This window comes from Ursus maritimus, unplaced genomic scaffold (genome assembly GCF_017311325.1).
Source record: "Ursus maritimus isolate PB19 unplaced genomic scaffold, ASM1731132v1 scaffold_26, whole genome shotgun sequence".
In the NCBI taxonomy this organism is placed as follows: Eukaryota; Metazoa; Chordata; class Mammalia; order Carnivora; family Ursidae; genus Ursus; species Ursus maritimus.
In genome coordinates this window covers 9,055,746-9,108,488 of record NW_024425119.1, presented here as the reverse complement: position 1 = coordinate 9,108,488, position 52,743 = coordinate 9,055,746, and the positions used below count along the sequence as shown (strand labels likewise).

General features: G+C 43.4%; 2 protein-coding genes across 5 annotated transcripts; one reads left to right on the top strand and one right to left on the bottom strand.

Moving 5' to 3' along the window:
- Positions 1-6,675: 6,675 nt before the first annotated feature.
- M6PR (mannose-6-phosphate receptor, cation dependent) lies at positions 6,676-16,430 on the top strand. Its single transcript, XM_008697491.2, has 7 exons — positions 6,676-6,871; positions 10,714-10,893; positions 11,800-11,966; positions 13,133-13,242; positions 13,524-13,654; positions 14,190-14,316; positions 14,802-16,430. The coding sequence occupies exons 2-7, from the start codon at positions 10,715-10,717 to the stop codon at positions 14,922-14,924; spliced, it is 837 nt and encodes a 278-aa protein (XP_008695713.2). The 5' UTR covers positions 6,676-6,871; position 10,714; the 3' UTR covers positions 14,925-16,430.
- A 76-nt stretch (positions 16,431-16,506) lies between these two features.
- PHC1 (polyhomeotic homolog 1) lies at positions 16,507-37,178 on the bottom strand. 4 transcript variants are annotated; one of them, XM_040642136.1, is made up of 15 exons: positions 37,047-37,178; positions 33,953-34,110; positions 32,261-32,371; positions 31,179-31,259; positions 30,489-30,638; positions 29,732-29,887; positions 24,402-24,897; positions 22,200-22,993; positions 21,214-21,361; positions 20,755-20,966; positions 20,060-20,174; positions 19,270-19,378; positions 18,931-19,081; positions 18,272-18,503; positions 16,507-17,520 (listed from the first exon to the last, which is right to left on the bottom strand). In XM_040642136.1, the coding sequence occupies exons 2-15, from the start codon at positions 34,064-34,066 to the stop codon at positions 17,366-17,368; spliced, it is 3,024 nt and encodes a 1,007-aa protein (XP_040498070.1). In that variant the 5' UTR covers positions 34,067-34,110; positions 37,047-37,178; the 3' UTR covers positions 16,507-17,365. The 4 variants fall into 4 exon arrangements, with proteins under 4 accessions (XP_040498070.1, XP_040498069.1, XP_040498071.1 ...); XM_040642135.1 differs by lacking the exon at positions 37,047-37,178 and having other exon boundaries at positions 33,953-34,722; XM_040642137.1 differs by lacking the exon at positions 37,047-37,178 and having other exon boundaries at positions 29,732-29,863; positions 33,953-34,722.
- Positions 37,179-52,743: the final 15,565 nt, after the last annotated feature.

Below are 52,743 nucleotides of genomic sequence, written 5' to 3'. Positions count from 1 at the left end.
TGAGAGGTGTTAAAAACCCACTGGGACTAACCTGAGATTTTTTTCATTGATGTAATAATAAAGATAATCAGAAAGAGGTGGAAAAACAAAAAAATTAAGTTCTGTTACAATAATTAACATGACTTTTTGTATACCTAAAACACACACACACACACACACACACACACACACTCTAAATAATCCATAGGTTAAAGAAGAAATAAACAAAATTAGAAATTATTTAAAAAACTAAATAATTATGAAAATGTATAGACCAAAGCTAAAACAGTAGCTTAGAGAGAATGTTAGAGCTTTAAGTGAATAATCTTTAAGTAAATCTGTAAATAAACAATCTGTTTCTAATTTAAGAAGGTACAAAAAGAAGAACGAATTAAAACCAAAGCGAGCAGGGGTGCCTGGGTGGCTCAGTCGTTAAGCAACTGCCTTCAGCTCAGGTCATAATCCCAGGGTCCTGGGATTGAGCCCCACATCTAGCTCCCTGCTCAGCGGGGAGCCTGCTTCTCCCTCTCCCACTCTCCCTGCTTGTGTTCCCTCTCTTGCTGTGTCTCTTTCCGTCAAATAAATACAATCTCAAAAAAGAAAAACAAAAACAAAGCAAGCAGAAGAAGGGTCAGAAATTTAAAACTAACCACAAGCAATAGAAAAATTAACAAATTTTTATTATTATATTACATACACTTATATACTTACATAATATATATAAAACAAATTAACAAAATAAACAAATACAAATTTGGTTATTTGATAAAATTATTGACAGATAAACTTCTAACAAAATTTACCAAGAAACAAAGACAGAAGACAAATTATGAATATCGAGAATGAAGCGAGTATATTACTACAGATTTTAAAGACTTTAAAAGGATAATAAGGGAATATTATATCTGTATGCCAATAAATTTAACAATTTAGATAAAATGGAAAAATTCCTTGAAAAACACTGGGTATTATAGAAGACTGATGAAACAATGACTTCTACCTCTGAAACGAATAATACATTATACGTTAATTGAATTAAAAAAAAAGTCTGTAGGGAATATAAACAGATAACAGATTTTATAGGATAATGTCTCATAATGATAATTAACATTAGCAAATGAAAATGTATTTGACTTTTAATTTTTTGTATTTGTAAAGAGTTCAAATAAATGAAATGTATGGATAATTCCTAAAAAAAAGAAGAAAAGAAAAACACAATTTACCAACTGACGCAAGAAGAAACAGAAATTCTTAAATAGCTCTACTAAAGAAACTAAATTTAATACAAACCTTCCCATTAAGAAAGCTTCATGCTCAGATAACTTTAATAGCATATTCTATTAAACTTCAAGGAATAAATAACACAATTCCTTCAGAAAATAGAAAATGAAAGTATACTCTCCAACTTATTTTAGGCAGCCATCATGACTCTGTTAACAAACTGACAAAGAATTAAAAGAAAAAAAAAAATTAGCGACGCCTGGGTGGCTCAGTCGGTTAAGCGTCTGCCTTCAGCTCGGGTCATGATCCCAGGGTCCTGGGATCAAGTCCTACATCAGGCTCCCTGCTCAGCGGGGAGCCTGCTTCTTCCTCTGCCTGCAGCTCCCCTGCTTGTGCTCTCTCGTGCTCTCTCTCTCCCTATCTCCCTGACAAATAAAATCTTAAAAAGAAAAAAAATTAGACTCCAACACTCATGAATGTAGACCTCAAGATCTTTGAAAAAAATCAGCAAATCAAATTCAGAAAAATATGAGAGACAATTCATCATGACAAAGCATGGTTTATCCCAGGAGCAAAGCAAGGATGTCTAATTTTATCATTTCTATGCAACACTATAATGAAAATCCTAGACAGGACTAGAAAGGGACATGAGGAAATGTTCTTGGGTGATGAAAATCTACTAAATCTTGATTAGAGGGTGGTTACGGTTATGATGCATTGTTAAGAATCACTAAACTGCCTACTTAAGAGTTGTGCATTTCATTATTTATAAATTTTACCTCACCAACAAAAAAAATAAAACTTTAAACAAAATTGAACCCTAATTAGTAGGCTTGCTTTACACAATGGTATGGTTTATCAGTTATAAAACTACTTCCTGTGTTTTCTTATGTGTGAACAAATGTATAAATATATTGAGCATAATGGGAGCCTGGTTTCTCACTCTTGGAAGGATATATAGATTCCCTAACTCTGCTGAGAGGCACTAAAGCAGTGACCCAAAAGTGGCAACAAATACACCTTGTAATCAGACCTTGGTTTCTCAACAACACTACTAAAAGGAACCAGGCTCCCTTGGAGAGATGACGGATTCTAGGGCAGTTAAAATACAAGATGAACATCTGTATACCCAAAAGTAAAGAATTTGCTCAAAAAATGATGGGGACATGTCAAAATGACAAAAGGAGGCTCCCACTGGCAGTTCAACATCAACCCACACCCTCCAGCAATTTATCTGTTACCTCATCAGTGGGCTGCATGTTCCTGTGGCAGGAACTACACCCTCTCTTCACAGGTCTGAATCTCTACCTTGTGGTTGGGGAAGTGAGCCCTTCCTTCAAGTTTCTAAGGTGCTTCCTTGCTAACGCTTCTTCAGCTCAGAGGTAGTAGCTACATTTTGTAGTTGTGATTTCTGTGTGATTTCTGTAACACCCAGAGTCCTTGTTTACTCCCTCTTAGTAATTATTTTTTACTAGAAAACAAGTCTATATTAAATTTTTCCTTAAAATCACTGGTGTGGTATCTGTCTTCTAACTGGATCCTGACTGACATATAAGGACACATCACTTCTCTCTTAGTCCTATCAACAAATGCATACCTAAATATAATCACGTGGAAATATCAGACAAACCCAAAATGAAAGACATTCTACACCTTAAGTGACATGGACTTTTCAAAATTTCAAGGACAAACAAGATAAAGAAAAACGACGACTAACTGCAATGTATGACTCTTGCTGGGCTTCCGTGGTTGGGGAATGAGAAATAATTATAAAGCATATTTACTGGGACAATTGATGCAATCTGAATATGGACCATGGATTAGGTAATAATATTCTACCAATGTTATAGTTTCTAATTGTGATAAGGTAAGAGAATATCTTTATTCTTGGGAAATACACACAAATGTACTTAACAGTAACATATTCAAATCGTTCAAAATAAACTAGTGTGTGTGTGTGTGTGTGTGTGTGTGTGTGGACGGGGAGGGGGGAGACTAATAAAGCAAATAGGCCAACTTGTAAACCACTGGCAAATCCAGGTGAAGTGAATACAAGAGTTCTTTTTACTATTCTTGCATCTATTCTAAAAATGTTAAATTATATTAAAATTGCAAATTACCAAAAACAAAAAATAGATTTAGTCCTTGAAATATGTTAAACATTTTAAAAGGAAAGCATCAGTAAAGATTCAAAACCGAAGTCCGGTTCAAGATAGCAAATTGAATACATCCATGACAGTATTAAGAAATTACCAAACAAATTTCAAAAGATCCCCAAGCAGATCAGAAATTGTGAGCAGGTAGGATTTGACAGTGAAACCAGAGCAAAGCCTGCAACACAAAACTCATACAGAAAGAAGCTGTTGAGAGATTTAAAAAGCCATTCCCAACCAAGCTCCCAGCTCAGAGTTAACAAAAAAGCAGACCCAGGAAAATTATCAAAGCAGTAAACTGAAGAAAGAATTCAGGATACAGTAGTCTCCCCTAACCCACAGTTTCGCTTTCTGTGGTTTCAGTTACTCAAGGTCAACCACATCCCAGAAGCAGATGATCCTCCTCCTGACTTATCTGTCAACAGCAGCCTAACGTTAAATCACAATACCTGCGTCATTCACCTCACTTCGTTTCATCATGGGGGCATATCATCTCACACCATCACAAGGACGGTGAGTACAGTACAGTTAGATATTTTAACAGAGACTATATTCACGTGTTGTTATAATTGTTCTATTTTATTATAGTTATTGTTGTTAATCTCTTACTGTGCCTCACTTATACATTAAGTTTTATCATAGGTATGCATGTATAAGGAAAAAAATATAGTATATATGGGGTTCAGTACTGTTCGTGGTTTCTAGGGGTCTTGGAATATATCCTCCATGGATGAGGTGGGGGGGGGGACTAGATCTTTCAAGCACCCTCCCTTCCTCTGCTTATACTAAACAGGAGGCATCCTCAGCATTTGATTTTAGGACAAAATTCACAGAACTTCTTTCTAAACAAAGTGAGCAACTGTATGTGGAAGGGGATGTGGGTATAACGTGGAGGGTGTCCTTGTTAACGACACAGCTAGACAGACACAGAACAGAAAGGCAAAAACCTCTGCTAATTTCAATTTTTTTTCCCTGGCACAGACAGTTTTCACAATGGGCACTGAAACCTGAGAAACAGGGAAGTAACCCAGGGTATTTGTAAGTGGATGGAAAGGGAAGTCTCTCCCTCCTTCTTACTCCTACGTAAGATAAGCTATTCATCCTAGCCAACTGCATTGCCGGACCTTTCACCACTTCCAACATGCACCCTACTTTCCCTCTACCAATGACCAAGAGGCAAGATTTCTGAAGTTAACATTTGAATTCACCAACAAATGAATATCAATTCTAGAATGAAAGCTCGTAAAAGGGATTTCTGTCTTTTTATAACAGTGTAATTGCTCAGTAAATATTTGTTGAATGAATTGATAAAATACCTAATTCTAATAGAATTGCTTAAGCAGCGATCCATGCACCTAAATATCATGCAACCATTAAAAAGTTTATTTGTAAAGTTAGTGATATAAAATATTTGATGACATTAAATGTTTTTACAAAGGAAACGGATAACATATTCCTGAGGGAAATACACAACCTCTTGGTGGGTTTATGGATTTTTGTTTTATCGTTCTCTGTATTTCCTGATTACAAATTACTTTTAGTATTAGAAAGAAACTCACCTTTTGGGGCGCCTGGGTGGCTCAGTCGTTAAGCGTCTGCCTTCGGCTCAGGGCGTGATCCCGGCGTTATGGGATCGAGCCCCACGTCAGGCTCTTCCGCTGGGAGCCTGCTTCTTCCTCTCCCACTCCCCCTGTTTGTGTTCCCTCTCTCGCTGGCTGTGTCTCTCTCTGTCAAATAAATAAAATCTTTAAAGAAAAGAAAAAAGAAATTCACCTTTTATTTTTTTTTTCTTGAGAACACATTCAAACCCAACCCAACATGATAACCACCTTGGCTGAACTGAATGTACCAATTAATAAACAAATACAGGATCCTATACAGTGAGCATAAAGTATTGCTTGAGAGCCTGGACTCTGAAGACTATATGCGTATATAACTAACTTACACCTAAATTAGGGAACCTGAATACTAACAACGTAACTTAATAGCTGTGGGACCCAGAGTAAGTTACTTAGCCACCATCACCTTTAAAATTCAAGGTTAGTGCGAAGATTAAATGAATCAGTACTCCTTTAAAGCACTTAAAACAGTGCCGGCGCCACAGAACTATGCACGTGTTAGCTTCTATTATTACTGAATTCAAAACATTGTACTAGCTCTGGTGAGGAGAAGGACGAAACAAAATCCAGTCCCTACCCGCGAAAAGAGGGTATACACACACACACAACAACAACAACAACAACAACAACAACAACAACGTAGGGTATACACACACACACACACACACAACAACAACAACAACAACGTAGGAGTCAAAGCAGAATGAAATCGGGCTAAAACCAGGTAGAGTCAATAAGCGGGCATTTAGAGGAAGGAGTTCTTCATTCCGAAGAGTTCATGCAGAAAGTCACGGGAGCAATAGCATTTGAACCAAGTTCCAGGAACGCGCAGGACTTCAGCAAGTAGTAAGTAAGTAAGGACTTCAGCGACCAGTAAGACCCACCTGAGGGAAACCGCAGAGGATCCTGGCAAAGGCACAAAGACTAAAGGTGAATTGCTCTTTCCCCAGGACACGAGAATGCGGACAGGATGGAGTGAACAGAATTAGCTACAAAGCGCTCATCACTCAAAATGCCACGAAACCTCTGGCGAACAGAACTGGTCGCACTGTTTTACGCAAAATGACCGGGACGACAAGGTTAACGAAAACAGTATCGGTAACAACAGACCCCAACGTACTGAACTGTAGAAGGGAAATAAAAAACAAAGACGTCCTTAAGAAAGCCAGCACTACCGCGACTATCGCCGTCCGCGATCCTCTAGGAACCGACCCTGGAGACAACGGGACTCGGGGCCGGCAGACGGCGAAACAGCGCCTCTCGCAGGCGGCAAACGAGCTGGGGAAGTACCGAGACGAAGAGACCTGGGGTGAGAACTACAGCTCCCACTGAGGCCTGGCCGACAGCCCCCTTTCCATACTTCCGCTTCCGCCGCCCGCCCTCGCGTACCCTCTTCAGTGGGACCTACCGGGGAGTGGGCCTGGCGCGTGACCGCGCGTGACCCCGCGTGACCGCGCGTGACTCCGCGAGCGGAGAAGCAGGGAGGCGGGACTCTGGGACCCCATTGGTAGAAAGACGACCCAAAAAGGTGGGACTCAACTTGAAAATCTCGATAGTGATTGGAGTTGATAGGACAAGGGCGGAGCTACACGCCCAGGATCCTGGCCAATCAGCGTCTGGGATCGGCCAGGGGACCGGGAAGGGGAAAGGGGCGAAATGGTTCTGTGGTCACATGCCGCGGGGTCTAGTGGGAGGAGCAGTTGCCCAGAGGACGCCTGGTGCTTCCTGTTTCCGGTTCCCGAAGTGGAGCACAGCGAGGCGCATTGGGGAACGCTGGCCTTTGACACAAGTTCTGGGTCCGGGGTCTGTGGCTGGCTCCTCGCTGGCCCTGTCTCCCAGCCCCAGACAGGTATTCAGCCGGGGATTCTGCGCCTTGGCTACTCCCTTTGCCCGTGACACGTGAGTATGAGGGGCGTGGAGGAGGAGGGGAGCTGGAGAGCGCTCACGCCTCGGTACCCGTAACAGGGGATGGGATCGCTAAGTCTCCTTTGGCCAGGGTTCTAAGCCAAAATTCCAGCTAAAGAGTCCTAGGGCAGAATGGAGGCGGTGGCATGAGGGCGGGGGTTCCAGAGTCCCGAAGGGAGTGAGGGAGAAAGGACCTACCAAGACCGGAGAGGGAATCGACGTGTATTTGGAAGGCAGAGAAAGGAAGGACCCTGGGTATGGAGTCGTTTGAGGTATTACTGGATACCTGTAGAGGGAATTTTTGGCCTGCATCGTGGAGGAAGGTAAAGTGGCATCCTTTGGAGAGGATACGGCCGTAGGCAGTTGGAAATCCGGAGACTTAGACGGAATGAGAATTTCTAGAACCCTGGAAGAAGTTTGAAGGGCATGCGTGTATGGTGTGGAGTAGCTACTTAGAGGGCTTATCTAGTGTTTTCTCTTTGTAGGGAGCTTCCGCCTATGGGACCTAGAGCTACTTCTCTAAGGCTCTTCAGCATTGGGCGGTTTAGGTAGGTAGGGCTTCTCTTCTAAAAGGGTAGGCTGCTGGGAAAAGGAGATAAGGGCCGCTACCTCAGGAATGAGCCAGACAGCAGAAAGTAGAAATTGCACTGAAAAATGGAAAATGCCCATGGCTAGTCTTGAGGGGTGGGAAAGAGTGCTACAGATGCCCAGTGATGTGAACTGCTTCCCAATTCCTGGCTTAGTCATTGGTCATCCCATTGAAGATGATTGTTTAGCTTTACCAAAATAGATCTGTTCTAGAAAAAGAAAATTGAAGGGGATTTTTCAAAATCTTAAAGTCCTGCCCTTTATTTCCAAAGTGTCTAGACAAACTATTGCATCTTGAGGCTCTAATTGTAGCACATTAAAAGGGAACTACACAGCCTTTGGGTTTCATACTCTCCCTAATAAATTTTTGCACCCCTGTATTTATCACAAGTTTTCCAGAAAATAGCTTAATGCCATGAATCATCCAAGTTGCCCCACCAACTTCATACATGTTTAATACTTGTATAACCTAGGGCAAATAATTTAACCTCTGTAAGCATCAGTTTCCTCATCTGTAAAATGAGAGAAATTATACTTACTTTTCTGGGCTGTGAAGATTAACAAACATAATCTAGATAAAGCACTTAGAGCATTTGCCACCAAATCAAAGAGAAGCAGCTCAAACAGAAAAACCTTAAGCAGAAAAGAGAGAAGAGTATAAGTTGATTCTCATCCTAACTTCTTGAACCAATAAGCACATGAAAGATAGTTCAGCTCCACTAATGCAGACTGCAGGGTCTTTAACCCTTTGTCCTATCCCAATTTTGTAAGATTCTTTGTTCTAATTTGGGAAAAGAAATCATCAACTGTTAACGGATAAGGAACTAACTTTGAGGCCAAAGAACCCAGTCTACTGTGTGAGCATCCCCTCCAGAAAACCGGTCCTGGGGGGAAGAAGCTTGAAAGTCCAGAATGTTGAAATCTTAAATTAGATCCTGAGAGAATATAAGGAGCATGGCATGTTAAATCAGTCTAATAAAAGGAATGTCTTATTTTTTTAGGAACGCTACTGGTCACATAGTGTGTTGAGCAATGAGTTAATTTAGGGAAGGTAGGAGTTTGAGGTTTGAGTTCTTTATTCCACCTCCTATTCAGTGAACTGTGTGAGGAGTCACTTCCTCCTGCTTTGTCAAAAAGAAAGCAAGGCTTTGGCTGCGTAGTCTGAGCCCCAAAAAATTAATGTGAAAGGGGATACACATGCAGTGGTTAAGTATAGACCATGAGCTCTGGAGCCAGACTTTCTAGGTCACTCCACTGGCTGTGTCTCCGTTTTCTCATCTGTAAAATAAGGGCGATAATTGTATTTACTGTGTAGGGTTTTTGTAAGGATTAATTAGTTAATGCGTGTTAAGTGCTTTTAAGAGTAAAAGGCAAGCACTCTATTAAGTTTCCTATTAGTGCTTTAAATGTGTTTATGGGGGCCTCAGACTTTATGACTGGTGATAATTATTCTACGGAAACGCTTTATAAATACTGCCATAGTGAGTTGATTTTGGAAATACACAAAGTCAGGGCGCCTGGGTGGCTCAGTTGGTTAAGCATCTGTCTTCGGCTCAAGTCATGATCCCAGAACTGGGATCGGGCCCCAGGTCAGGCTCCCTGCTCAACAGGGCTCCCTGCTTCTCCCTCTGCCCCTCCCCATGCTCCTGCACATGCGCGCGTGCTCTCTCGCTCTCTCTCTCTCTCTCTCAAATAAATACATAAAATCTTACCCAAAAAAAGAAAGTAAGTAAGAAATACACAAAGTCAGGGAGACCAACTTCCCAAGCCTTTGTTGCCTTAGTGGAGTGTGGAAAACAGAAGGTCAAATATAAGTTTGTTTAGGGGAGTGGAGAAAAGTCAGCCAGGGCTCAGAGTTTCCATTTTCCTATCTTTAAACTTACTAGTCCCCATTAAGCTCTGCCTAGTTTTATGTTCTAGAAATGCACAGGAGTTGATGAACCAGCCTGAAAAAGAATTAGAGGACTTTACAGAGTAGAAACCAAAGTCTAGGCTCGTAGTCTGGAAGCGTGTTATTACAAGTGAGAAAAGTTTGGAAGAATTAAATCTTTGTATGATAACATGACACTGTTATGAAAGTAACAAGTTGCAATGGCCTGGAGGATCATTAACTAACGGACAGCAGGGTGAAGTCTTTTGCAAGGGTATATCGGTATGTCCTGGGCGTGAAGATGAATGATCAGAGAAGAGAAAGTGAGTTTGGGAAATGGAGCCGAGTGTCTCCATTCCTAGAGCAGGACAAGGAACAGGTGAATTGGAAAGTGATTTAGTGATTCCCAAGAATGGTCACCAGTTAAGAGTGTACAAAGACAGCTCTGCTTACTGGTAATTTAGAAACTCTTCAGATTTGTGACATGTAGAGCCTGAGGTGGGTTTTGGAAGACATCTTCACTCACTTCGACCTAGTGGATTTTCTTCTTCCTGTAATTTGAATGATTGCATGTGTTTTCAGAGATGTGCCATTAAAGTAGATAAATGTCAACTTTTAGATGCAATGGCTGTGTTTATCTCTAGTCCTCTTTCTTACGGTGAATATGAACAAAGGGTGTTGGATGAAGTTAGGACCCAAAGTACTGAAGTCCCTTTCCCTATTTTACGTCTTTCTCAGTAACTTTCAAATAGACTTTATCAAGTGTTAAGTTATAATTTGAGTGTTATCTAAGGAAGAATCACAGGTTGAAGCAGTTTTTATGAGCTAGTATTAAACTTTAAATGTGAGATATTGCGGGGTGCCTGGGTGGCTCAGTCGGTTAAGCGACTGCCTCCGGCTTGGGTCATGATCCCAAGGGTCCTGGAATCGAGCCCCACATTAGGCTCTCTGCTTGATGGCAAGTCTGCTTGTCCCTCTCTGGAACTCTGTGATCTGTCTCGCTTTCACTCTCTCCCAAATAAATACATCAAATCTTTAAAGAGAAATAAGTAAATAAATATGAGATATTGCACTCTGACTTTTAACAAAACAGTAAAGATGCTTGCAGTCTCTCAAAAGAAAAAGAGAAACCTAAAGATTAAGAATCCTATTCTGAATATTAAAGGACAGGGGAAAAATAATGGGTGAAAGCTAAAAGCTTGAAGTAGACACAAGAAAATAAAACCCAACTTCGTGATAATGAGGAAAACTGACTAGTGTAAAATAAGCGATGGGTGGAAGATAAAACTGTAAAAATTACACATTTGTGTGCTTTGTCTCTTTCCCCCCTCTCCTGGTCTTTCTCTGCTTCTTCAACACCCACACCCTCTCCCAAAAGGATGTTCCCCTTCTACAGCTGCTGGAGGACTGGGCTGCTCCTGCCACTGCTCCTAGCTGTGGCAATAAGAGAATCCTGGCAGACGGAAGAAAAAACCTGCGACCTGGTGGGAGAAAAAGGTCGAGAGTCCGAGAAAGAGTTGGCTCTACTGAAGAGGCTGCAACCACTGTATAACAAAAGGTAAATGAGAAGAGCTTTGAAGGGCTTGAGAAAATAAGAGTCGGACGCCTAGCCTACTGAGCCACCCAGGCACCCCCTTGTTTTTTTTTAATGCTATAGAGCAAATTCTCCGCCCAGTTTTTAGTAGCAATGTGTAATTCTCTTATGCAGAAGAGTAGCTGTTTTCAAGACTGGATCCAGCTTGTAGGAATTAAAAAGCATTATTTGCTAGTTCCATTTAATAGGACTTTAGAAGTGAGGCCTGTGCACATCGTAAGTGTCGGGAATCTTCAGGTATATAAATCTGAAGATGATTTTCAAGGAACAAGGGACCATGGCTGGGATACTTCCCATGAACATAGATCCTGATTCACAGGGAAGTAGCAGCTGACACTTCAGCATAGTCTAGAACAGGTATTCTAGAATATCTAGCTGTCTTGGATGTTGTGTTGTTTTTTTTTTTTTTTAAGATTTTATTTATTTATTCGACAGAGATAGAGATAGAGACAGCCAGAGAGAGAGGGAACACAAGCAGCGGGAGTGGGAGAGGAAGAAGCAGACTCATGGCGGAGGAGCCTGATATGGGGCTCGATCCCATAACGCCGGGATCATGCCCTGAGCTGAAGGCAGATGCTTAACCGCTGTGCCACCCAGGCGCCCCTGGATGTTGTGTTTTAATCAGTCACCATCAACAATTAGGATTGTCTCATTCGACAAATAAATTATTCACTATTACGTGGCTGTCTCATGATCAACAAATACTCACTAGCACATTTAGTTGTGACGTCAGATAAATAAACTGAGCACACTTGGAGGCGGGGTAGGGAGGTGGGAGGGTGGGAAGGCAGCTTTAGGAGAGGCTGCTTGTCCTAGGGCTAATAGCCAGTAACTCTTCTCTTCCTTCTTTCTCCTCCCTTCTCCTTACAGCTTTGAGAGCACTGCGGGCCAGGGCCCAGACACCTATATCTACGTGTTCAGGGTGTGCCGGGAAGCTGGCAACCGCACCTCCGGGGCAGGCCTGGTGCAGATCAACAAAAGTAACGGGAAGGAGACAGTGGTAGGGAGACTCAACGAGACTCACATCTTCAATGGAAGTAAGACTCTCCCCCGTGGATTAATTGATCCCTAGTCGATCCCTCTGCCAATTCTGTGGCAGCCTTTTCCATTCTCTTCAGGGTATCGTATGGTACACATGCTTCAGCTCACGTGAGACTATAAACCACAAGATACGTACTTGCACAGCTCCTCTGGAGCCATGGCTCGGGACCTTTATGTGTTTGTTTTAAAGTTAATGAAAAGCTCATGCATAAGGAAGACTCCAGCTGGGATTCTGTAGCTTAATGTGTTTTTCATACCAGGCTGGAAAATGCCAACAACGACCATTTCTCATCAAATTAGTCCAGTTTTGCCAGTTACATTTTCAGAGATTAAGCTTTTTTGCAAACCAGTCTACAAAAACTTCCCCAGCCAACTTGTGCTATGGTGATTAGTTGCTCAAAAGTCATAAAACCATATTTCTGGAAGGAACTACGTGAGCCCCTGTGGTCGAATTCCCTCCCTTAAGCAGATAACTGTATTTTCCAGTGCAGATATTTGTTTGTATCAATAGTATAATGAAAAATAACATCAAGAGTTTGGGGATAGGGGTTGGAAGACTAGATTTTTGACCCAGCTCGGGTTTACTTGTCCTGTGACTTTGAAAACTCATTTCATCTTCTTGTGTCTCTTCATGTGCAAGATTAGAAGCAGAACGTTTATCTTATTCTCCTCACGTGAGTGATAAATCAAAGAATATTTTGCAAAAGAAATTTGGATGCCATAAATATTAAAGAAAAAATGGCTCCCGATCTTAAAAATCACCCACCTTGCATTTATCTGTGGCTAATTTTAAATCTTAGGTTTTCCCCTGCCATCTAAGACTTATGGAACCTCTTCTTTTGACGTTAGCAGGTGTTCAGGAAATTCGAATCAGTGTCAAAGTATGGGTCCTCGTTGTTTTTCACTATCGGTTGCCTGCCTTTAATGTGGAAAATTCAGATTATTCTTACATAAATCTGATTCTTAGTTGTCTTAAGGGAACACAGAGCTGCCGTAAAGAAGCAGGTTTTAGCTTGGTGTTGCCGGTATGCAGAGCTCACATCGATACAGATTATTTTAACTAAAAGCAATTTCACTGAACACCTCAGTCCTCAGGAATTGCACCCAGGCCGGCTCTGCGTTTCCCCCCGCCCCAGAGCGCATTTTCCTTGTCCTTCCTCAGGTAACTGGATCATGCTGATCTATAAAGGGGGTGACGAATATGACAATCACTGTGGCATGGAGCAGCGTCGCGCCGTGGTGATGATCTCCTGCAGTCGGCACACACTAGCGGTAAGGCATCCCGGGGCCACGAGCCTAGAGAGCAGATGAGAGGGCTGACCTGAGGTGGGAGAGAATTTCCGGAGGGGACAAGAAACATCAGGATGGATAAGAGAAGACTAGAAGTTCAGTTTTTCCCTGTGTCACAGACACCTGGCTTCCATCATACGTGGAAAAAAAGTGATTGAACCAGGAGAAAGCAAATGTTTTTTAGCTTGTGGGTTCTTTCTAAATAAGAGTCAAAAGGAAACAGTTTACCACGTAAGGGTTGTGTTCTGTCCTTTCATCATTAGGACAATTTTAACCCTGTGACTGAGGAGCGAGGCAAAGTGCAAGATTGTTTCTACCTCTTTGAGATGGATAGCAGCCTGGCCTGTTCCCCAGAGATCTCTCACCTCAGTGTGGGTTCTATCTTACTAGTCACGTGAGTGCTTTATCAATCCAAACCTTTTTTTTTTTTTCTTAAACTCAATTACTTGGTGATACTTAAAAACATTGTGTGTGTGCACGCACTATACTATAATCGGAAGGGGAGAACTTTGTGTGAGAATCCTCTTTAAACTCTGTGCAGTTTAAAAAAATTAGATATACGTTTCACCCCTAATAAATATTTGCATTTGGAAATGCTTTATGTCCCACTACTGGAGGACTGGACATTTTTAATACTGTCCCATTAGATTATAAAAACTTTTGGAGAAATGGAACTGTACAACTAATAGTGCCTATTCTTGGCTATAGGTCAGAGTCACTAGGTCGTATTTTTGTCTGAGCCTTTGCGTTTAGACAGTGTTCTAATTGGTTTTCTAAATGAGGTACCCTCCCTGTTTTGGGTGGTTTTATTTTTTCCGTTTTTGTAGAATACAGACTAGGAAACCACTAATGAATATAAAGATTATCTCTGTTATCAGAGTTGTGCTATTCTTTGGTGTTTAAGTAGAGATGTCTTTCTTCCTCAATAGGTTTGCATCACTGGTCGCGGTCTATATCATTGGGGGATTCCTATACCAGCGACTGGTGGTGGGAGCCAAGGGAATGGAGCAGTTTCCCCACTTAGCCTTCTGGCAAGATCTTGGCAACCTGGTAGCAGTAAGTAACAGGACTGCTGGCTGAGTCTGTAGCCTGTGGGGAAGGATGAGTGACCAGCCATCCTGGTTTACCCAGACTAAGGGATTTCCAGGGACATAGAACTTTGGGTGCTAAACCCATGGAAGTCCCAGCAAACCAAGTACAAAGTACTTGTTGGCCCTAGTACAAAGTAACAAATAGCATAGCATCTTAGTGTCTGGCCTTGCTAAAGACTTGGCTAGAAGAGCAACATTGTTGCTTAAATTGAGGAATCTGATAAAGCTGTTAAGGGACCTGTATGGGGAGAAAGTAAGACCTAATTAGAATTTTTCTCCCATTAGCCATAAATTCAATTTAGGCTGGTCCTTAGAGCTCCTGGATTTTATCTTCATTATCCTTGAAGAAACCTAGTTCTTGCCATATTCTTGGACCATAGGTATATTTTGCCTCATCCTCAAAGTTGGTGATTCCATATTATCATTTCCTTCCTTTGCTTCTCTCTACAGGATGGTTGTGACTTTGTGTGCCGTTCTAAACCCCGCAATGTGCCTGCTGCATATCGTGGTGTGGGAGATGATCAGCTGGGGGAGGAGTCAGAAGAAAGGGATGACCATTTATTACCAATGTGATTGCACTTTAAATGCCCAGCTGCTTCTTCAGTCCCCCAAACCAAAGCATACGCAGCCAGATTTCTTAAGCAGTCTCCACTCCAGTCTCTCATCCCACCCTTAACTAAATTGCTCTTGCTTTCCAGTTTGCTTTTGATTTGCATTTTCTCACTAGTAGAAATGCCTTCCCTTCGTTCCCTATTTTCTTTTTCCTCTAGAGAGGTACAGTTGTGGGACAGATAAAATAATAGGGCCTGTGCAGAAGAGGCTATTACACTATCTCTTGGTATCAGAAGGTACAAGTAGGATAGTTACAGTGAGCAAAAAAGTGTGGCAGGCTCCCTGACTTTTTTAAACACATTTTCACAAGTTTTTGAGACACTGGATTTCTTTAATTAAAAAAAAAAAAAAGGCCAAGAAATATTATTTATACAAGGTTTGATTGCTTTCATGCTGTTACTCTGTACCCTACAGTAGTCTCCATGAGAATCTGGATGTAATTTCTTGCTGCTTGGAACTACTCTGTGGTGATTACTTGGTTGCATTCCAAGTATTGCCATTTGGTCTGAGCCTGGAGATGTTGCAGACTTGCTTCTCCCGCCTCTGGGATTAGGACGGGGGAAATGTTTAATTTCCCACTTAGAGGATTATAAAACACCATCACATCAGTTGTTGGCATTGGAGTGACCTTTTGGCCGGAACTGGGCCCTGGATTGTGGGCTCGTGGTCATTGGTGTGGTCATTGGTCCATATGTGGCCAAAATGCCTTATCCAGAAGTCTAGTCCTTGGGAAAGGGAAAGGGAATCGGACCTCCTGTGCTACAGAGGTTCCAGAAAAGGAAGTCTATTTACCTGTAGTGGGATCTCCTCAGTGGCTTTCTTCTCCCACTTGCAGTAAAAGCTGGCAAAGCTTTTCTTCTAAGCTGTTTCCCTCTACCAGTATTTCTAAATATGTTGCACTTTCTTCACAGGCATGTCGACTTCCCCTCTTACACCCCCTCTCCCCCCGCAAATCTTCTGGAAAGGGAATGAAAGCAGAGGTGGGACATCTAGGGCTTTGCCATCCTGTGCTCTGGGTGTGGAATGCTGCTGCACCTGTCCCTTCTGGCTCAGGGAAGTATCTTCTTGCCCACAGCGTTCTGTGGGGAGAGATTTTGAATCCTCTGATGCTTCCACTTTTTTGTTTAGGCCATGTGCCCAGAAGCCTGGCCCAGTCTGTCTTTAATAGTGAACCTGGGCCGTTGAAGAGTAACATGGCTCCACTGGACACAGGAGGATGGAATCAATAGGCAGGGGCTTTTAATAGCCTTTAGGGAAGAAAATGAAATTATTTCATCTTTGGACTTTTAAATACTATTGGAATGATTTTCTTTTCTTCTTTCTAAACAGGGAAAATAATGTTATAAAAGCATCTTTTTTGTTAGTTGTTTGCATCCCTCCCCCACACTGGTGTTTTAAAAATGCAAAAAAAAAAAAGGAAAAAACTACATTTTTTGTATAAAAACATTTAAAAGATTAAAAAAACAAACAAACAAGTTGCCCTAGTCTTTTGTATGAAAGAAGAGGGTAGAGACACTGGAATGGAGTAAGAGACAACTGAGACCAATTTTTATCCTTTTACTGAGGAGGAAAAAAATATTTAATATTTTTGTTGTATAAGGAATAGCGCCTAAGGCAGGTAAACTTATACTCCTGACCTCAGCCCCACACACTGCCGTTTTAATAAAGCTATAGGACAGAGCAGAGTTGGAATTGAAAAGAAAGGCAGGGTAGGAGACACAACAGGGAAACTGAAGGGAGCAGGGGGTGCAGAAAGAATGACAGCCACGTGTGTACCACACACCTTTTGGCCCCTGCCGCACATCAGAATGACGCCAACCAAGTCTCTGCACCGGCAGGTGGCCCTGCCATGGATGCAGGAGAAAACGTTCGATACTAAGGGAGTGACAACAAAGAAAACTCTGGGCCACAGCCACAGTTGGGCAATCCGCAAGGAAGAGAGTGAGTACCAGATGTCGCTACTTGTGTCACACAAGCTAGAAAAACCCTACCTCTCCCATTGTGGAGGCACACCTACGTCCCACCCGCTTCCTTACCTTACCGTACTGTCTATTCCTCTTGGAGAACTGAGACCCTGGCTAGATACTCCACTCCAGGATAAGGCTGAGCAGTCCTAGTTCTCTAGACTGCCTCTTTTATGAAGATTGGATTAGGGTAGGTGAGAAAAGTGAGAACTGTAATTTTAAAAAAATAAGGTAGAACCAGAGAAAATGTCACAGCTGCCGCAATGTAGCACCAGCAACCAATTCTTGCACTTTTCTTCCCTGTCTCAGTAATCCCCTCTACAGAAGATTTACGTAATTGGAACAGCTCTTTCTTCCCTGTAAAGTCTGCTGGTACCAGGTTATAACCTGGACGGTGGAGAGTGTCTGCCTTAGGCTCGTTTGTGCAAGAGGGCCACCTTAGGTCTCCTTGAGCACGTTTATCTTGGCGCAGATCTTCAGGGCAGGGCCCAGCTTGATGTTCATGGCACTCATAAGATGTTCCTCTTTAAGTAATAAGAGGGCCTGTCCATCAATCTCCTGGGAACGAAACTCCTCTGCAATCTCTTGGCAGCCTAGAGGGAAGTGGTGGGAATACATATGAGAAACTACGCGGTGGCACCAGAGGGCAGGAGGGGGAAGCCAGCAGTGCTTAATCCCAAAGTACTCATCCTAAATTCAGGAACGCAATAGTGTGAGGTGACAAGCTTTGGAAGTAAAAGGAAACCAGACAGAGAAACTGGCTATTTAAAAAAGCCAAGAGAAAGGAAGAACAACAAAGTCATTCAATCACAGAACTAACTTCATTCAAATAGCTTGAGGGAGAAAAGGGAAGGAGCAAAATCGTATGTTTTCTTTTACGCTAGCAAGTTCAGAGCCTTTTTGACATTTTTGTTTAAGGGCCCAGAATTCAGACAAATGGCAAAAAGGGTAAGGTGATTTTCTTCCTGGAGAAAACCATCCTTCGTCAAGAATAGCTTATAAATAGTTCTGCCTGGAAGGGGGCGGTAACAATGGCCCCTACTTTCCTAACCCCTTGACAGCTATCACAAAATCACATATAAAAACACATCTAAAAATTATTGGTAAGAAATACAAAAGTGAAAATCAAACACTGCAAGACTGCTGACACGGTAGAGGACCGTCAGCACAAAAGGGAATTAAGGACCAGGCTGTGGCCAATAGGAAGAATGGAGCCTTCGTCATACCACACTTAAGTACCTATTGCTTAAGTCAGTTCTGTTCCCTGTCAGAGGCCCACGTGGGATAACCTAAAGAAAAGTAAAACTGGATGTGATCTGGGTTCTACTGGATAGGCCCTCCTACCTTGTAGAGAAGCGATAAACTCATACACCTCTTCTACACTCCAGCGGCTGGGATTGCTGGACAGGAACACGGGGTTGATGCCATGTAATTCCGGTGTTGGTGGCGCTGTATTGGGGTTCCCCAGGTCACGTTCTCCATGCCCAGTTCTCACAGATAAAGGCCCAGGAGATGTTGGAGAGAGTGCTTCATCATAACTGGAATTATCTGAACCCCGGCTAGAGTCCTCTTGACCCTATGGAGAACGTCACAAAGCAGTGACGTCATGAATAAGTGTCAGGAGGTTTCTTTCCCTCGCCCCTCACCCCTTCTGGGTTAATATTGGGCATAGAGGAAAAACTAGGATTACAGTGAAGAAACTACTTCGTTTGCAAATGCCCGGAGTCACTAGTCTACTCTCAAGTAACTTTTAAGTATAAACTACCAGTTTCTTGATTCTCCCCTTCTTCCAACAATCGATCTAGCTTTTGTCTAATGTAATAATTAACGGATACAGGAACCAGCCATCAGGTGAGGAGACAAGGAGTCAGGATCTCTTGGAATCTGGAGTAATGCCATCAATACAAAACTCAGTTCTGGTCTCATACTCTTTACCTGGGCAAAGGAAAGAGGAAGGAAAAGGGACCATTTTAAAAGCAGCTGGCTGTGCAACGGAAGCTCACCCGGTGGCGCTTGCCCTGGATCTTGGCACGGGCGATGTCAGAGGAGCTACGGCGGGGTCCACGCCGACGAACGCGAGCATAGTTGGCTTCTTGGAACTCTTTCATCTTTTTCCTCTTCAGCCGGAACTGGTGACTACAGCTCACGTTATACCTACAAGTCGGGGCGTGTACGGGATGTCAGCGGCACTAGAGAAGCCCACCTGGCTAGCTGCGCTGTGTGGGAACTGGTATTTTAAGAACCGACTTGGGGAAGAACACGAAAGCGAAGACGACATGAAACATGAGCTGTGCAGCGATCCTAGGGAAGGGGCCCACTGTTAGATGGAGGAACCGGTGTACCTCTTAGCGCACGTCATTGAGCAGAACCTCTTGGAGCCGCGAAACTGCTCGGCAGGAGCATACTTCCCGCAGTACTCACACTTCAGCAGATTCGCCTTCTTATCTAGCTCTGGAAAACAAGGCATCCCTGGAGACTCCTCCCTGGTTCTGCTGCCGCTCGGGCCATCGTTAGGCCCACAGCTGACTAATTACTGAGGGTTGGCCCCCACAGACCTACACAACCTAATTCGGAATCTCTAAGACAAAGTTCAGAATCCAAAACTATAAAGACACGTCTCAAAAACATGGTCTTCCTGACAAACTAGACTGGTTTCCATTTTCGATGACTAACTTTATCTCAATTCATACTCTCAGACTGCAGACAAGACTACATTTCAGAATAGGAGAGAGGAACTAATAACTAACTAGAAAGATACAGGATCCCTCTCCCAACAAAAGTTTACAAAAGCAGTGGGACAAATGTAAACAAGAGTCCTTAACATAGATTATAAAACCTAGAATAAGGAGAAATGGAAATTAAGAAATATCCTATTTTAGATCATCTTTTAAAAGATACATCCTTCCTTACAGTAAATCAGTAAATAAGATTCAGATTAGCCTGATAAAATTACCCCAATCCTCTAGGGAACTCCTTTTGTGTGATTCTATACATTCTGATATCTAATACAGTTCCTGTGTATGGATGGACTTTGTATAACCCCCACTTTAAATAATTACCATTTTACACTGAGTCCTCAAACACAGCTCCCTGAGCCTCCTTCCCCAGACGGGTCTCCAAATAAATACTTACCAGCAGATGGGCTGTCCCCTCCCAAGGGTCCCCCTGACTGATTCTCATTCAGCCCTGTCGGGAGGCCAGTCTGTAGTGGCTTCTCAGACTCTTTCAGTAACTGAGAACAACCCACCTGTGCCAGAAAAAGTTTACAGTTAAGTTAGCCGAATTCCTTTCTGCTTCTCTAGAACTTTCCCCAGTATTTCTCACTGCCATGTCTTTGCCTGGTTCTCAGAGTTAATGGCCAAGTCTGGTTTAGAGAAACATTTTTCAACGTGGCAGTCAAGAGGCCCTAACGCTCTTTTCAGATGAGCCACTGGAAAACAGGTTCCTACCTTGGCTCCCTATCTTGTCCTTTTTCCTTCCAGAGTTGCAGATACCTGTGTTCTAGTCCTAGTTCTGCAACCCGTCTGTATCTAGAAAGTCCCTTAACTTCTCTACCACAAATTTCTTCATTATGATACAGCCTAGTTTGTGTAACTAAACATTACAGCTTCTTCCTTCTCCTCTTCCCAACATTTTCATTTGCTGGTCTACACAAATTCTTTCCTTCCCCCCTTCCCTTCCTTCTTTACAATTAACCATACAAACAGTAGAATTGAACCATTCTCTAATAATTAAATAGTTCTGAGACTTGATTTTAGTGGACTTTGGAAAGATAAAATCAGGGCAAGTCCCCACTTGAAAGTCCCACCTTATGGCCCTGCCCTCACCGGGAAAGGCTCTGCTCCTTCCTGGATAACGAAGCCTTCAATGATGTGGGTGAGAATCTGGGGCTTCACGATGGCCTGTGGGGGTTTTGAGTCGCCCATCTGTCTGGACACCATGGCTAGTGTAGGAGGGGGTGCGGATGGGGCAGGAGCCAAGGCTACTAGTTCACTGCTTGGAGGGTTAGCATTCACACCAGTCACTGGTTCCGCTTTCTCTGGAACAGATTAAGGAACAGATAGGGGTGCCGCAACTGATCCATCGATTAGCCAAGCCGGTCCGGTCCTCCACAGTGGTACATGTTCACCTTTGACCATTCACCCTGGCGTCCCTGTGTTTGGGTCTACGCATTAGTCCACCAAGTTCAGGCCCGTCTTCTACGGAGCCATATTTAGCTTTGAGCTCACTCAGAACAGGTCTCTAATCTCTGCACTCCAACAGCACTGCGGAAGTCGGTTACTCACCTCCAAGACTGCTCTTCTCCTCCATGGCCTTTGGGCTGTCAGCTACTGGAGATGCCGTGGCTGGAAGCATTGAACCCAATGTCGCGACATCGTCTCTCTCCTCCTCAGACTCTGCCTTGCGTTTCACAGCCAGTGTCTGGGGTTTGCTCTATAAAGTGAAGAACAGGAAAGAAACCAAGATTTGTGAGTGAAGGATAATAAGGAACCTCAATGACTCCCATACTATCAGTGAAAATGTTCTTAGTTCCAGATTTCCCAATTTAGTGTACTTCCCGTGGTACACTAAAATTCCCGGTCTCTCCCAAGAAGCATATCTTCTACATCAGGACAAAAGAAAATGTCACATTTAGTCCTGACCTACACCTCAGGATCCTGGATTCATTATGGCCCAACCGAGAACCACTGTTTTTCTAAAGACCGATTTAACGTGATTAAGGCTATCTTGATTTAACTCAGCACAAATCCAAAAGCCCAGAATGATTTCAGTAGCAAATTTAGGAGTATGAAGTATAGATTTTTATATACATTAATGTCTCTCTCCTACAAAAGGAACAAATAAATACCAGTATCTACCTTTCATCAAAGTTTCTCTTACAAAAGCAGCACATACTAGTATCTTTTCAGTTTTACAGTTTGTAACAAATAGTTGTCACAGACAAAACAATGCAATGATTAACAGAGGAGCTGATGCAATACCATTTTCACACGCTCACACATGCTCCCTCACTCACTCACACACATTAATTATGTAATTGTTATGGACTGAATATTTGTGGTCCCCTCCCCTCCCAAATCCTAAGTCCTAACCCCAGTATGGCTGTATTTGGAGATGGGGCTTCTAAGGAAGTAAAGAAGGTAAAATGATAAATATCAGTATCTCAACCTTCCCAACTCTTTACTCTCCTCCTAAGTTACACTCCATGTCCACTGAGCCCCAGGTCTACTCAAGGGTGACCGTGCCCTCAAAACCATCAGCCGTCACTCACCGGCAGGTGCACAGACTGCATGTAGAAGGCAGCAGGTACCTGGGCCACGACAGGTGAGGAAGTCGTAGCCCCACCCTTTACCACATGGGCCGTCCCCTGCACGGGAGCCAGGCTCATCCCCGAGGCCAACGTGGGAGGGCACTCTTGCAGCGCCCCAGGAGCCTGGGATGAAGGTGGTGAGGAGGCCAAGTGGGCCTGACCGGGCTGCACAGTACTGGGCATCCCCCGGGAAGTAGGTACGGCAGCCGCCAGCTGTGCCAACCCCAAAGCCTGCGCCTGTGCCGTCCCCGGCTGTCGGGTGCCCACAACTTGCACAGGGATGTGGGGTGGTGGTTGCTGGGTAGCTGACATCTTAGCAGCTCCTAACTGAGGAGGCTTGATAGGTGCCACAGGTGGTTTGGACTGGATGGGGATGGGTGGCTTGGGGGTTGGGTCGGGTGGGAGGGACAAGGGTGAAGACTGAAGCATGGGTTGAACGACCAGGGTCTGGGCTTGCTGCTGGGACTGGGAAGGTGGGACCTGCTGAGTGGGTGGGACCTGCGGTGGCTGAGGGGCAGTGAGGGTGGTGGCTGGCGGCGGGGGCGGCGGGGGCGGCGGCTGCTGCTGCTGCTGTTGCTGCTGCTGCTGGGCCAGCTGGAGGTGTGTGGCTGTGTGGAGGAGCTGGGACTGCCGGTGCTGGAACTGCTGCTGGTGGTGGATGGCAATCTGCTGCTGGATTACCACCTGTTTCTGCTGGAGGTGGATCTGCTGCTGTTGCTGAATCAGGGAATGGGGCTGGATCTGCGTGTAGGTGGCTACGGCAGTAAGCCCAGGACGGAACAAAGGAGGGCGGAAAATCATCATCGTTACAAATAAAAGTGAAATCACCTTTCCACGGTGTACGTAGCTTTGGTATCACACAGTGAATGGAAATCTAACCTGGAAGGACCCGAGAGCTCATTTCATTCATACTTTCCTCTGAGTCAGACATTAGCAACTATCTCTCTCCATAATTAAGGACCTCAAGGGAAGAAGTCCCTTGCCCAATCATTTCACGGGCCTCAGTAATTTCTTGCAGCCATCTCACTTTCATTTACTTTGCTATACAAAATCCTATCAGTTTGACCCAGCAAAGGAGAATGGCTGGCCCATCTCCCGTATGGTTAGACTGAGTTCTTCAAGGGCTGAGTCCCTGCTTTATTCATTTTTACATCCCTAAAACCCAGCCCAGTGCCCAGCACATGAGAAAGACTTAATGGTCACTGAGAGAATAAATGTTCACAGAGGTAAAGATTCCAACATCTTCCCGTGAATGCCGCGGTTTTTCAGACTCATCGGTTTAGGTCACCACCTACGAGAAGTCTTAAGAGTCAGCTGCTGTAGGCCCGGCCTTAACCCAGTTTCCTCCACTGCAGGTGGAGCCGACAATCTCCCCCACTCCCTACTCTCCCAGATTGTCCAGAGAGCGTATGTGAGATGAAAGCACTTAGGAAATAGAGTGCTACAGTATGTAAAGACGAGGTAGTAGTACAACCGATGATTAACTCTTCACTTTTTGTAAGTAAATCATCCAAATATAGCAACAACTAAAGCGCTAGAGGAAAGGCAGGTAAAACATTACCAAGCAAGGTGCACACATCTAAGTATACGGAACCGCAGTCTAAAAGCAACTACAAACCATTTGGGGTTATTATTACTCTTTTTTATCCTTATCGTTGATACCGATGATCACAAGTTGACTAGATTAGACCGTGGCTCCATCTGCGAGTCCTAAGTGCTCTAAGGCACTTACACCGTCCCCGCTCTACCCTGGTCCGACTCATCATCACCGAACAGAGCGAAGACAGAAGTCATCCCTTACGCTAAATCGTAAGCTCCATGAGGACAAGGAATCCGTTTGTCAAAGATTGCATCCCTAACACCTCCTACAACACAGTAGGCGATTCAGTAAGAACTGGGTGAACGAAGGGGTGGGGTGGGAAAATTAACAAACTCAGGGCCTGGGAAGAAGCGGACAAAGCAATCTGTAAACCGATTGCTGCCTACCTCTGTTACCTGTCCTCTTCTCTCCCTGGACTAATATGATCAAGACCGATGGGATTTTCTTTCCTTCCCCTACTCTGGGACCGAGAGAAGCAGGCAAAATGGCAAAGAAAGGTACTCTGAAGACTGCAAACAAGTTCTGAGAGAACAATGACGTTATTGTGAGAGGTGACGGCTTACCTGAGCTAATAAGGGTCTGGCTGGGAGCAGGCGTAGCTGTCCGTGTCAGGTTCATGCCCACGTTCTGCTGACCAGCCCCGTCTGCTTCTGCCTTCTTGGCCGCTGCACTTTCTGCTTCTGTCTGGCTTCCCTGACTCACAGTCACTGTTTGGGCTGCAGGCAAGGGCTGCACCACTCCTGTGCCCTTCCTAGGACAGCTCCCACCCCCACCCATTCCTGAGGAAGGCAACTGACCCAAGCCCCCAGGTGCCTGGCCACCTCCGCCTGGCCCCATGGACCCTGGGATGCTACTCCCACTGCCCGCACCAGCTTGACTGAGGTTGAGAGACTGGCCCGAGGCCCCAGAGGAAGCCTGAGCCACAGCGAGGGCCTGGCTAGAGGCCTGGGAGAGGCTAGAGACAGGGGAGGCTCCAGGAGGAATGGCCTTCTGAGTAGAGCCCTGCATTTGGGGTCCTTGGGCTGAGGCCTGTTGGTTCCTCACTGCCAAATTCTGCACCTGAAAGATAAGAAAAAGATATATTGAGAAAAGGGGAACAGGAGGCATGAAGGTCAAAGACTTCTGTGACTGATTCAGAAGCAGTGAAGACAACCACAACATTCCCCAGCCCTCCCTCAAACTTTGTCCCCCCACCTTTACAACTACATACATTAAAGTCCTTCCAGTCACCCAGGGAGGGACTCTTGAATCCTATTTGATTTTCAGTCTCCTTCTTTCACTGTCAGATCTATCAGCAACTTGCTCATTTATTCCTTCGAAATGTCTCAAATTTTCCCTTTCTTCTCTGTTCATTCATTCAACATCGACCAAATAACCTACTATGCTTCAGGTACTATGCTGGATACTGGAAATGCAGGGACAAAAGACACTGTCCCTGCTCTTACTGAGTACTTTCTGCCAGAAAAGACAGACAAGAAAATCACCGCTCACCCTGACATACTATGCAGAGAGATGCACAAAGTGCCAAGGGAGCACAGAGGAGGAAGCCAGACTCACACCGGGGAGATTAGGGCAGACTTCCTGAGGCAGTCTTTTGTTTCACCTGAGACCCCACGGGTGAGAGCGAAAGCGAAGTCTGAAGACCTAGGTAACAACATTTGGAAGACGATCGAGCCAAGAGCACAGCACTTTTGGAAATTATAAATATTTCATTATGTTCGGGGTGAGTTAGAGGGAGCGGCAAGAAATGAAGCTAGGAAGACAGGCTGAGGCCAGGGAGGTAGAAAGGCGCCAGGTCAGGAAGGGCTTGGTGTGTTCAAATGAGGAGAGTCTGAACTTCCGTTCGGGAACAGAAGGTTTATCCGTCTTCCCCACTGTTATATTTCCAGCACCTAGCACAGTGCCTGACATAGTAAGTACTCCAGAAGACGAACAGGGGACTGATGAGCACTTCACTGATAACAGGAAGCCACTGAACAATATTAATCAGAATAAACATCATCAACTCTATAGCTGAAACATTCTTTTAAACATTGCTGATAGAAGCGTAAATCAGTACGACCGCTTTGGAAAATGGTTTGGCGTCCTATCCTAAAGTTGAACATCCACACGCCCTCTAATCCAGGAATTCTACAAGAGAAACTCTTGCTGTAGACCATAGGAGGCATGTGTAGGACAGTTCACGGCAGCACTATTCATAGTTAACGAAAGCTTGGAAGCAACCCAAATGGCCATTATCAGAAGAGAAGATGAATGAACTGCAGTATATTCACACGGTTCAATACTACATAGAAATCAAAATTAATAAAATACAGTGACATGCAACAATACGGATGGATCTTACGATAAGCTATTAAGAGAGTATTCTCCCCAAATCACATACAGCACAAAGACCTTATAAACTTAAATACAAATACATATATACATATTATATATATAAAATAACGTTACGAATAACATGTATTTTCTTATTTAAAAAACTTATCCTGATAGTAATATGGAAGATGCTTAGAGGTAGACGAGGCTGACGTCAAGAGACCAATTAGAAAACTAGTACAGTAATGCAGGCAAACAATACAAAGAACCTGAGTTCAGGCAAGCAGTCAGTAAAGAAGGGAGAGCTTTCGAGAGAGATTTACAAGAATTAGGACGGGCTGCTGAGGGCTTAATGTGAGCCGGCAATTATATAGTTTGTTTCTAATCAGCTTTCTATAATGACTACTTAGAACTTTCCTAGTCTCCCGATCTACCTCAGAACCACTTGCTCTTCCTCCTCTTCCTCACCCCCCCTGCAGAGACAATAAAACTATTACATGGCACACTTCAGAAGTTCCGTCACCGACTCCATCCGTTCCCCTCATAAAGCCCCACCACTTCCTTTTCCCTGCTCTCCCTTCTATCTCTCTCCTACCAAATCCTTCTCCACACGCACGGCCCCAGCCCTCCTCCTTCTCAAGGAGCCTGTACTATCAGTTCCTTCCTGTCTCTTCAACCTCTCCACTAAAGGCGCCCTCCAATCACACCTGAACCCCCCTCCTCCAACCCCAGCTCCATCCTTTCCTATTACTGCTAAACTGGTAAGAACTGTTCACATTCCTTAGAAAAGAGAACAGTTCAAGGTCGAGTAGAGGCTGATGAACTGGCAGAGGGGAGTAAGGAAAGAGTGACAGAGAAACAGGAAAACCTGGATTGTGTGGTGTCATGAACACAAAGGAACAGAATGTTAGAAGTGGCAGGGAGTCCTCTGTCAAACTCAGTGGAGAGGACAAGAAAGAGGTACTAATATGGATGGAGAACCATTTCAGTGGAGTTTGGGGGGGATTGAAGCCAAACTAGTATCACCTGAGGAATGGCTGGGTAGTGAGCATAGATGCAGTGAATGTGAACAGTCCTAACCCTCAGGGCTCCACCTTAATTAAAGGCTTTTCTCTTGTCAATCCGTACCTGTCCCTAAGCAATGCCAAATGCTCTCCTGACTTCGATTATCATCTAGGTGTCTACTACTCTTGAATGTGTATCTCCAACTCAGACCTCCCCTCTCAGCTCAAGTACCAGATATACAAAACTGCCGACCTCGGGACCCAGTGACGAACAAGCACGTCTAGACCGCGGCATCCAAAAGTTAACTTCACCCTAAATCCGCTTCTCCAACATTCTTCATCTCCTAAGTAGCACTAAGCAGCTACCTCACTGCTGTCACACGTCATCTCTGGCACCTCCCTCAACGGAATCGGTTTTCCTTTTTCAAAGATCTTCTAAGTTTTTCTCAAATCTATTCATTTCTGGCCATCTCCGTTGTTACTGCCTAACCCAAACACCATCTTTCCCCTAAAAACTGTTGTTCTCCCCAGATTCACACTCCCTAGATTCAAACTCACACCACCTCCATTTATTCTCCACAGAGGAGCCCACATAGGCTTTAAACAAACAAATGAACAAGCCTGGAACCTCTCCATGTCACTTCCAAGTTTAAAATCCTCCCGTAGTATCCCATCACCCTTCGCATAAAGCCCCAAATCCTAAACACTGCCCCCAGTGCCCTGCAGGGTGAAGTTTCTCCTACCTCCCCAGACCATCTCCATCCCCGCTGCCGAACTCCAGGCACGCAGGTCTTCTTTCAGTTCCTCAAATATACAGCGCTCCTTCCCTCCTCTTTGGAGGTATTTGGACCTAAGGTTTCCCTGCCTTTGCCACTCTCTTATGGCACTCTTCGGGGCGGTCTTCTTGACTTTCACCCCGGTCCCAAGGCTGAATTAGGTCTCTTTCTGTGTTTTCAGAGCACTCTAGACTTTCTAATGCAGCAATTATTAAACCATTCGGGTGATTCTTTGTTTAATGTCTGGTGCTTCAGTGATGTGTAATCTCTAACTCATTTAATCCTTAACACACCCCGAGGTAGGTGTTTAACAATAGCTATTTTATATAGGAAGAAACTGGAAAAAGATGTTAGGCCATTTGCCTAGGTCACACAGTAAGTCGTGGACTTGGAATCGGACCCAAACATCAGATTCACATTTTCAACCACTATTCTGTCCCTCCACATATTGACATAAATGAACTAACATAATGTAATAAAAAAACATTTAAAAAAATTTTTTTAATTTAAAAAAATAAAAAAAAAAAGAGATGGATAAATGAAAGAACTGGATATGAAACTAGTCTCAACCTCATCCTCTGATCCCACTGCTATTACCACAGTCTAAAACAAAGGTCTTACCCTAGTAACTAAATGACCCCCAAGAAATCTCTTACTAGGTTCCTTAACTTCTCTTTCTTCTCCAGGTACATGTTCCTGGATGATTCTTTCCAAAGTATTTTCCTTATCCTATTAATCTGCTGTTCAACAGCCAGCCATGACCCTGCTAGTATGAAGTCACTTGGCTTTTCGACTTCACCTTGACAATGACTTTTTCTACCATCAGGTGTGTTGTCTGCACTTTATCCACTCATCCCCAACTCAGTCACATGAGTCTGCCTTTACACACACTGTTCTCTCTCCAGTTTTCTTCTAACTCTGAATCAAATCCTACGGATCCTTCGAGAATCTGCTCAAGTATCCCAAAAGTCACCGAGCAGGAATGCAGCCAACTCTTCTCTAAACTCATGTTTCACTCCAAGCTAGTAGCATTTACTTTGTACTTTTTGGGGCTCTAAGATCTTTGGAGTTCTTTGTTCTCTAAGATCTCTGAAGACTTGACTTGTCTTTCTTTTCAAGCTTCCCAAGTTTCTAGTATATATTGGAGCACATCAGTAGACAGAGCTCAACCTCAATATTTACTTGCTAACTGATAAACTAAGAGAATGAAAAAAGTTATTATGAGATCCCAATTTCTATTCCATCCATAAGAAGCAAAAGCTTCAGGCTCGAAATATATGTACGTATTTGGGGGGTAAGGCATGGGAAGCAACAGTGAGAAAGACTTTCCTGGGCACACAGCGAGCAGAAACAGACTACTGAGAGTCGGCAGCCACAGGAACTCATAAAGAGAAGGAATCGAACATCCTTCCAGCAACAGCCAGGTGGGCTTCACACCTCCTAACTGCAGAATTCCCTCACTCATCCCTTACTTTAAGAGTACCGCAGAGAAAGAGAATTAAGACCTCCTAAATAAAACTGAGCCATGCAGGGCTAAAAGAATGCAAGGAAATCTGCCCTGGATTGAGAATAAGGCTTCCCAGATCCACAGGGCTGTTTTCAGTCAACTCCACCTCCCTTCCTAACTCAAATAACCCAAAAGTTACAAGGGATTCGAGTTCTATAGAGATTAAGAAAAGGGGAGAAAAAATAAGACTCCTGAGAAGTCGCAGTGGGGTAGCGGGGTGGGCCCTGGTCTGTGGTGGGTCCCTTCATCCTCCCCAGCGCCCATCCGCAGGTCAAGTGGTTGCCACTGACCTGATCTGCATCTGTATGTACTCCCGGAGACTGAGCAGATGGCACCTCCTGCTGGACCGCAGCCACCGCCCCGTTAGGCATCAGGATGAGTTGGGAGGCTAGAGGCACATTCCGGCCCAGGGTCCGGTTTACCTGCAATAGGTTTCCCAGCTGTGGCTGGCAAGGAGAGGAGGAAGAGGAAGAGCAAAGGCAAGAGAACAAGAGGAGAAGAAGAAAGACAGAAGAAACGGAAGGGAAGGACCACAAGACAAAATAAACAGAAGATACGAAACTGCTAAGCCCTGCCCCTCTCCACACCAACCCAGGAGACCCTTATTCTCCATATGCGATGAATCTTCCAGAAGGAAACCTAGAATGTACATAAAACTACAGACTGATATCAAAGAGTCAAACATCAAAGAAGTTGAGACAATGAGGATTTTAGAGCAAGTATTTACGTATAGTAAGTAGACAGGCTAAGAGATAACACTTAGAATTTGGGTACTCGACCCACGGGTTTAAAGATTAGATTATATGTGACACCACTTCAGTCAAATATTAAGGCGAACACCTTCTCATTCAGGATCTCAGTGCAACCTGCAGGCTCCCCGTGAATACTGGGCATCACTTCTAGAGGTAAGTACGGCCTAGGAAGTAGATCAGCGTACCGTAACGTCTCTGGGCAACCGTGGTTAAATCAGACAGCTTTCACTCAAGTCTTTGCCAGGGGCATAACAGTTATGCCCTTGGAACAATGGTGGTTGTGTCTGTGGCTTACCCGTAGATACATCTGGGCCTGGGATTGGTTGAGAGGCGGGGAGGTGGTGTTCCCCAGTAGCACAGATTGGGTCAAAGTGGTAGCACTGGGAGAGCTCACACTCTGGGATCGGCTGATGAGCTGGGCGGCCGACGTGGTGGCCAGATTGATCTGTGCGGTACAGAAAGGAAGCAGAACAAAGGATTTAAGAGACGTAAAAAGAAATGCCCATCACTGACAAATGCAGAGGGACAAAGTCAAGAACAGAATACATTTTCTTCTTTTTGTTCTTCTTTTTTTTTTTAAGAACAGACGATCCCATTTTCAGAGTCAGGGGGAAATGAATAATACCTTCCTGACCGTAACTGCCATCCTGGCTACTGTAGGGTAGTACCAAAGAAAAGAAACTAGTCCCTAACCACTAACATTACCAGTTGAGACGGAAAAGGAACAAAACAGAACAGACTTCACTCCCGTTAAGCGGCCCACAGATTAGTCCCTTTCCTTTGTCATCTCCTCTTCTCCCCCAGGATTTTCTTCCTCCTTTCTTAGACCTCGTCACTGAGACTCCTGAATATAGATTCAGGTCAGTTGTTTCCCTTTTACCATAAGCGCAATAATCACCATTGGTGGCTCAATACACAAAGTCGTTCCACCCAGAGACGAAGCCCCAGGGCAGGAAGCCTCTCAGTGGGGAGACGCAGTACTCACTGAGGCCTGGGTGGTGGTAGTCTGCTGCTGTGCAGTGCTGGTGTTTGGGGAGCTGGCCTGCCGACTGGCAGCAATCGTGGCCTGTTAGAGGCGAAAGGAAACAAGAGAGAGCAGAGACAACGGAGACTGAATCTTCTAATCACAGGCACAAAATGTAATAGAGATTTCAGATAAAAACCCAGAGACTACTATGGAGCAAGGAAAAGTTATATTCGCTATCCCCAAAACTCTCACATTACCACATATGCCAACCTAATAACGCCCACATAACCCTCCTGGGGCAATAGGGTAATCTGTCCTCCTCCTCCTCCCACTTTCTTTTAGGTGGAAGAAGAACCTTTGATCAGGTCATATCATGAGTCACTCATAAGTCTAGCCCAGGGCTGTCCAAAACAAATACAATCTGAGCCACATAAATAATTTTCTAGTATGCACAGTTTTTAAAAAGTGAAAAGAGGGGTGCCTCAGTCGGTTAAGCGTCTGCCTTAGGTTCAGGTCATGATACCAGGGCCCTGGGATCGAGCCCCACATTGGGGCTCCCTGCTTGGCTGGGAGTCTGCTTCTTCCTCTCCCTCTGCCCTCCCCCCAGCTCGTGCTCGCTCTCTCTTGCTCTCTTTCTCTATCTCGAATAAATAAAATCTTTAAAAAATAATAAAAATAAAAAAGTGAAAAGAAATAGGAGAAATAAACTTTATTTTATTTAAGCCAATGTATCTCATTTCAACATATAACCAATAAAAACAAACTACGGAGATAGTTTATATTTTTTTATACTAAGTCTTTGAAATCCAAAATTGAACTATACATCCCAACTTGGACTAGCTACATTTTAAGTGCTCAATAGCTACATGTGACTAGTGGCCGCCATATTGGACACTGCAGTTCTAGAACACAGCCATTCTACCTCCCAGTTCCTACTGCAACCCCAAAAACTAAGATCCCTTTGTTCTCCCACGGGAAGACAGGAGGTAGGCAAGACTGTGTTTCTAGCCTGAGTGGCGGAGTGGAGGAGGCAGTATGCCCCGACCCACCTGGAGTGCCTATCCCCTCCCTCTTGGGCCAGCTGGCTGCTGACCTCTCACCTGCTGGACCGCAGCCAGGCTATGCAGCTGGGCATTGCTGAGCTGCTGCTGGAGCATGAACTGGTGGAAATACTGAGCTGCGTTGGGCTGACGCTGCAGTGCCTGCAGAGCCTAAGAGGAAAAAGAGAGGATCAACCCACTTAGAATGAATCACTCCTAATTCCTATTCTATGCAAATGACTGTGATCCGGTGAAAGGGACAATTGGAAAGGAAAGAAACAAAGGAAGATGGGGAGTGACTACTACAAATCAACATCTGATTTGTCCATTTTTATATTAGAACTGGTAAATTCACATAGTCTTCAAGAAGTGGAGAAACAACTAATTCTGTTATGCTCTATGCTTGTATATAAAGAAAAGTAAAGCAATGTTAACTCACATGAACTCTTAATTCCCAAAATGAAATGTGGACACACATGATAGCAAGGAAAAGAACTGGAACTAGACAAGTTGAAAATAAATTGGACATCGAATAATATAAAGAGAAGAAGGGGCACCAGGCTGGCTCAGTTGGTAGAACATGCAACTCTTGGTCTCAGGGTTGTGAGTTCAAGGCCCAGATTGGGCATAGAGCTTACTTAAAAAAAATAAATAAAAATGGGGCGCCTGGGTGGCTCAGTCAGTTAAGCATTCAACTCTTGATCTCCGCTCAGGTCTATGATCTCAGGGTCACTGAGTTCAAACCCGACATTGCACTCCAGCATGGAGCCTACTTAAAAATAAATAAATACATGAATGAATGAATGAATGAATGAAAGAAAGAAAGAAAGAAAGAAAGATAAAAGACCATATTCTAGGGACACAAAAGACCATGTTCTAGGGACACAAAGGTGACAGAGCCCCAACTGGTTGAAAATGATGAAAAATATGGGGCTCCTGGGTGGCTCAGTCATTAAGCATCTGCCTTCGGCTCAGGGCATGATTCCGGGGTCCTGGGATCGAGCCCCGCATCGGGCTCCCTGCTCAACAGGAAGCCTGCTTCTCCCTCTCCCACTCCCCCTGCTTCTGTTCCCTCTCTCACTGTGCCTCTGTCAAATAAATAAAAAACAATCTTTAAAAAAAAATGATGAAAAATAGAGTAAAGAGTGGCTTGTGAAAGATTTTATCAGGTAAAATTTTCCAATAACTGGCATTTTCAAATATTTACAGTAAATGTTTATAAAGATGACACTGGTAATGCAGTCTTAGTGTCACCTTTAGGATATTACTATATTCTTATTCTTTAATAATTACAACTATTCTTATGACGTGCATAGCTATTCCAGCAACCAAGATATTTTGAGTTAAATGCCCCATTCCCAAAATTGTTTAAAGCGTGGAATCTACTATTTGTCTAAAAATAAAACTCCGAAGAGTTTCATACGTCCATTACTCAGGGTGATTTACAAGAGAGACCAAAGATTAAAAACCTGACAATCCATGAAGAGAAATGGTTAGTTAGAATCTAGCTACATGAACTGAATGGTATTAAAAAAAAAAAAAATGCGATTTGAAGACGGAATCTCATTCTCTGTTTGCTTGCTTGAACTACTGTAAACCCCTAAGATTCTCAGGGCTGGAAGGGACGTTAGTCATCACCTAACCCAACGCCCCCAGTCTGGTGGAAAGGAACTAAGAGCAGTTACCTCCCAGCACCCGTGCCCACTGGAAGCCAATGCTCACAGATCACAGCCCCTCAGAGTCGAGCCTCACCTGCACCGCTTGGCGTTCATAGAGTGACATCTGAGCTATCTGGGGCCGAGAGCTGCCCCCAGAGCTGGAGCTCCCATTAGTGGAGTTGGAGTTCTGCTCACTCTCGGTCTCCATGATAGTGGTGCAGGGTCCCCAAAGCCAGTGCTCTGCCTCAAGACCTAGATGGAAGTAGCGAAGGATTAAAATTCACACCTGATCTCAAACTATGATTTCGTATTATTCGAGTTATCTAAGACTCTTCCTCTTCTTTCCAGTAGCCATGATTCCTTGGGCTTCTTTAACCACCAAATCTGTAATTCACACTTACAACCATATGCTTCCCGTACCATCTTTTAAAGCTATGCAGTGTCTCAAAAGAAACCTCTACGTGTTCCCTCATGACTGTCTATTAAATATCAAATGGCTAGAATTTAAGACTCATAATAACGAAGGTTGCCTTACATTCCCCGTAACATTTTTTAACAGTTTAAAATAGTCCCACTTAAAAGTCACTGTCTTCTCATTTTTATCTGCACCTGCAATATCATTACCGCCATCACCTTAGCCATGGTCACCGCGGAGTGAGAAGCCACCAGGTGCCTCCTCTCACGGCCTAGGCTCTTCATCTCCATTACCTCTCACATGCTTTAAGGTAAATATGATTATCCCCATCATATAATTGTAGAAATACGGTTTTCTGAGGTTAAAGAAGTTCCCGGTAAGTATCAAGTCTTTACGTTAACACAGCCTGCTTCCTCAAACCAAAAAAAAAAAAAAAAAACCACCTGTGATGAAGGCAGTGTCATTCGGTTTGAGTGTTCACTGTCCTCATTTATGGATGAGGGGCTCAAGATACAGATATGTTAAATGCATCATGGAAAGTCATAAAACTAGAGGTAGAGGGATGCCTGGGAAGAGCGTGTGGCTCTTGATATCAGGGTCATGAGTTCGAGCTCCACACTGGGTGTAGAGATGACTTAAATAAAACTTTAAAACAAAAGAAAAACTAGGAGGTAGAAGAGCTAGTCTACAGCCCAAACAGCTGCCTGGTTCCAGCTCAGGCTACTAATAAAAACACCTTGGACACATCACCTTCCCTGCTGCCACCTCGGTTCCCCCATTTGCAGAAAAGCCTTCACAACTGAATGTAATATATTATTTTAACAAATGACTACCAGGTACTGAACATATTAAATACACAGCAATGAAAATCTTCAAGAAAGTAAAACTCAACTTTTTAGTTCCCTTTAGTAATCAGAATTTACCCTCTGGGGTCTACGCTAAAATTTGCAAAAAGACATGAAGACATTGCTAAGAACCAAGCAGAGACAGGAGAAGAGAAGCAAGAAGAAATATGCCTCCAAACAGCACTAAATGACAATAAGGGCTTTTGTTCATTCTTTTTTTTTTCTCCTCTTTTGTTAGGCCTAGACACCATATTCTCTACTTTGGAGGCACAGGGCCACTAGAAATATTAGGTCAGCAAAGCACTATTTGGTTTAGGAATGTAAACATCAAACCAGAATTTCTGCTAAGGCCTGTCAACAGTTTTATTAAAATGGATTTAGCATAATGATTACATCCAAAACAAAGTAAATAAAATCAAACCGCTTGGCCTTGGAAACAGAGTTGGGGAGATTTCTTATTCTGTTCCCAGTATCATCCAATCACATCATTATCACTCAAGTATTCAACCCAGCTCTTCAGTTTTCCTTAGGTATAGCAAAAGTCACTGCAAACATGGATATAACCCAAGAAGCACAGAGAAGAAATCATAGCAGCTTCAACCCTAGTTATCTTCTCCCACAATATCAAAGCACTAAACAGATACAGACCCATGAATCCTCATTATAAGCGTGTGAAGAAAAAAAGTGGGTAAGGATTAGAGGCAGCATGGCATAGTTGTACAGATCAATGGACTTAGTTCACTGGACTCAGAGACATGAGACCCCTTTACTAGCTAGAGGAGACATTAACTCCTACATTCATAGGTGAAAGTGCTAATAAACTGTAGGACCCCTCATCTCCCCCAAAATGGAAGTCTTAGTCATATTTATTTTTTCAGATTGTGGAACGAAAATAGAGATGGAAAAGTACTGGCTTAAGTAATAAAATCAGGAGAAACTGACATCAAAACCAGGATTCCTGGATCCCAGGCACAGAAATCTATTCATCTGTGATCAATGTTGGGACTGCAAAATTAAATACAGAAAATGAAAACAACAAAAAGTTTGGGAGGCACAGTGCATTTAAATTTTCAGAATTATGCCAGAAGAGAAAGTGCGAGAAGCTGATCCACAGAGGTGCCCACAATAGCTAAACTACGGTCACCCTTAAAGGTAGTATTTGAGTGTGTAGGGGTTGGGTTGGGTAAGGAGCACAGACCTCTGGGAGGGAGCTAGAAAAAGACAGTGAAGTGGACCTGGGACTGGGTCCATTGAGCCAAGAGTTGGGAGGAAATAAATTTCCCTAAACCTAGAACTCTGTCTTGTAGAAAGTATGGGACACAGAACGGCGGCAGGAGAAAGGGGGGGGGGGGGGAAGACTGTGCCAAAGAAATGGAAGTGATCCGGAGAACAGGGATTGTAAGCGCCCAGGGGTCCTTGTTGTATACAGAACCTTGATGAAAATGAGGTTCCAAAGAGGAATCAAAGACACCGGGGGAAGGGGGCAGATAGAGTGGATCCAGGAGTCAACTGACTCAAGTGAGCAGGGAAATGTGCTTACTGATAGCAGGGACACAAGCGGGAGAGAGACAGAAGTCAAGGAATTGGAGACCGAGGGATCAAGCGGACCATAAAAAGCAGGGAGATTACCAGACAGCATGCTTGGATGGGAGGACCGAAGTCAGAGAAGGAAAAATGAATGAGAAAATGAGCAGTCAGAAGCAAGTAGGGTGACGGACAGACGGCATCCAGCGCAGCGAAATGAATAGCAAGAAGCCTTGGACAGACAGAGCCGAAGGACCGCAGAGCGAAGCGCTAGAGGTAGGCAGGGAAAGAAACTGGGGGAGGTACCTGGGGCGTTACACAGACGGAGCTGGTTGAAGAAACATCCCCGCGCAGCCAAGCCCCCAGAGGTCCTGCCCCTCCCCAGCCCGCGGCCGCCCAGTTACCTTCGCGCCCGGCTCTGCACCCAAGTGCTCCCGGGGGGCGTCCACCTCATGTGCCGGGGTCCCCAGTCGCCGGGCTGGGCGGGGGGCTCGCTCGGCCTCCGCGGCGGGCTCCCCTCGCCTCCTCCCCTTCCTGGAGGGGCGGGGGCGCCGAGGGCGGGGTGGGAGGTGCCCGGCGCGGCCGCGGCTCCCCGCCCCTCCCGCCGCTCCGGGTGCGGGCCCGGCCGCGGCTCTGCCAGGCCTCCGGGGCTCGCTCCGGGCCTGTCACTTCCTGCCGGGCCGAGAGGGTGGGGGCTGCAGGCCGGGGGCTGCGGGCCAGGCTGGAGGAGGGGGCTGGCGGGGAGGTGCTTCCGGGGCAGCCGGACCCCTCCCCCGTCCCTCCCCTCCCCTCGGCGCCCTCCTCCCCCTGCTCCCTCCCGCGCGTCCCTCGTTTCCTGCCGGCGCCCGTTGCCATGACGACGCCGCTCCCGGGCCTGTGCGCTCTAGGCCCCGGGGTTTTTTTTCCCCCTCTCTCGCTCTCTCTTTCTCCTCTTTTTTTCCCTTCTTTCTCTCCGAGTTCTGCTCGCCGGTGGGAGGGACGAAACTGAGAAAGTGCTGGCCTCTAGTGGGGAACTCGCTCTCACCGACAAGGAGAAGGAGATGGGAGAAGGGAGGGAAGTGACGTGAAAAGGGGGGGAAAAAGGAGGTATTTTCTGGAGCTTCTGGGAATAAGGGAGAGAAAGAAAGGATCAAAGGGACGATCGAGCAAAGAGGGAGAAAGCGAAGCAACAAGCCTAGAGAAACGACAGACTGGGAAAGGGGATAAAGCCGAGGAAAGGAGAGAACGGGAAAGAAAAAGACTGAGGAACCGGAGAGAGAATGTCGATTGTTTAATCCCTCACCTCAACTCCGAGAAGGCGGGAAAGAAGGCTGCTCAGAAACTGAACCCATTAGGAGTTGACATTCATTTAAAAGCAGCCACCCAATAAGACTTGCTCTGAATAACACTTCTAAGCCTGTAGTTTCAGGGATTTTGTGTGCGTGTGTGTTCTTAGATTTAAATGTGTATGTGAGAGAGAGCGACCAAAATAAGGGAAGAGGCATAAAGAGAGCAGAACAATGGGGCTGTATTTGCGGATATGCTAAACATGGGATGAGGCAGTAGCCTTTGTCATTTTATTTATGATGGCAGTTTGTCGGTTTTTCATTCTCTCGGTCTTGTGAACATTCAGGAAGTATTAGTAGAGCACCTACTATGTGTCGCCTCCTGTTCTGGAAGCTTGGATTACTTCGGTGCACAGAACAAAGATAACAGCCCTCCTTTACCTTTACAGAAGGCTGGGGAGTCCTCGTGGATTAGTAACTGGTGCTTTTTCTGGTGGTCCTCTTAATCCAGTAACCACTTTTACCTCCTATTTTTTCCTAACCTCTGTTCTCCTCAGTTATCTTCTCTGTCCGCCCACTCTTAATTCTCTCCTTTAAAAACCAATGCAGGGGCGCCTGGGTGGCGCAGTCGTTGGGCGTCTGCCTTCGGCTCAGGGCGTGATCCCGGCGTTCCGGGATCGAGTCCCACATCGGGCTCCTCCGCTGGGAGCCTGCTTCTTCCTCTCCCACTCCCCCTGCTTGTGTTCCCTCTCTCGCTGGCTGTCTCTTGTCACATAAATAAATAAAATCTTTTAAAAAATAAAATAAAAAAATAAAAGCCAATGCATAATTTGTTTTTAGAGGAAAAAATAGAAGTGTTCTCTTTGTTTATAAATTAGATCCATTTAGATTTGCACTGAGAGGTGTGTTTGGACTCCCGGCTCTTAGTTCGTGGTAGTCAGATTTATGTCAAAGAGAAATCCCTGCCAGGCTTCTAGGAACCAGCCAGACGAGTATGTGAGGGAAGACACCGGAGGGCAGCCAAAGGACTGGGAAAGCAAAGGCACGAGGTGTGGGGGGGTGAAAGGGTATGTTGCAGAATGGTTGACAGGGTTTGGCAGACGATGAATTGAAAAGATTCTGGCGGAGAACTAGTGGTAAAAACTAGGTAAAGCATTAGTCATTTAATTCAAACTTAGGTTTTGGCACGTCAAAGAAGTTTAAAGCTTTCTTGCAGAGGCTTACGCTGGATATAGTGAGCATGAAAAAGTTGTATCCATAGGTGATTTTCAGATGATCCAGCATTCACATTAGTCATGTGCTTCCATGGGTTCCATGGGAGAATTGTTGCCGTTGAGTGTCTAGAGAAGGCCTGTAATAGATCCCAAGGATAAGGAACCCAGGTGCCAGAGTGTTTTTCCAAAAGCCCGTGCGAGTTGCATACCTGGCAGAACACGGCCGTTCCAGCCCCATTAGAAGTAAAGCATTCCTACCTTATAGAGATGTATGCCACCTCCGAAGACTTTTGTATTCCCTGGTCACCGGCCCCTACATCCACTAAAAGTTACACATTTAGAAGATGTTAGGGGAAAAGATAGTGATGATGTATAATTTTGTTGAATGATCTAAATCTAGCCGGGGAATTCTCACAGACCATGTGTTACTGATTATGAACCAGTAGTTTAATTTTCTGACCTAAAGGCTTATACCCCATATTTCACAGTAATTCTTTTCAACTTCATTTCCCTCTAAGACAGACCAGTCTTTCAGAGTCATGGGTCTAAGCAGTTTTCCAAAGACAATTTCAGGGTAAAAAAGAAATGGATCAATAATAAAGTGAAGTATTAGGAAAACCTCCATCCATAGGAAAATCATTCTCGGGGACTAAATCAGCTTGGGAACAGGTACTGAAGAATGTGTCTCCCTCTACCTAAACAGAGCAAAACAATTTGTAATCCCTGGAAAATCCTTGACTGACTTTTCTCTTTTTTTTTGAATTTTGCTAAGCTTTCTCATTTTCATTTAATGATTCTGCTGGAATTACTCTTTTCTTTTTCAAACGAAATAGTTCTCCTGAATGGAAGGCTAAATAATTTCTGTACTCTGCATAACACTGAAAGTCATTAGCCTAAACAGGTGAAAAGGAAATGCATTCTATCTGTTTGTGTGGAAGTAGAAGCCCTCCCCCTGCAAACTCAGCCGAGTAAGGAAAGATCAGGATTTGAAAGGAACTCAACTGTTTGACAACAACTAAAGCAAATAGAATAGTAGGTTGGCCGATATAATTTTGCATATCAACCAAACATTGAATAAGTTTTCCTCAAACCTTCCAAACCCAGCATTGCACAAGGAATTGTGCAATGGGCCCTTAACCCTAGAGGTGTCAGTGTCTTTGGAATCTATCTGTTTACAGGTAACCAAGTAAGTAAGCAAGTATGATCACTGCTTCTATGCGAAGGTGGACTGGATGAAGTAGGGAAAATAAGAAATCAGAACCTTTACTCTAACCACCACCAATTGCAGATGTGAACCACCATACACATCACACCCCCATCCCACCACAATGCTATATCCCACTTTAAAGTCTAGTTGAGAGGAAATGAGGATGAAGATTAAAAGGATTGGGGCGCCTGGGTAGCGCAGTGGTTAAAGCGTCTGCCTTCGGCTCAGGGGGTGATCCCGGTGTTCCAGGATCGAGTCCCACATCGGGCTCCTCTGCTGGGAGCCTGCTTCTTCCTCTCTCACTCGCCTGCTGTGTTCCCTCTCTCGCTGGCTGTCTCTCTGTCACATAAATAAATAAAATCTTAAAAAAAAAAAAAAGATTAAAAGGATTTATAGACTCTTAAATTTTTTAAGCAAAAAAGAACTTCAAAGTTATCCAAACCCCTCAACTTTAATGGGACAAAATTGAAGGCTAAAAGATGAATGTAAAAGAAGCACATTTCATAATCCCTACCAAAGAGAAGATGTCCAGTAAATATTAGTTAACTGAATTAATTTCCTAGATGGCTGCCCTTCTCTCAACTGAAAAAAATAGATGGAATTAAAAGATAAAAAATACCTCTTATTCCTCACCACTACCACCTGTGGTGGAGTTCTCAGGACACACTACCCTGAAATACAGCAGAAGCCGGAAAGTCATTCTAAACTCCTGCTTCCCTCTTCCTTCTCGAAAACAGTCCATAAAGCCCTCCTGTGTGAGGTGCCCGGCACGGAAAGGAACATCCTCGTCTCTGAAGACAAAGGGACGCCAAGAAGAGTCCCAACAGGCCTTGCTAAATGTCTCCCAATTTATAACAATTACCTCAGACTCCTTAACTTACGATATTCCTCTACAACGGTTCATTCTTTATCAAACCTGGCACAAAAACGCACTCGTCTATTTCTTTGGGCCTTATTTTCTGATGAAGCTCCCCCCAGGTCACATCAAAATTAGATTAAATAAATGTTGTTGAAATAAATTTGTAGATCTGAGGTGCAGTCACTTCTGCCTGGACGCTGAGCCAGCAAATTGAAATTTAGGTCAATTTCATGTCCCTGTAAATGCTTCGCTAGGTCAAAAACTCAATATATCCAACCAGCCAATCCCCAAACACCAAGCCAAACCTGGGCTCAATCCCTACTTCCTTGTTCTTTATTGTTTATCCTACAAAAGCTTCCTGCCTTCTGCCCCATTTTGCAGTTCTCTGAATGGAAACTGTCCACTCCTTAAAGTGGTAAATAAAGTCGTTTGTGCCAACTAAATTGTCTTCTTTAATCATTTTTAAACAATTTGTATGCTTTTGTCCTGTTAATCTGTCTTTGTCAACTTAATTTTCAGGCTCGGCCAGGGACCCTAAGAGGGTTAAGGAAAACTTTTTCGTCTACTGCACTGACCATACTTTCTTTAGAGTAGAAGTTTAAAATTACCATATTGACTGGTTCTTCTGAGTATTCCATCCAGCATTTCCATCAAAAGAAACGGATACACCCCCACGTCCTAGAGTAGCATAAAATTAACAATAACATAGGATTCACCAGTTTAGACTGTTAGCATGCAATTAGGGCAAATAACGTACCTTCTCTGGGCCTTGATTTTTTTGTAAAATGGGAATAACACCCAGTAGTTATTGGAAATAAATGAAACATTTATAAATGATTTCATAGTTTCCTTTAGTAACTCAATATATTTTTGTCATCACCAGCTGTATCTAAATCACTATTTTTTTAAAGATTTTTTATTTATTCATTAAAGAGAGAGCCAGTGAAAGCAGGAGGAGGGGGGAGGGTCGAGGGAGAGAGAAAAACAGATTCCCTGCTGAGCAGGGAGCCTGATGACCAGGGCTCAGACCCCAGGACCCCAGGATCATGACCTGAGCCGAAGGCGGACACTTAACCAACTGAGTCACCCAGGTACCCCCCCTAAAGCACTATTTCTTAGTCAGCATACATCACAGCTTTATTAACTCACAATTGAGTTAATGAGTTTATACATTAATGAGTTTAGTAAATGAATTTACTGTTGAGGAAGAAAAATTTTTACTCTCTTAATGGGGGCCCATGAATTAAACTAAAAGATAGATTAACAGGAGAAAAGGCACACAATTTTATTAATATTTTTTTGTAGGAGAGTTCACAGAAAAGAAGTAAAACTCCAAGAAGGACTTAGACTCAGGAGCTTATATGCCCTTCTTAAAAAATGAAAAAGGGTTTGGGCTTTCAGGGATCATAAATGTCAGTGAGTCGCTCACTTTTCTCCCTGCACCCAAAACCAAACTGGGTGCAGAGGGGATCTTCCTCGAAGGGAAATTTATTAGCAGGAGAACTTGTCTAGTATCTGTTCATTCTCAATTGCCTTCAGCTCAAAATAATCTTTGTGCCAATGTGGTATATTTTGGGTAGCATATTCTGATGCCCTTTATTACTTTCATTTTATAAGGAAAGAGTATTCTCGGGGCGCCTGGGTGGCTGTCTGTTAAGCTTCTGCCTTCAGCTCAGGTCATGATCCCAGGGTCCTGGGACTGAGCCCCTTTGGGCTCCCTGCTCAGCAGGGAGTCTGCTTCTCTGCCTCCACACTTGTGTTCTCTCATGTGCTCTCTCTCTCTCTCTCAAATAAGTAAATAAAATCTTTTAAAAAAAAGAAGGAAAGAAAGCAAGAAAGAAAGGGTAAGAAAGAAGAAGAAAAGAGTATTCCCTCCCCTGTTGGGGGGGGGGCTGGCTGGCTCAGTCAGAAGAGCGTGCACCTCTTGATCTCAGGGTTGTGAGTTGGAGCCCCAGGTTGGGTGTAGAGATGACTTAAAAAAAAATTACCTCCTTGGGGCTTCCAGTGAGTCTTCTGGTCTCCTTTTCTAGGATTTGGGTGCAAATCCATATTGAGATTAAGCACTAGATTTATACCCTTTGGGGTTATGTACCCTAGGTCAGGAGAGCTATTCTCCTGGGAAGAAGTCGAAAAGGAAAAACTGATTTAAAATATACTTAAAGCCTCCGCGCATGTCTTCACATACATTATTGTGTTCAACCCTCTCAATAACCTTTTTCACTAGCTATTATTAATCCTTAATTTACAGATGAGGAAATTAAGTTTCCTTCATGAAATCAAAGTGCATGAAGATAGTAATAGAATTTAAATTCCGTTCTGTCTGACTTCGTCACATCTTTCATTCTATGAAAATAGAGTAGTGCAAAAAATCTATTTAAAATGCGTAGCACACACATAAATGTTTGCCCAAAGATGCCTGGCATTTGCCACTGTAAATACATGCAGTGGAAGGCCCACCCTGCCTTTGTTAGCAAGGGAAATAGCTCTGGTCCACGAAGATACTGGGGAGATGTCTCAGCAAAAAAATAAAGAGGACAGATGTATATATTATTTCCCTAAATTCTCCATTTTCTCCCTTGAATGCTTATAAACTGCGGTATGCAGATAATGGCCCCAAACCTGTGAATGTATTATGCTATGGCAAAGGGGCATTAAAGTTGCAGATGGAATCAAGTTTGCTAATCAGCTGACCTAAAAATAGGGAGATTGTTCTATATTACCTGAATGTTCTATATTATCTTAGTGAGCCAAATAACAAGGGTCTTTAAAAGTGTAAGTGGGAGACAGAATAGATAGGTTGAATGTTGCCATATGAGAAGGACTTATTCTGTCATTGCTGGTTTTGAAGATGGAAGGGGACCATGAGCTCAGCAATGCAGGAAGCCTCTAGAAGTTGGGGGAAAAAACCAAGGAAATGGATTTTCCCCTACAATCTCCAGAAAAGAATACAGGCCTATGAAACCTCCATTTTTACCCAGTGAGATGCATGTCAGGCTTCTGATCTGTGAGGTAATAAACTTGTGTTGCTTTAAACACCGAGTTGTGGTAAATCTTTAGAGCAGCAATAGAAAACTAACACAAAAGCTGACCAATATTTCCGAAAGCAGCAGCGAATTTTAGGCCTTTTCTGCTGCCTAAAGTCCAGCCAATTGCCAACCTCATTACTCCTTTGTCTGCTAACAACAGGAGAATGGATTGTATCCCTTGCTTGGACTAATCAATGAATAAGTGCCCAGGAATCATTTTGAGGGGCAGCTTTTCAGTTCTGTGAAAATGATATTAAAGTGTAATCTTCAAAAAGGTAGAATCATAACTCTCCTGTAAAATCAACACGTCAAAGGTTTTATATAACTTGCTAAGTAATGAAAGAACCAAGGAGACATGAACATCAGCTCAAAGTTCATTTGAGAAGCTGGGTGTTTACAGCCAAGTTAATAAAGGAATGCTAGGGAAGATGGCCGGGATAGATACGAAACTGGTTAATGTCCTTTTGAACCGTGAACCATAACCTTAAGGATTATCGGTTCCTCCACTAGCCAGGAAATCTGTGCACCTATGAGTTAATCTCTGCCTCTTCAGAGATTGTAAAGTAACCCAGGCAATAGAAAATCAGTCAAAGGCACATATCCAGTCCTAAACTGAAAGGACGCATAGTAACTTCTTCCTTCATTTCTAACTTTTGGGTAATTTTTTTGACATTGATAAGTCTGAGAAAAGAAATTGTTAGAGTTGCCAGAATCAGGGAGAATAGGTCTCCCTGTCAAAGCACTGTCCCTGGGGCACCTGGGTGGCTCAGTCAGTTAAGCGCCTAACTTAGCTCTGATCATGCTCTCAGGGTCCTCAGATCAAGCCCTGCATTAAGCCCTGCATCAGGCTCCACACCCAGCGGGGGAGTCTGCTTGTCCCTCCCCTCCCCGATGCTCCTCCCCCCACTCACGCACTCGCATGCACACTCTCTCTCTCTTCTCTTTAATAAATAAATAAGTAAAATCTTTCAGGGGAAAAAAAAAGCAGTCTGCCTAGGTTTCCTTCCTGCCTGCATTCTAGAGACATGTGTGAGAGACCACCAGTAATTGCAACAAATCAGCTCCTCAGACTTCCCCAGCTGAGAAAATGGCAATCCCAGTAATCTAGGCAAGAACTTTAGAATCATCCATGACTGTTCTCTTTAGTTCATACCTTACATACAATTCGTCTGTATATTCAGTATTCATCAAAAATAGTTTGAGGGCCTACTATGAGACAGCAACTTTCTTCTGTCATGGGCATCCATCGGTGGACAAAATGGACAAAAATTGTACCCTCATGGAACTTGCATTCTAGTGGGGGAGAAAAATAATAAACATAAGTAAAATCTACAATCTGTAGAATGTTATATGAGGACAAATATTAAATGGAGAGGGCTTGGGAGAATTGGGGGGATGGGGCTTAGAATTTAAGTAGAGTTGTCAGGGAAGGCCTCACAGACAAGATGACAGTTAAGAAGGGATCTGAAGGGAGTGAGAAGCAGTCTTGTGTCCATTCCTTCCAGGCAGAGGGATCATGTGCCAGTGCATTAGAAGAATGATGGGGTTCAGGACATACTACCCCAAAATATAGCACCTTGGCATACTGATTATTTTCAGCAGAAGGAATTAGAGAGAACAGCAGAAACAGGAATTTCATTTCACCCTCTCCTGACCCTTCCTCCTTGAAATAGGTCATAAAAGCCTCATGTGAGAGGTGCCTTCCCTCTCTCTAAGAAAGGAACATCCTTAGCGCCAAAGAATGCTGCAAAGAATCTGAACAGGACTTGCTGAGTTTCCTTCAGTTTACTACAGACATACCATATTTCCCCTCAACTATCTGCTCAGGCTTAACCATTTCTTTGGGTCTTCGCTTCCTTGTGAAGGCTCCCTTGTCACATCAAAATGATATTAAATAACTTTGTATGCTTTTCTTCCATTAGTCTGTCTTTGTCAGTTTGGCTTTCAGACCCAGCCAGAGACCCTAAGAAGGACGAGCAGACTCCATGCTGAGAGCAGTGCCCTACTTGGGGCTTGATCTCACAACCCCGAGATCATGACCTGAGCCAAAATCGGGAGTCCCTGGCTCAACCAACTGAGCCACCCATGTTCCCCACCTCCAAGCTTTTTGACATAAATATAGACTTGAGTGATTATCCTAAAGAAAATATGTAAAGCTGCCATTTCTTGTTGAACAATTACATAGTGTTCCCTTGTGTACATATACTGAATGGACATTTTGTTACTATACAATATAGATATAGTGATGAACATTTTTGTCATTTGTAATATTGTGTAATCACAATAGTCTTAAACATGTATTAGTACACATAGATGCAAGCATAACTATAAAATAAGTTCCTGAAAGTGTTACTATTAGGGGCGCCTGGGTGGCTCAGTCGTTAAGCATCTGCCTTCGGCTCAGGGCATGATCCCAGCATCCTGGGATCGAGCCCCGCATCGGGCTTCCTGCTCCTCTGGGAGCCTGCTTCTTCCTCTCCCATTCCCCCTGCTTGTGTTTCCTCTCTCTCTCTCTCTCTCTCTCTCACTGGCTATCTCACTCTCTGACAAATAAATAAATAAAATCTTTTAAAAAAATAAAAAATAAGTGAAGTGTTACTATTAGGTCAAAATATGTGTATGATTTATATTTCAAATTACTATCCATAGAAGTTGTAAATCTGTATTTTTTTTTAAGAGTTTATTTTATTTTTTTAAGTAATCCTTACACCCAACGTGGGGCTTGAACTCACAACCCTGAGATCAAGAGTCACACACTCTACTAACTGAGGCAGCTAGGCATGTTCTTAAGTGGGTGAATTCATGCTAGCAGCCAGAATTAGATGTAATCCTGGGCCCCTTTATAGAGATGAGTCAGGGTAGGGATGACATGTGAAAATGACCTCTCATTTATGCTGTAGCAGTAAAAAGGTTAAAAACCTCTGCTTTAGATGACTTCTTGTCTAAGCCTGCCTTGTAATTTTATACTTGTCTTCTTCTATCTTTTGAATTTTTCTTTCTGCCTTTCCAATGCTCTGTACACACACGCACCAACTTATCTACACACACACACATGCAGAACATGTCTCTTATGGACACTTGTTAACTAAAGATAAGCTGTCGTTCCCATAGAAAGATGATCTATTATCAACAGAATACACACTTTTGATGTTTTTCGTTTGTAGCAACAAATTCATGCTGAGCTATGTGGGTATCATACATTTACAAGATGACGGTTAGGGTTAGAAGTATATTATTTGACCACAAACGAGTTTTCTGCACATAAACCAAAAATTTAAGTTTTTATTTATTTAAGTAATCTCTACACACCACATGGGGCTTGAACTCACACTCCCAAGTTCAAGAGTCACATTCTCCTCCAACTGAGCCAGCCAGGCACCCCTAATGCAAAATTATTAATGAAAAAGCAAGCCTGAATGGATTCTAGTATCAAGAATATTAATGGGAAATTTGAAAACATTGCCCCCAGGATCTATCTAGGTGTGTTCAGCTTTAATAATTCTATACTTTATGATAGATTCAACCAGTCTCCCCCAAAGTTTAAAGTGGACATATAAGTGAAGAGAAGTTTAGATTTTTGAAGCCACACACCATGATATCACATGATTAGTCATTGTGTCCTTCATTTTTGTATTGAGAAAAATTTACGACAATAAATCAAGTGGAGAAAGCAACATTATCGATCCTATGTGAGATATGGCTTCTGTAGCCTAAATGCTTGTTAGTCTTGGTAAAGGTGATTATTTTACTGCTTATCACAAAGGTAGTCTGATTTTTTTAACTTTTAAATGTGCAGGGGAGAAAAAAAACTTTCCTCTACTCTATTAAGGTCCACAGTTGGGGCCTGTGGATAGACTGACAAAAGACAGATGAACAGAAAAGAATGGTTTGTTTGTTTTTCATATGCACACAGGGAACAGGGCTCAGAAAAGAACTGAAAATCCCAAAGGGCAGTCAGACTGTGAGTTTGTATACCATTTTAACAAAGGGCAATAAATTGTGGAGAAGTGATAAGAAAAAGAAAAAAAAGGTTTAGGTTTCTAGGAGTGGTAAATTGTGAGAAGATAAATATATGGGGGAACTAATGGAAAGTAAAGGTGACTTTAGCAAAGCTTGTCTGTGCAGACCTATCTCAGTGCTGCATCCCTCTTATCGTGTCTGGTGATTAAAAGTCTGTTCTCATTTTCTTGGTATGGGAGAGGGGAGGAAGACACCTTCACAAAGGGAAATTTATGCCCTGATTTTAGGCAGATAGGGAGAGGGGAGGGGTAGAAAGTTTTTCTTCCATCTGCTCTTTCTAAATTGCTTTCAGCTCAAAATAATTCTTATACCAAAGTGCCTATTTTAGAGTAGCATAGGCATATTCTAATTCCCTTCAAATGCACCACTCATAAAACCCGAACTCATATACCTCAATCTGTAATTTTTGTCACAAACGTAACAATCTACAGAGAATTAATTGATATTTCCCATTATTTAACTATTAACTTTGTTCAAGGAATTGTGCTATAAACATTATGGACACACTGAGATGAAACAAATTGGGAAACAAAGTCAGGTATGTATAGTATTTAAGTCTGGTTTTGCAGTTAAGAGCATGAACTTCGAGGATACAAAAATACAGATTTGGAGGGGTACGTGTTTATAGCAGCATTATCAACAATAGCCAAACTATTGGGGTGCCTGGGTGGCACAGCGGTTAAGCGTCTGCCTTCGGCTCAGGGCGTGATCCCGGTGTTATGGGATCGAGCCCCACATCAGGCTCCTCCCCTATGAGCCTGCTTCTTCCTCTCCCACTCCCCCTGCTTGTGTTCCCTCTATCTCTGTCAAATAAACAAATAAAATCTTTAAAAAAAAAAAATAGCAGGGGCGCCTGGGTGGCACAGCGGTTAAGCGTCTGCCTTCGGCTCAGGGCGTGATCCTGGCGTTCTGGGATCGAGCCCCACATCAGGCTCCTCTGCTATGAGCCTGCTTCTTCCTCTCCCACTCCCCCTGCTTGTGTTCCCTCTCTCGCTGGCTGTCTCTATCTCTGTCAAATACATAAATAAATAAAATCTTAAAAAAAAAAAAAATAGCCTAACTATGGAGAGAGCACAGATGTCCATCAACAGATGAATGGATAAAGAAGATATGATATATATATGTAATTATTTTATTATAATATATAAAATATATGTATTATAATATATATTATTATTCAGCCATCAGAAAGAATGAAACCTTGTCATTTGCTATGACATGGATGGAGCGAGAGTGTATTACGCTAAGTGGACTATGTCAGTCAGAGAAAGACAAATACCATATGATCTCACTCATATGTGGAATTTAAGAAAGAAAATAGACGAACATATAGGAAGGGGGAAAAGAAAAAAGGAGAGAGGGAAACAAGCCATAAGAGATTCTTTTTTTTTTCTTTTTAATTTATTTGTCAGAGAAAGAGAGAGCGTACAAGCAGGGGGAATGGCAGGCAGAGGGGGAAGCAGGCTCCCCACTGAGCAAGGAGCCTGATGTGGGATTCGATCCCAGGACCCTGGGACCATAACCTGAGCTGAAGGCAGACGCTTAACCTCTTGAGCCACCCAGGCATCCATGTCAATAGTTTCTTGGGTTTCTTGGGTTATGAAGCCTCTAAGGTTGTTGTGCCAAAAGGTAAACTGTAGAGTGAACTCATGAAATCTCCCCTAATTTCTACTCTTTAATTGTAAATGAGTGTAACATCTCCTTTGACTCATCATAATATTGCAAGTATAAAATAAAACAATCAATTGGAAAAGGCTGTAAAACAAAAGTTACAAGTTCTAGGAGAGAAAATGGAAATTTTTTTAAAACTTCATTTGAGAGTTAACACAGTCCCATGAAGTAAGATACTTTATAGGAGAAAATAATCAATATGTCTACATTTTAGCTTGTATTATGTTTTCAACACTGTGCTATGCAATGTAAGGGGTACAGGAGAACTGTAAAACATTGTGCCTGTTCTCAAAAAGCTTGTAATATGGTAGGATAGAAGAAAATTACTAATGTAAATTACAGCACACAACCAACACATACAAAGTTTTCTTTATTGGAAATACTAAAACCATATGATACGTTATCTCTGGACAGTGGATGGAAGAAAAGAAAACTAATACTGAGCTAAGTGATTTCACAGGTGATGTCTTATTTAATCCTCTCAAGCATTCCTTGAGTTAAGGACTATTTTCTCCACTTTTATAAATGAGGTTACCAAAACTAATATGCTAAATGACTTATCCATGGTAAGTGATATGCTAAACAACTAATTCATGGTAATATTAATAAATATTAGAACATGGACTAAAACTACATCCTTTATTGTTTTTACCATACAGAGGCAGCTTTTAAGACCTGTCACAAATGGGGGTGCCTGGGTGTCTCAGTTGGTTAAGCATCTGCCTTCTACTCAGGTCATGATCCCAGGGTCCTGGGATGAGCTCTGCTTCTTCTTCGGGCTCCCTGCTCAGCGGGAAGCCTGCTTCTCCCTCTCCCTCTACCCCTCCCCGCTCTCCCTCCCTGGGTTCATGCTCTCTCTCTCAAATAAATAAATAAAATCTTAAAATAATAATAATAAAAAGACTTGTCACAAATGTTCCAGATCTTTCTCTTTCTGGGCATATGGTAGGATTGTACTTCCCTGCTCACTGAAAGTTAGGTATGTGTGACCTGCTCTGGCCAGTGAAATGTGAGTGGATGTGATATGCATCACTTCTGAGCAGAAGCCCCAAGAACTAGTACACCCAATTAACCTTGTTCTCTCTTCCTCTGCCACAAAATGTAGCAATATTCAATATGGCAGCTGTTCAGTCACTTTGGGCCCTGGAATGAAGACAACATGGAGCACAGGCCCTACCCCACCCTCAATGGACATGAAAAATGAGGAATAAATGTTTTTACTTTAAGCACTAAGCTTTACATTTGTTTTCTTTGGCAACTTATAACAATCCTGACTCACTGGAACTGGAAATATGGTGCCGTTCTCATTAAATTCCTAAAATATGTAACTTTAGCTTAAGAACTAGTCAGCAGGTGATGAGGAAACTTATTGGAGACTGAAAGTCTGGGATGATATGTTGTTATTTTGTCTGTAGTAACTCGAAAGTCAGAAAATGTGTTTGACCATCTTATAGCTCTAGAAGAAGTTGGAAAATAGAATATCGGTAGCATGTTTTGGTTACTGCGTTCTACTAATACTGACAAGGTACTACAAGAGATGACCGTAGCAAAGAACTGGCCAGTTTTCAATCAGGAGTGTAAGGGAAAAGAGAATCCAAAACTCTGGGTGCTTAACAGGATTGGAAGAGGCAACTGTGTGATAAAGCTTTTGAATAATAAAGGCCAATCAGACCTTGGTTTTGTGGCAAAGGGCACATCAAGGTATGGTAGTCCCATTAGCTGTTAAAAACTCAAAATGGATTAATGCATTGCCCAGCAAATTCTTCCAATTAGAAAAAATGGCTTAGAGTATAGCTCTCCCAACCAAAGCTGCATAGTCCTAGGGTAGCCACAGATTGAGAGATTTATGTCTTGAAAGAATTACTGTTGTGGCTAATGACACATGGAGCTGACAAGAATAAAAGAGATAACAAGCTGACTAACTTTGAAACCATAAACCTGAATTAGGAAATCTATAACTATTGGAGACGGAAAATGACTCCAAGACGCTTAATCTTCTATAGGCAACGAGCAAGGGGTAAACCTGGCTCGGTTATCTAACATCTTCTTCCAAAGTGGCCAAGGGAAATAATGGCAAAGAAACAGCTTCCAGAGGGTAGAGCCATACCACAGAGAACACAAACTGGTGAGTCCTACCTGGAAAAGAAAACTGAAGCCTAATTAAGAAAATTCCTCAGAGCGCCTGGGAGTCTCAGTCGGTTAAGCATCTGCCTTTTGCTCAGGTCATGATCCTGGGATCTTGGGATCGAGCCCCGCATGTGGCTCCCTGCTCAGGGGGCAGCCTGCTTCTCCCTCTCCTGTTCCCCCTGCTTGTGCTCTCTTTCTCTCTGTGCCAAATAAATAAATACATAAAATATTTAAAAAGAAAATTAACTTCAAAAAAAGAAAAAGAAAATTCCTCATCCCCTGGGTAAGAGACCCTCTGAACATTTGTCTAGAATTTCTCCAGGGTAAGTTTTTCTAGTTTAAGAAAAAAAAAAAGGAGCTCAGAATTCCTAATCTTTTATTTTAAATCATCCCCACCTTCCACACATCACAGAAGGCTAATTGTTGGGGAAACATATCAGCATATCAGATTTTCTGTGAGATTATAACCTGTTCAATTTCTGTAGCCCTCAGGTCTCTTGTGCTGCTTGTCTTGAATGTCATAAAGAATTCTGTACTTTGGGTCTCAGTTTCCTCATTCTTCAGTTAACGAGATCATATCAGCTGATTTCTAGAGACCCTTTTAGTACTAAAAAATAATTCTATCTCCTGCTAACGGTAGTCAATTCTTGAACTTCATGCACAATTCAGAAAATGATTTCCATTGCATCTAAAAACTAAAAAGTAGTGCAGG

What these genes read in the sequence shown, in the direction of transcription:
- M6PR (XM_008697491.2), top strand. Translation starts at nt 10,715, where the DNA reads ATGTTCCCCTTCTACAGCTGCTGGAGGACTGGGCTGCTCCTGCCACTG. An exon ending in CAACCACTGTATAACAAAAG is followed by an intron (nt 10,894 to 11,799) that starts GTAAATGAGAAG and finishes TTCTCCTTACAG; the next exon opens with CTTTGAGAGCACTGCGGGCC. An exon ending in GACTCACATCTTCAATGGAA is followed by an intron (nt 11,967 to 13,132) that starts GTAAGACTCTCC and finishes GTCCTTCCTCAG; the next exon opens with GTAACTGGATCATGCTGATC.
- PHC1 (XM_040642136.1), bottom strand. Translation starts at nt 34,066, where the DNA reads ATGGAGACCGAGAGTGAGCAGAACTCCAACTCCACTAATGGGAGCTCC. An exon ending in TCAATGACGTGCGCTAAGAG is followed by an intron (nt 19,082 to 19,269) that starts GTACACCGGTTC and finishes CCCGACTTGTAG; the next exon opens with GTATAACGTGAGCTGTAGTC. An exon ending in TCCAGGGCAAGCGCCACCGG is followed by an intron (nt 18,504 to 18,930) that starts GTGAGCTTCCGT and finishes CGTTCTCCATAG; the next exon opens with GGTCAAGAGGACTCTAGCCG.